Source organism: Podarcis bocagei, assembly GCF_964188305.1.
Source record: "Podarcis bocagei genome assembly, chromosome: 4".
Classification (NCBI taxonomy): Eukaryota; Metazoa; Chordata; class Lepidosauria; order Squamata; family Lacertidae; genus Podarcis; species Podarcis bocagei.
In genome coordinates, this window is record NC_138128.1 from 104,345,660 (window position 1) to 104,406,607 (window position 60,948).

At 53.8% G+C, this 60,948-nt stretch overlaps 1 protein-coding gene across 1 annotated transcript; it reads left to right on the forward strand.

Annotated features, from left to right (window-relative positions):
• Positions 1–13,284: 13,284 nt before the first annotated feature.
• On the forward strand, positions 13,285–59,713 carry LOC308586156 (melanotransferrin-like; the record flags this gene model as incomplete). The annotated part of the gene is made up of 12 exons (XM_081192432.1): positions 13,285–13,313; positions 15,962–16,029; positions 16,473–16,663; positions 16,919–17,099; positions 34,139–34,290; positions 36,115–36,242; positions 37,031–37,218; positions 37,926–38,082; positions 38,503–38,570; positions 38,647–38,834; positions 57,037–57,232; positions 58,391–59,713. 12 exons carry the CDS (start codon positions 13,285–13,287, stop codon positions 58,459–58,461), a joined length of 1,617 nt encoding a protein of 538 aa, XP_081048558.1. The 3' UTR covers positions 58,462–59,713.
• Between the last annotated feature and the right edge of the window lie 1,235 nt (positions 59,714–60,948).

A 60,948-nucleotide genomic window follows, 5' to 3' on the forward strand; every position in this document is an offset into this window, starting at 1 on the left:
TTTTTACTTTCTTATTGTGATTTTAAAAGAGTGAATATTGGAAATAAAAGTTTATTAAAAAAAGAAAAAAGAAAAGATGGTGTGGTCTCATTGAACACACTTTGCGATTTCTGTGTCAATGTGCATTAACAGCAAAGAACACGACATGAAGTAAGCGCAATCCAAGATTCTTTTTTCTATGTAGTTCGAAACCAAAACAACCTGTCTGGCTTTGTTTAGGTGTATCACACCGCTTTGCTATTTGTGGGTGAATGAACACCGAAAGGGCAATCGAAGCTTATTCGTCCTTTTTCTATTGAGATGTTACCATATGTTTACCTATGCTTGATTTGGGCTGGTAACAAACATGTCTGCGTGTCAGAGCTGCCCGAGGTCCCAGCTCACAAAGGAGCAACGCCAGTTCGTTGTTATATACAAAAGTCTTTATTGAAGTTCAGTTTCGCTTTCACAGCCGCAGTGTGCAGCTCTACGTCTGAAACTCTAGACCGCCGAAGCTCCGTCTGAATCTCCTCCCCCCAGACACCAGTTTAAGACTCTAGCCTTGCTCCACCTCTTCCTTTGCTCTTTCCTCCTCTGGGTCCTCCTGTCAGCTGGGGTCTTGCCCTTCCTAGACTCTTCTGACGCTGAGTCCCCTGAGTCCTCCCCCTGCCTCCAGCGGGCTTTAGGACCTGGTTCCCAATCCGGGTTTTCTGCTGTCCCACGCGCCTGTACATTTGAAATGGGTGCGCGCGCCCAGCCGGCAACCTTCCTCCTGACCGTTACACTGCTCCTGTCACTGCTTCCCCCTTCAGGGAGGCTAGCTGGACCTGACCTCCCCTCCGTTCCCCCACTCTCCGATAGAGGCGTGGTCAGCCCTGAATCATCTTCTCTCCCTGCTGGAGGAGACGCTGGCCCTGACACATGGGACTCTTCCCCCCCACTACGCTCTGGTGGGGGGAAGCTGGTCCTGATCTCCCGCTGCTGCTTTGGGAGTCCCCGCTGTCCCCTTGTTTCTGGTGTGTCCCCCCTGGGACCCCCCCTTGCCCTGACCTTCGGCGCCTCCTTCTGGGAATCTTCTGATTCGCTGGAGAAGCTCATGGAATCTCTCGGGTCACTGTCATACTCCCCTACGCTGCCCTCAGATTCTTCCCCTTCGCTCTCCATTTCCTCTCTCCCCTGTGCCTCTGTTCCTGAGCCCCTGACATCCATCCCCCCTCGAAGCCCCCCTTTCCCCCCTCCCCCTCTTCGGGTGCGGGTTCCGGGTGCTCCAGTGCTGTGGGGGTGAGTGCGGGATACCGTTCTTTCCCCCTGGTGTGCAGCCGGCCAGCTGGATCCGGCCAGCCCGTAATGGGCTCGTCGACGTCGATCTCCTCTGCTTCCATCTCTCTGCATTCGTGCTCGAACCCAGGATCCTCCTCCAACACGTCCATGTCCTTCCCTCCCCCTGTTACCTCGGGTGATGCTGCGTGTAAGGGCCCCCTTAGCAGTTCCCTGCTCCACCCCACCTCCGGTTGATTGTCCCACCAATAAGAGCGGTCTGTGACAAACCCCGAGAGTGATCCCTCTGGGGAGTTTGTTTCTGGCGCCGTTTCCTCAGCTGATGAGAACCCCTGGAACGTGCTGGCTGAAAGTGTGGGTGTGAAAAGCCAGTCATCGAAATAATCTGCCGGCATAGGTCTGTGTGGGAAGAGTGCATGGAACTCGTCTTTGAGGTAGTGCTCCTCCACGGCATAGTACGGTACCCACCTGTTGGCGCTGGCCGGGGTACCTTCCTTGGTGAGGAGATATTCAACTCCCTCTTCCCCCCATCTCGAATCTAAAATCTCCGTGACCTCGTTGAGTGGCGCCGCCCTCGGTGACTCCTCCCCCGTTGGCGATTTCCTGAGTGGGTCTGGTGCGTTCCCTGGCGCCTGAAACCTGTGGGGTTCCTTGTAGGGTGTGAGCACTGACCTATGAAAGACCGGGTGCATTCTGGAGCCCTCCGGGAGTGTCAACCGGAAGGCCACTGGATTGATTTGTGCCTCGACTTGGTAAGGCCCTAGCTGCTTGTGTCTGAGCTTCTTCTTAGCTAACGTTCTGGCCGGCACTGCCTGGGCCGCTAACCAGACCCAGTCCCCCACCTGGATGTCTTCCCCGACTCTCCTGTGCCTGTCTGCCTGCATTTTGTAGGCGTGTTTTGCTAGTTCCAAGTGCCTTCGGAGTTGCTCGTGGACCTCCTGTAACTCTGCTGCCAAGTGCTCTGCTCCCCGTGGCTCCCCCTCCCCCTTCGTCTCTAACCCCAGGAAGGTTCTGGGATGCCGCCTGTCAGAGCTGCCCAAGGTCCCAGCTCACAAAGGACCAACGCCAGTTCATTGTTATATACAAAAGTCTGTATTGAAGTTCAGTTTGTCTTTCACATCAGCAGCGTGCAGCTCTACGTCTGAAACTCTAGACCGCCGAAGCTCCGTCTGAATCTCCTCCCCCCAGACACCAGCTTAAGGCCCTAGCCTTGCTCCACCTCTTCCTTTGCTCTTTCCTCCTCTGGGTCCGCCTGTCAGCTGGGGTTTCGCCCTTCCTCGACTCTTCTGACGCTGATTCCCCTGAGTCTTCCCCCTGCTTCCGGCGGGCTTTAGGACCTGGTTCCCGATTCGGGCTTTCTGCTGTCCCGCGCGCCTGTACATTTGAACTTGGCGCGCGCGCCCAGCCGGTAACCTTCCTCCTGACCGTTACACTGCTCCTGTCACTGCTTCCCCCTTCAGGGAGGCTAGCTGGACTTGACCTCCCCTCCGTTCCCCCACTCTCCGATAGAGGCGTGGTCAGTCTCGACTCATCTTCTCTCCCTGCTGAAGGAGCCGCTGGTCCTGACACTTGGGACTCTTCCCCCCACTACGCTCTGGTGGGGAAGCTGGCCCTGATCTCCAGCTGCTGCTTTGGGAGTCCCCGCTGGCCCCCCTTGCCCTGACCATCGGCGCCCCCTTCTGGGAATCTTCTGATTCGCTGGAGAAGCTCATGGAATCTCTCGGGTCACTGTCATACTCCCCTATGCTGCCCTCAGATCCTTCCCCTTCGCTCTCCATCTCCTCTCTCCCCTGTGCCTCTGTCCCTGAGCCCCTGACATCCATCCCCCCCTCGAAGCCCCCTCTTCCCCCCTCCCTCTTCTCGGGTGCGGGTTCCGGGTGCTCCAGTGCTGTGGGGGTGAGTGCTGGATACTGTTTGTTCCCCCTGTCGTGCAGCCGGCCAGCTGGATCCGGCCAGTCCGTAATGGGCTCGTCGACGTCGATCTCCTCTGCTTTCATCTGTTTGCATTCGTGCTCGAACCCAGGATCCTCCCCCAACACGTCCATGTCCATCTCTCCCCCCGTTATCTCGGGTGATGCTGCGTGCCAGGGCCCCCTTAGCAGTTCCCTGCTCCACCCCACCTCTGGTTGAGTGTCCCGCCAATAAGAGCGGTCTGTGGCAGACCCCGAGAGTGATCCCTCCGGGGAACTTGTGTCTGGCGCCGTCTCCTCAGCTGATGAGAACCCCTGGAAAGTGCTGGTTGAAAGTGTGGGTGTGAACAGCCAGTCGTCGAAATAATCTGCCGGCATAGGTCTGTGCGGGAAGAGTGCATGGAACTCGTCTTTGCCGTAGTGCTCCTCCAAGGCATAGTCCAGCACCCACCTGTTGGCGCTAGCCGGGGTACATTCCCTGGCGAGGAGATATTCAACTCCCTCTTCCCCCCATCTCGAGTCTAAAATCTCCGTGACCTCGTTGAGTGGCGCCGCCCTCTGGGTCTCCTCCCCCGTTGGCGACTTTCTGAGTGGGTGAGGTGCGGTCCCTGGTGCCTGAAACCTGTGGGGTTCCTTGTAGGGTGTGAGGACTGACCTATGAAATACCGGGTGCATTCTGGAGCCCTCCGGGAGTGTCAACCGGAAGGCCACTGGGTTGATTTGTGCTTCGACTTGGTAAGGCCGTAGCTGTTTGTGTTTGAGCTTCTTCTTAGCTAACGATCTGGCTGGCACTGCCTGGGCCGCCAACCAGACCCAGTCCCCCACCTGGATGTCTTCCCCGACTCTCCTGTGCCTGTCTGCCTGCACTTTGTAGGCGTGTTTTGCTAGCTCCAAGGTCCTTCGGAGTTGCTCGTGGATCTCCTGTAACTCTGCTGCCAAGTGCTCTGCTCCCTGTGGCTCCCCCTCCCCCATCGTCTCTAACCCCAGGAAGGTTCTGGGATGCCGCCCATTGTTGGCGAAGAATGGTGTCACCCCTGTAGACCCGTGCTTCGTGTTGTTGTAGGCAAACTCGGCCAAGGGTAGGTAGTCCACCCAGGTCGAGGGCTGTTGATTCGCGTAGCATCGCAGGTACTGCTGCATGATGAAGTTGACCCTCTCCGCTTGTCCGTTGGTTTGCGGGTGTCGTGCCGACGCTAAGTTGATCTTGACGTTCAGGATGCCCAGCAGCTTCTGCCAGAAGCTCGAGACGAATTGGCGACCCCGGTCGGACAGGATGGACCGTGGTAAGCTGTGAACTTTGAACACGTGGTCTATGAACAGCTTGGCGGTCTGTTCCGCTGTGGCCACCTTTGCGCAAGGAATGAAGTGCGCCATCTTGGTGAACAGGTCTACGACCACGAGTACCGCCGTTTTGCCTCGCGAGCTGGGCAGATCTGTGACAAAGTCCAGGGCCACCCTCTCCCACGGTTCGAGCGGCGTCTGTAGCGGTTCCAGCAGTCCCGCCGGCTTCCTGTGCACTGGCTTGGCCCTTTGGCATGTGTCACACCTAGAGACGTAATCCGCGACTTCTTCCCTCATCTGGGGCCACCAAAAGTCTCTGGCCACCAATTCCGCCATCTTGTCCTTGCCGAAGTGCCCAGCACTGGGCGCGTCGTGCAACTGCTGCAGGACTTTCGCTCGGATGTCGTCTCCAGGCACGTAGAGCGCCCCTTTGCGGGTGAGCAGTCCGTCGCGTATCTGGAACTCGTCATCCTTCGCTGTGCCTCTTCGCACCTCCTCCATCTTGGATTGTGCGAAGGCATCCGTCTGCAGCGCGCGACGCACTGTGTCCAGGTCCACGGTGGCTGAAGCGCATGCCCATGCTGTCGGTGCGAAAATGTGTTTGGCTGCCACCGGTGCCGCTTTCTCGAGATACTGCGGTTTCCTGGATAGTGCATCTGCCATGACGTTGTTGTCTCCCGGGATGTATTCTATCCGGAAGTCAAAATCCGCGAAGAACTCCGCCCAGCGGATGTGTCTCTGGTTCAGGAACCGCGCCGTGTGCCAGTACTCCAGGTTCTTATGGTCCGTGCGGACCTGCACCGTGTGTCTGGCTCCGATGAGGAAGTGCCGCCACGCCTTGAAGGCTGCATGAATGGCCAGCAACTCCCTGTCCCAGATGGTGTAGTTCTGTTCCGACTTGCTGAGTTTCCTGGAGTAGAATGCGCAGGGCCTCCAGTTCCCTTGCGGATCTTGCTGCAACAGGACCGCCCCCACCGCTCTGTCTGATGCATCAGTCTCAACCCTCATTGGTTTGCCAGGGTTTACGTGAAGCAGCTGCTCTTCGGACGCGAATAGACGCTTGAGTCTCCGAAAAGACTGTTCCGCCTGGTCCGTCCAGGTGAACTTCTTCTTCTTGGAGCTGAGGGTGTCCGTGATAGCCGCCGTCTCCTTCGCAAACCCCTTGATGAACTTGCGATAAAAGTTGGCGAAGCCGACGAACTTCTGGACCTCCTTCCGATTGCGCGGACTCTTCCAGTCCAACACCGAGCGGACCTTGGCGCTGTCCATGGCGAGTCCCTTGTCAGACAGCTTGTAGCCCAGGAAATCCACCTCCGTCATGTCGAACTGGCACTTCTCCAGTTTGGCGTAAAGTCTGTGCTCCCGTAGTCTCTGCAGGACTTCCTTGACGTTTCCCTCGTGAGCCTCCTGCGATTCCGAGAAGATCAGGATGTCGTCTAGGAAGCATACGCACTTCTTGTAGAGGAGGCCCGCTAACACGTGGTGCATGAAGGCTTGGAAACAATGGGAGCCATTTTGCAGACCAAACGGCATAACTTTATATTCATAGGTGCCTAATGGCGTAAACATGGCCGTCTTCCACTCATCGCCCTCCCGCATGCGTATAAGGTTGTACGCCCCTCGTAGATCCAACTTGGTGAAGATCCGTCCCTTCCTCACCGTCGCGAGCAGGTCGTCAATCTTGGGCATGGGGAATGCTGTGGGCTTTGTCCTGGAATTTATGATCCTGTAATCAACTACGAGTCTCCGTTGGGGCGTGTCTTTCTTCTTCAGGAAAAACACAGGACTGCCCCCCACTGCTTTGGATTCTTGGATGAATCCCCGCTTCAAGTTGTGATCTATGAACTCCCTGAGTTCTTGCATTTCGTCCTCAGACATGGAATACAGTTTTCCAGTTGGCAGCGTCGCCCCCCATAGGAGGTCAATCTTGCAGTCGTAGGGCAGGTGGGGAGGCAGCTTGTCCGCTTGCTTCTCGCAGAAGACCTCCAAAAACGCCTTGTACTTGTTGGGCACCGCCTGCACCATGCCTAGGTGTAGCTGCTTCCTGTCCCTCCTCTTCCTGGCCGGTCTGGATGCAGTGTTCTGCGCAGTAAGAGGAGCAGAAGGTCAATTGCCGCTGGTACCACGCTAATGCCAGGCTGTGCCTATCCAGCCAACTCATGCCCAACACTATGGGCGTGTCCGACAGGTGGGTGACATTAAAGCTGATGACTTCGCGGTGATTTCCAATTTGCATCACCATAGGTGGTGTTTGCTGTAACACCTGTCCACCCAGCAGCTTCCTGCCATCGACTGTGACGACGTTTAGGGGCATCGTGGCCGGTAGGAGCGCTATGCGATGTCGCCTGATGAAGTCCACCCCCACAAAGTCTGCATTACTACCAGAGTCAATGGTAATAGGGACTTCCAGGGTCCATTTGGCAGCTGGAGTGATGCGGTGAGTTGCACCACTGGTTTGGGTGGGAGGGGGTCCATGGGCTGCAAAATCTCTGGGGACTGCTTCACTGACTCGCCTGGCTGGGCCCCAGTGCCTCTGCCTCCAACCAGGCTTCGGCGTTTCCCTGTGGCTGTTCCTCCTGCTTAACTGCTCCCCTTACTGTTGCTGAGGCTGCAGTGTGCTTCTGGATCCTCTGGGGACACCCTTTGGCCATGTGCTGCGCACTGTCGCAGATATAGCACTTCCTGCTCCCTCTAGGAGCCTTCGCCTTGACTGCTCCTGGTGTTTGGGCTCTGGTCGCTGTCTGAGCCCTGGCACCACCAATCTCCATCGGCTCTTCTCCCCCCCCCCAGTGGAGGCGTGGAGTGCGCACGCCCTGTTTCCCTGGGTATGAAGGGAGGTGCTCTGGCTGGTGTGTGTGCCAGACGACCCTCCTCCCTGCTCCAAGGGCGTTCTTCCAGGCGTACCCCTATCGTGAGCGCTCTCTGGACGACTTCTGCGGTAGTGTTAGGTCTCTCCCCCCTTGCCAGCTCATCTTTCACGGATCCATTTAGCCCCTCCCAGAACAGATCCCTCACGGCAGCAGAGTCCTTCTCCCAGCCCAGCACATTTACTAACGCAAAAAAGCGGGAGTGATATTGTCTCACCGTGGCTTTGCCCTGCTTCAGCCCGTGCATTTCCCTCCTGGCCACATCCACATCTACCGTTGATTTAAAACAAGCGTCCATAGCCGCGATAAATGCTTTTGAATCTTGGAGGGCGGGATCATCTTCGCGCCATAAATTGCGCAGCCACGATTTAGCTTCCCCATGCAGATGAGTGATTATGAAGCCTACTTTCTCCTCCTCATTTCTAAAGTCTTTCCGAAGAAAATTGAGCGCGAAAAGAATGTCTGCTCTGAAGTTGGGATACTGCTTCAGGTCCCCGTCGAAGTGGGCTACTATGCTGCCCCCCCTCTTCCCGAGGCCAACTCCCTCCGGCTTGGGTCCTGGCAGCCCCTCTTTGCCCAAACGTTCCCACCTGGCTTGCAGATCTTGGCAGCGCGCTTCTGCTTCCTCTTCCTTCTTTCTGGAGGTTGCTACTTCTGCGTAAAGCCTTGTGACTGCTTCTTGCAGTGCTGCCACCTGCTCCTCAGTAGTCATCTTTGCCTATCTTCGTGAGCTCTCAAAAGAAATATTTTTTTTTGAGACGGAGCTTACTGTCAGAGCTGCCCAAGGTCCCAGCTCACAAAGGACCAACGCCAGTTCGTTGTTATATACAAAAGTCTTTATTGAAGTTCAGTTTGTCTTTCACATCAGAAGCGTGCAGCTCTATGTCTGAAACTCTAGACCGCCGAAGCTCCGTCTGAATCTCCTCCCCCCAGACACCAGCTTAAGGCCCTAGCCTTGCTCCACCTCTTCCTTTGCTTTTTCCTCCTCTGGGTCCGCCTGTCAGCTGGGCTTTCGCCCTTCCTTGACTCTTCTGACGCTGATTCCCCTGAGTCTTCCCCCTGCTTCCGGCGGGCTTTAGGGCCTGGTTCCCGATCCGGGCTTTCTGCTGTCCCGCGTGCCTGTACATTTGAACTTGGCGCGCGCGCCCAGCCGGCAACCTTCCTCCTGACCGTTACACTGCTCCTGTCACTGCTTCCCCCTTCAGGGAGGCTAGCTGGACTTGACCTCCCCTCCGTTCCCCCACTCTCCGATAGAGGCGTGGTCAGTCTCGACGCATCTTCTCTCCCTGCTGGAGGAGCCGCTGGTCCTGACACTTGGGACTCTTCCCCCCCACTACGCTCTGGTGGGGAAGTTGGCCCTGATCTCCAGCTGCTGCTTTGGGAGTCCCCGCTGGCCCCCCTTGCCCTGACCATCGGCGCCCCCTTCTGGGAATCTTCTGATTCGCTGGAGAAGCTCATGGAATCATAGAATCATAGAATCATAGAATCATAGAATCATAGAGTTGGAAGAGACCACAAGGGCCATCGAGTCCAACCCCCTGCCAAGCAGGAAACACCATCAGAGCACTCCTGACATATGGTTGTCAAGCCTCTGCTTAAAGACCTCCAAAGTAGGAGACTCCACCACACTCCTTGGCAGCAAATTCCACTGTCGAACAGCTCTTACTGTCAGGAAGTTCTTCCTAATGTTTAGGTGGAATCTTCTTTCTTGTAGTTTGGATCCATTGCTCCGTGTCCGCTTCTCTGGAGCAGCAGAAAACAACCTTTCTCCCTCCTCTATGTGACATCCTTTTATATATTTGAACATGGCTATCATATCACCCCTTAACCTCCTCTTCTCCAGGCTAAACATGCCCAGCTCCCTTAGCCGTTCCTCATAAGGCATCGTTTCCAGGCCTTTGACCATTTTGGTTGCCCTCCTCTGGACACGTTCCAGTTTGTCAGTGTCCTTCTTGAATTGTGGTGCCCAGAACTGGACACAGTACTCCAGGTGTGGTCTGACCAGAGCAGAATACAGTGGCACTATTACTTCCCTTGATCTAGATGCTATACTCCTATTGATGCAGCCCAGGATTGCATTGGCTTTTTTAGCTGCCGCGTCACACTGTTGGCTCATGTCAAGTTTGTGGTCAACCAAGACTCCTAGATCCTTTTCACATGTACTGCTCTCAAGCCAGGTGTCCCCCATCTTGTATTTGTGCCTCTCATTTTTTTTGCCCAAGTGCAATACTTTACATTTCTCCCTGTTAAAATTCATTTTGTTTGTTTTTGCCCAGTTCTCTAATCTGTCAAGGTCGTTTTGAAGTGTGATCCTGTCCTCGGGTCAATGTCATACTCCCCTATGCTGCCCTCAGATCCTTCCCCTTCGCTCTCCATCTCCTCTCTCCCCTGTGCCTCTGTCCCTGAGCCCCTGACACTGCCCATTGTTGGCGAAGAACGGTGTCACCCCTGTAGACCCGTGCTTCGTGTTGTTGTAGGCAAACTCGGCCAGCGGTAGGTAGTCCACCCAGGTCGAGGGCTGTTGATTCGCATAGCATCGCAGGTACTGCTGCATGATGGCGTTGACCCTCTCCGCTTGTCCGTTGGTCTGCGGGTGTCGTGCCGATGCTAAGTTGATCTTGACGTTCAGGATGCCCAGCAGCTTCTGCCAGAAGCTCGAGACGAATTGGCGACCCTGGTCAGACAGGATGGACCGTGGTAAGCCGTGAACTTTGAACACGTGGTCTATGAACAGCTTGGCGGTCTGTTCCGCTGTGGCCAAGTTCGCGCAAGGAATGAAGTGTGCCATCTTGGTGAACAGGTCTACGACCACGAGTACCGCTGTTTTGCCTCGCGAGCTGGGCAGATCTGTGACAAAGTCCAGGGCCACCCTCTCCCACGGTTCGAGCGGCGTCTGTAGCGGTTCCAGCAGTCCCGCTGGCTACCTGTGCACTGGTGTCAGGGGCTCAGGAACAGAGGCACAGGGGAGAGAGGAAATGGAGAGCGAAGGGGAAGAATCTGAGGGCAGCGTAGGGGAGTATGACAGTGACCCGAGAGATTCCATGAGCTTCTCCAGCGAATCAGAAGATTCCCAGAAGGAGGCCCCGATGATCAGGGCAAGGGGGGTCCCAGGGGGAACACACCAGAAACAAGGAGCCAGCGGGGACTCCCAAAGCAGCAGCTGGAGATCAGGACCAGCTTCCCCACCAGAGCGTATTGGGGGGGAAGAGTCCCATGTGTCAGGGCCAGCGTCTCCTCCAGCAGGAAGAGAAGATGAGTCAGGGCTGACCACGCCTCTATCGGAGAGTGGGGGAACAGAGGGGAGGTCAGGTCCAGCTAGCCTCCCCGAAGGGGGAAGCAGTGACAGGAGCAGTGTAATGGTCAGGAGGAAGGTTGCCGGCCGGGCGCGCCCGCCAAGTTCGAATGTACAGGCGCGTGGGACAGCAGAAAACCCGGTTCGGGAGCCAGGTCCTAAAGCCCGAACCTCCTGGTGTTTGGGCTCTGGTCGCTGTCTGAGCCCTGGCACCACCTATCTCCCTCGGCTCTTCTCCCCCCCCAGTGGAGGCGTGGATTGCGCGCGCCCTGTCTCTCTGGGTAGGAAGGGAGTTGTTCTGGCTGGTGTGTGTGCCATACGTCCCTCATCCCTGCTCCACGGGCGTTCTTCCAGGCGCACCCCTATCGCCAGCGCTCTCTGGACGACTTCTGTGGTACTGTTAGGTCTCTCCCCCCTCGCCAGCTCATCTTTCACGGCCCCATTTAATCCCTCCCAGAACAGATCCCTTACCGCAGTGGAGTCCTTCTCCCAGCCCAGCACATTTACCAACACAAAAAAGCGGGAGTGATATTGTCTCACCGTGGCTTTGCCCTGCTTCAGCCCGTGCATTTCCCTCCTGGCCACATCCACATCTACCGTTGATTTAAAACAATCATCCATAGCCTTGATAAATGCTTTTGAATCTTGGAGGGCGGGATCATTTTCGCGCCATAAATTGCGCAGCCACGATTTAGCTTCTCCATGCAGATGAGTTATTATGAACCCTACTTTCTCCTCCTCATCTCTAAAGTCTTTCTGAAGCAAAGTGAGCACGAAAAATATGTCTGCTCTGAAGTTAGGATGCTGCTGCAGGTTCCCGTCGAAGTGGGCTACGATGCTGCCCCCCCTCTTCCCGAGGCCAACTCCCTCCGGCTTGGGTCCTGGCAGCCCCTCCTTGCCCAAATGTTCCCACCTGGTTTGCAGATCCCGGCAGAGCGCTACTGCTTCTTCTTCTCTCTTTCTGGATGCTGTTAATTCTGCGTAAAGCCTCGTGACTGCTTCTTGCAGTTCTGTCACCTTCTCCTCCGTAGTCATCTTTGCCTATCTTTGTGAGCTCGCAAAAAAAATAATAATTTGGAGACGGAGCTTACTGTCAGAGCTGCCCGAGGTCCCAGCTCACAAAGGACCAACGCCACTTCGTTGTTATATACAAAAGTCTTTATTGAAGTTCAGTTTCGCTTTCACAGCCGCAGCGTGCAGCTCTACGTCTGAAACTCTAGACCGCCGAAGCTCCGTCTGAATCTCCTCCCCCCAGACACCAGTTTAAGACTCTAGCCTTGCTCCACCTCTTCCTTTGCTCTTTCCTCCTCTGGCTCCGCCTGTCAGCTGGGGTCTCGCCCTTCCTAGACTCTTCTGACGCTGAGTCCCCTTTGTCTTCCCCCTGCCTCCGGCGGGCTTTAGGACCTGGTTCCCAATCCGGGTTTTCTGCTGTCCCACGCGCCTGTACATTCGAACTTGGCGTGCGCGCCCAGCCGGCAACCTTCCTCCTGACCGTTACACTGCTCCTGTCACTGCTTCCCCCTTCGGGGAGGCTAGCTGGACCTGACCTCCCCTCTGTTTCCCCACTCTCCGATAGAGGCGTGGTCAGCCCTGACTCATCTTCTCTCACTGCTGGAGGAGACGCTGGTCCTGACACATGGGACTCTTCCCCCCCAGTACGCTCTGGTGGGGAAGCTGGTCCTGATCTCCCGCTGCTGCTTTGGAAGTCCCCGCTGGCCCCCTGTTTCTGGTGTGTCCCCCCTGGGACCCCCCTTGCCCTGATCCCGCCCTCCAAGATTCAAAAGCATTTATCAAGGCTATGGACGATTGTTTTAAATCAACGGTAGATGTGGATGTGGCCAGGAGGGAAATGCACGGGCTGAAGCAGGGCAAAGCCACGGTGAGACAATATCACGCCCGCTTTTTTGCGTTAGTAAATGCGCTGGGTTGGGAGAAGGACTCCACTGCCGTAAGGGATCTGTTCTGGGAAGGACTAAATGGGGCCGTGAAAGATGAGCTGGCGAGGGGGGAGAGACCTAACGGTACCACAGAAGTCGTCCAGAGAGCGCTGGCGATAGGGGTGCGCCTGGAAGAACGCCCGTGGAGCAGGGATGAGGGACGTATGGCACGCACACCAGCCAGAACAACTCCCTTCCTACCCAGAGAGACAGGGCGCGCGCAATCCACGCCTCCAACGGGGGGGGGGGGGAGAAGAGCCGATGGAGATAGGTGGTGCCAGGGCTCAGACAGCGACCAGAGCCCAAACACCAGGAGCAGTCAAGGCGAAGGCTCCTAGAGGGAGCAGGAAGTGTTATATCTGCGACAGTGCACAGCACATGGCCAAAGAGTGTCCCCAGAGGATCCAGAGGCACACTGCAGCCTCAGCAACAGTAAGGGGAGCAGTTCAGCAGGGGGAACAGCTGCACGGAAACGCCGAAGCCTGGTTGGAGGCAGAGGCACTGGGGCCCAGCCAGGCGAGTCAGTGAAGCAGTCCCCAGAGATTTTGCAGCTCACAGACCCCCTCCCACCCAAACCAGTGGTGCAACTCACCGCATCTCTCCAGCTGCCCAATGGACCCTGGAAGTCCCTATTACCATTGACTCTGGTAGTAATGCAGACTTTGTAGGAGAGGACTTCATCAAGCTACATCGCATAGCGCTCCTACCAGCCACGATGCCCCTAAACGTTGTCACGGTCGATGGCAGAGAGCTACTGGGAGGACAGGTGGTACAGCAAACAACGCCTATGGTAATGCAAATTGGAAATCACTGCGAAGTCATCAGCTTTAATGTCACCCACCTGTCGGACACGCCCATAGTGTTGGGCATGAGTTGGCTGGATAGGCACAGCCTGGCATTAGCATGGTACCAGTGGCAATTGACCTTCTGCTACTCTTACTGCGCAGAACACTGCATCCGGACCAGCCAGGAAGAGGAGGGGCAAGAGGATGAACCGCAGCTACACCTAGGCATGGTGCAAGCGGTACACAACAAGTACAAGGCGGTTTTGGAGGTCTTCTGCGAGAATAATAATAATAATAATAAATTTTATTTATATCCCGCCCTCCCCAGCCAAAGCCGGGCTCAGGGCGGCTAACAACAATAAAATAATCAATCAAATAATCACACAATCTAAAAATTTCATTATAAAAATTAATTAAATCAAATTGATGGCAACCAATTAAGTAGAATTATGTGCAGGTTGCCAGAGGAGGGAGTCAGGCTGCGCCCTGACCAAAGGCCTGGCGGAACAACTCTGTCTTGCAGGCCCTGCGGAAAGATGTCAGGTCCCGCAGGGCCCTAGTCTCTTTTGACAGAGCATTCCACCAGTTTGGAGCTGCAGCCGAGAAGGCCCTGGCTCTAGTTGAGGCCAGCCTAACCTCTCTGAGGCCTGGGACCTTGAGGATGTTATTATTTGCAGACCGTAGGTTTCTCTGTGGGGCATACCAGGAGAGGCGGTCCCGTAGGTACGAGGGTCCTAGGCCGTATAGGGCTTTAAAGGTTAAAACCAGCACCTTAAACCTGATCCTGTACTCCACCGGGAGCCAGTGCAGCTGGTATAATACCGGATGAATGTGCTCTCGCAGCGAAGACCCCATAAGGAGTCTCGCCGCGGCATTCTGCACCCGCTGGAGTTTCTGGGTCAGTCTCAAGGGCAGCCCCACGTAGAGCGAGTTACAATAATCCAGTCTGGAGGTGACCGTCGCATGGATCACAGTGGCTAGGTCAGGACGAGAGAGATAAGGGGCCAACTGCTTAGCTTGGCGGAGATGAAAAAATGCCGCCTTTGTTATAGCTGTAATCTGCGACTCCATAGAGAGGGAGGTATCGAAGATTACACCCAAACTCTTAACGGACGGTGCTGGCACTAATTGCACCCCCGCAAGAGATGGGAGTTGCCCCCTCGATCCCATATCGTCCCGCCCCAGCCAGAGGACCTCTGTCTTCGAAGGATTTAACTTCAACCGGCTCCCACGTAACCATCCAGCCACAGCTTCCAGACATCTGGTCAGTGTGTCTGGGGCCGAGTCAGGATGGCCATCCATCAACAGATAGAGTTGGGTGTCATCAGCATACTGATGGCAACCCAGCCCAAAACTCCGGACAAGCTGGGCGAGGGGGCGCATAAAGATGTTAAAAAGCATCGGGGAGAGAATTGCACCCTGAGGCACTCCACACACCAAGGAGTGGCGTGATGACAATTCCCCCCCAAGCGCCACCCTCTGTCCCCGACCAGAGAGAAACGAGCGCAGCCATTGAAGGACTGTGCCCTGGATCCCCACGTCGGCAAGGCGGTGGTCCAGGAGTTCGTGATCGACCATGTCAAAGGCTGCTGACAGATCTAGAAGAATCAGCAGCCCCGACCCGCCTCGATCCAGCTGTCTGCGGAGATCATCTGTTAGGGCGACCAGAGCCGTCTCGGTCCCATGACCAGCGCGGAAGCCGGACTGGAATGGGTCCAGAGCAGATGTTTCATCCAGAAACCTACCAAGGAAGCGGACAAGCTGCCTCCCCACAGGTCCTACGACTGCATGATTGACCTCCTACCGGGGGCGACGCTGCCGACTGGAAAACTGTATTCCATGTCTGAAGACGAACTGCAAGAACTCAGGGAGTTCATAGATCACAACTTGAAGTGGGGATTCATCCAAGAATCCAAAGCAGTGGGGGGCAGTCCCGTGTTTTTCGAGAAGAAGAAAGACACGCCCCAACGGAGACTCGTAGTTGATTACAGGATCATAAATTCCAGGACAAAGCCCACAGCATTCCCCATGCCCAAGATCGATGACCTGCTATCTTCACCAAGTTGGACCTACGAGGGGCGTACAACCTTATACGCATGCGGGAGGGCGATGAGTGGAAGACGGCCATGTTTACGCCTTTAGGCACCTATGAATATCGAGTTATGCCGTTTACTCTGCAAAATGGCTCCCATTGTTTCCAAGCCTTCATGCACCACGTGTTAGCGGGCCTCCTCTACAAGAAGTGTGTATGCTTCCTAGACGACATCCTGATCTTCTCGGAATCGCAGGAGGCTCACGAGGGAGACGTCAAGGAGGTCCTGCAGAGACTACGGGAGCACAGACTTCAGTTATGCCAACCTTCCAACTCATGTCCTGATGATCTACAGGAATAAACCACAGGAGAAGCTCAGGTTGACCCTCCCCTATGCACTCTGCTCCCCTGCAAATGGGCGTCTCTGACTTCTTGCCCCACTTGTTTAGGGCTGAGGCAGTGGGGCAGGCAGAGGCGGAGGCAGGCTTGGGGCAGGATCCTCACTCAGGGTCCTCCTGGGAGCAGCAGCCAAAAGCTTCTCACCACGCTGTGCTTCTGCAGCCATTGTGGGGCCTTGACTGTGCCTCGGTTTCCCCTCAGGAGCCTGGTGGACGGAGCAGGGGAGGTGGCCTTTGTGAAGCACAGCACAGTCGCCGAAGCCACCGAGGGTGAGTCAGCCTGCGCAGCTTCTGCCAGGGGGAGCCGGTGGCCTCTTGGGTGAAGATTCAGGCATGTGCCAGGTGCTGGGAGAGGGACCGAAGAGGGGGCACTAACTCCCTTTCCAGAAGTGGAATTCTTCTTTCATCAACATTGGATTTATGGGTCAGGAGGGAGTTATTCCCTCTGCTTCTCTAGGTGAGAAGGGAAACCTCACCTGGGGAAGGCACAAGGGCCTTTCTGCTAATGGTTCTCCTCGGGCAGTTTTTAAAATAAATGGAACGCAAAGGCATGAAGCAAGAACAGTGACAAAACTGCTCAGCTTGGCGCAGTTTCCTGTGGTCTCCCTTTCAGTGGTGCCCATGGGAGTCCTGGTTTGCAGGCAGACTGAGCGGGGAGGGGAGCTGTCCCCGGCCTGTGTGGGTCACTGCCTGTGCTCTGCTCTGCCTTCCAGGCCAAGCTGCCCCCTCGTGGATCCCGCTGGGGCTTCAGGCCACGGACTTCCAGCTCCTTTGCCGGGATGGCAGCAGAGCGGCTGTGACGGAGTGGAGGTCCTGCCACTTGGCCCGTGTCCCTGCGCACGCCGTGGTGGCCAGGGAGGACGCGAATGCAAGCCTCATCTTCCAGCTGCTCAGCCAGGGGCAGGTGGGTCCCTCTGGCTCCCCGGCCCCCTCCCCGGCCTCTGCTTCAGCTGCTGGCCTGACTGGAGATGAGGGGTGCCCACCCCCCCCCCAGCCTGCTGCATCTCCCCAACGTCACCTGCTCTGCAGAGATGGAGAGGAAGGCGGGGTGCTGAGCTTCGCTGGGCTCTTCTCCCTCAATTGCAGACTTGGGGGAGATTGTGCTGTTGAGAAGAGCCAAGTTTCCTAACCGGGACTTCCTTTTCTGTCATTGTTGCAGCAAAGGTTTAACACTGAAGGTGCTGATTTCCAGATGTTTGACTCTTCAGCCTATGATGGAAAGAATCTTCTCTTCAAAGACTCCACCATGGAGCTGGTTCCCATTGTGGGGCAGTCCTACCAGGCCTGGCTGGGGGAAGAGTACATGCATGTCGTGCGGGGACTGGACTGTGACCCTACAAGTATGGGGCATCTGGGGGTTGGCTCTCCAAGGAAGAGCGGTGGCCCCTGGCTGGAGGGGAGGCCCTGGGAGTTGGGTGGGAGAGAAAGAGCCACCAGGGCTGGGCAGAGGGTCAGCAATGGGGCGGGGCAGGCAAACTAGCCTGGGTGTCTGTGGTCAAGGAGGCTTCGTAGTGAGAGCTGCCTCCTGCGGGAGGGAGTTCCACAGGGGAATTCTGTGCTGCCTGAAGAAGGGCTTCCTCTTATCTGTCCGGAGCCTTCCAATGTTCAGCTTCAGGCGGGGTCCACCAGTTGTACAGTTAGAAGAGAGGGAGGAAACTTTCTCTCTCTCCACTTGCTCAATGCCAGGCAGAATTTTATAAACTTCTATCATGCTGTGTCAGAGCTGCTTCAAGATCCTAGCTCACAGAGGATCACGCTAGCCAGCGGTCATTAAGTAAAAGTCTTTATTGAGTTACAGTTTCCATTCCCAAGCTGCTGCGTGCAACTCTACGTCTAATGGCTAGATCGGCGAAGCTCCGTCTGAGTCTCCGCCCCTTGTGCACCAACTTAATATCCTAGCCCTGCTCCACCTTTTCCGCCTGACTGCTCTCCTCTGGGTCCCTCTGCCCCCCGGGGTCTCTTCCTTCCGGGATTCTTCTGACGCCGACCCCCCGGAACTCCCTGTCTCCTTGCGCCGGGCTTTAGGACCTGGCTCCCTTTCCTGGCTGCCTACTGCGTCACTTTCCTGTGCATTTGAACTTGGCGCGCGCGCCCAACCTTCCACTTTCCGTCTGACCGTTTCTTCGCTCCCCGATGGAGGTGTGGCCACTCCTGACTCGTGCCCTCCCCCTGTTGCGAGCTGCCAGCGCTTGATCTCTGGCGCTCTTCCTCTTCCCTGCTCTTTGGCTGTGACGCTGGTCCCGATTTCCAACTGCTCTCCTCGGAGTCCCCTCTGGCCCTATCTTCCTGGGGTGTCCCCCTAGGCTCCCCCCTTGCCCTGACCACTGGTGCTGCTTTCTGTGAATCTTCTGATTCACTGGAAAGACTCGGAGATCTCGGGTCGTCGTCATCACTCATCTTTTCTTCTGCCTCCTCCCCCTCGCTCTCTGTTTCCTCCCTTGCCCTTGCCTCTGCTCCTGAACCCCTGACATCCATCCCCCCCCTCGAAGCCCCCCGTTCCCCCCTCCCCTCCTTCCGGTGCGGGAACTGGGTGCTGCTGTGTCAGAGGGACGAACGTCGGATACAGTTCGCTTCCCGTGGCGGGCCTCCATCTGAAGTCTCCCGGTTCTGCCTCCCTGCTCTCGTCGACGACGGTCACCTCCGCTTCCATCTCTGTGCCGCCGTGCTCGAAACCAGGGTCGTCCCCGAAAACGTCCATGTCCGTCTCTCCCTCACTTCCTCCTGGCGGCGTTGCTCGTCCTGGACCTTCCAGCCACTTCTTGCGCCACTGCTCCTCTGGTCTATCGTCCCACCAATACGAGGGTTCTGAGGCAGATCCCGAGGGTGACCCCTCCGGGGAACGGGCGTCTCGTATCGGGTCCTCGTCCGAGTTGAACCCCCGGAACGTGCTGGCAGAAAGCGTTGGCGTGAAAAGCCAGTCGTCGAAAAAGTCTGCTGGCATTGGTCTATGTGGGAAAAGGGCATGAAACTCGTCTTTGAGCAGAGGTTCGTCCAAGGCGTAGCCCGGCACCCAGCTGTTCGCACTGGCCGGGGTGCCCTCCTTGGCGAGAAGGTATTCTACCCCTTCTTCCCCCCATCTGGAGTCCAAAATCTCCGTGACTTCGTTGATGCGTTCCTTCTGTGCCACTCCCGCGTGCCCTGTTCCTTCTCTGAGCGGACTCGGTGCCGTTCCGGGTTCCTGAAACCTGTGCGGTGCCTTGTAGGGCGTGAGCACCGATCTGTGGAACACCGGATGCATTCTGGAACCCTCCGGAAGCGCCAGCCTGAAAGCCACCGGGTTGACCTGCTCTTCGACTTGGTAGGGCCCCAGTTGCTTATGCCCCAGCTTCTTCTTGGCCAACGACCTGGCCGGCACTGCATGGGCTGCTAACCAGACCCAGTCTCCCACATGGATCTCTTCGCCAACCCTTCTGTGTTTGTCCGCTTGCACCTTGTATGCATGTTTGGCCAGCTCCAGGTGTTGCCGCAGCTGATCGTGGACCTCCTGCAACTCCGACGCGAACGCATCTGCTGTCTGCGGCTCCCCCTCCCCCATCCTTTCCAGTCCCGGGAAGGTTCTGGGGTGCCTCCCGTTGTTAGCGAAGAACGGCGTGACCCCTGTGGACACGTGCTTCGTGTTGTTGTAGGCAAACTCGGCGAGCGGCAGGTAATCCACCCACGTCGCAGGCTGTTGATTTGCATAACATCTCAGGTACTGCTGCATGATGGCATTGACCCGCTCCGCCTGCCCGTTGGTCTGCGGGTGTCTCGCCGACGCCAGGTTGATCTTGACGTTCAGGAAGCCCATCAGCTTCTGCCAGAAATTCGAGATGAACTGTCGCCCCCGGTCGGACAGAATAGACCGTGGCAGACCGTGAACCTTGAACACGTGGTCTATGAACAGTTTGGCGGTTTGCTCCGCCGTGGCCACCTTGGCACACGGAATGAAATGTGCCATCTTGGAGAACAAGTCCACCACCACCAGCACGGCCGTCTTGCCCCTCGAGCTGGGCAGATCCGTGACAAAGTCCAGGGCCACTCTCTCCCATGGTTCGACCGGAGTTTGCAGCGGTTCCAACAGTCCGGCCGGCGGTTTGTGCACCGGTTTGGCCCTCTGGCAGGTGTCACACCTCGCCACGTAGTCCGCGACCTCCCCTCTCATTCCGGGCCACCAGAAGTCCCTGGCGACTAATTCCACCGTCTTCTCCTTGCCAAAGTGCCCGGCAGTGGGCGCGTCGTGCAGCTGCTGCAGTACCTTGGCGCGAAGTTCGTCTCCCGGCACGTAGATGGCCCCTTTGCGAATGAGCAATCCATCTCTCAGCTGGAACTCGTCGGTCGCTGCCGTGCCCCTGTGCACCTCTGCCATCTTTGCTTGCGCGAAGGAGTCATCCTGCAACGCTCGCCGCACCGCCTCCAGGTCCACTGTTGCCGCAGCGCACGCCCACACTGTTGGTGCGAAGATGTGCATGGCGGCCGCTGGCTTGGCGTCCTCCAGATATTGTGGCTTACGAGAGAGAGCGTCAGCCATGATGTTGGTGTCCCCCGGGACATACTCTATTCGGAAGTTGAAGTTCGCAAAGAACTCAGCCCAACGTATCTGCCTTTGGTTCAGGAACTGTGCCGTGCGCCAGTGCTCCAGATTCTTGTGGTCCGTGCAGACCTGCACCGTGTGCTTGGCGCCGATCAGGAAGTGTCTCCATGCTTTGAATGCTGCATGAATGGCCAGCAACTCCCTGTCCCAGATGGTGTAGTTCTGTTCGGACTTGCTGAGCTTCCTGGAGTAAAACGCTCCCGGCCGCCAAACCCCCTGCGGGTCTTTCTGCAGCAGGACTGCTCCCACGGCTCTGTCCGAGGCGTCTGTCTCCACCCTCATCGGCCTGCTGGGGTCGACATGCAGCAGCTGCTCTTCCGACGCGAAGAGACGCTTGAGTGCCTGAAAGGACTGCTCCGCCTGCTCTGTCCAGATGAACTTCTTTTTCTTGGAGCTAAGCGTGTCCGTGATGGCCGCTGTCTGCATAGCGAAGCCTTTGATAAACTTGCGATAGAAGTTCGCGAAGCCGACAAACCGTTGGACCTCCTTCCGGTTGCGTGGGCTCTTCCAGTCCAACACCGCTCGAACCTTGGCGCTGTCCATGGCGAGCCCCTTGTCAGACAACTTGTAGCCCAGAAAATCCACCTCCGTCACGTCGAATTGGCACTTCTCCAGCTTGGCGTAGAGCCTATGCTGCTGTAGCCTGCTTAGCACTTCTTTGACGTGTCTGTCATGCTCCTGCTGCGATTCCGAAAAGATCAGGATGTCATCTAAGAAACAGACGCACGTCTTGTAGAGGAGCCCTGCCAACACGTGATGCATGAACGCTTGAAAAACGTGGGAGCCATTTTGCAATCCAAAAGGCATAACTCTATATTCGTAGGTGCCCAGAGGCGTGAACATGGCCGTCTTCCACTCATCCCCTTCCCGCATGCGAATGAGGTTGTACGCCCCTCGCAGGTCTAACTTGGTGAACACACTGCCCTTCCGTACCTTTGCGAGGAGGTCGTCGATTCGGGGCATGGGGAAGTCCGATGGCTTGGTCACACTGTTTAAGATGCGATAGTCCACCACAAGTCTTTTTTGGGGCGTGTCCCGCTTCTTAACAAAGAATACAGGACTGCCCCCCGCTGCCTTGGACTCCCGGATGAAACCACGCTCCAAATTATGATCTATGAACTCTTTGAGTTCCTGCAGTTCGTCCTCAGACATGGAATACAGCTTCCCTTTAGGCAGCGCCGCCCCCGGCAGCAGGTCAATTTTGCAGTCATATGGTCTGTGGGGAGGTAGCCTGTCTGCCTCCTTCTCGCAGAAAACCTCCAAAAATTCTGCGTACTTGTGGGGAATCGCTTGCAGCGTGCCTAGCAGCAGCTGTGACTCCTCTTCCTCTCCTTCCTGCCGGGGAACGATGCAGTGTTCAGCACAAAAGGAAGAGCCGAAGGTCAGCTGCCTCTGGTACCAAGCCAGCGTTGGGCTGTGCTTGTCCAGCCAACTCATGCCCAATACAATGGGCGTGTCCGATAGTTGAGTGACGTTGAAGCTGATGATTTCCTTGTGATTCCCAAGGCGCATCACCATTGGTGGCGTCTGCTTCACCACTTGCCCCCCTAGCAGCTCCCTGCCATCCACCGTGACCACCTGCAGGGGCAGCGTGGCCGGCAGCAACTGTATAGCGTGCCGGTCTACAAAGTCCTGCCCTATAAAGTCCGCATTGCTTCCCGAGTCAATGGTGAGCGGCACGTCCATGGTGATTCCATTGGGCAGCTGGAGCGATGCGGTGAGCCTCACTACTGGTTTGGGCGGGAGGGGGTCCATGGGCTGTGAAATTTCCGGGGACTTCTTCACTGACACGTCTGGCTGGGCCCCATTGCCTCTTCCTCCAGCCAGACATCGTCGTTTCCCTGCTGTGGTCCTCCTTGTTGCGTTGCTGCAGTTACCATTGCTGAGGCCGCAGTGTGCTTGTGGAGCCTCCGGGGACACTCTTTCGCCATATGCCCTGGATCCTCGCAGATGTAACACTTCCTGTTCCCTCTAGGAGGCTTCGCTTTCACTGTTGTCGGTGCTAGGGCTCTGGCTGCTGATTGAGCCCTTGCACTTCCAACCTCCATAGGTTCCACTCCTCCTCCTGGCGGAGGCGTGGATTGCGCACGCGCTGCTTCTCTGGGAAGGAAGGAGGAGCCCCTGGCTGGTTCGCGCCCTCCACGCCCTTCGTCCCTGCTCCACGGACGTTCTTCCAGCCGCACCCCCACGGCTAGCGCCCTCTGAACGATCTCCTGCGTGGTCCGGGGTCTCTCCCCCCTCGCAATTTCATCTTTAACAGAGCCGTGCAATCCCTCCCAAAACAGGTCTCTTACAGGAGCCGAATCCCTGTCCCATTCCAGAGCACTGACCAAAGCGAAAAAGCGGGCATGATACTGCCTTACACTGGCCCTCCCTTGTTTCAGTCCATGTATCTGCTGCCGAGCAAGATCCATGTCAATGCTTGATAAGAAACACCCATCCATCGCTTTAATAAAGGCATCCGCATTTTGGAGCGCCGGATCCTTATCCCTCCACAAATTGCGCAGCCATGCTTTAGCTTCCCCATGCAAATGGGACATGATGAACCCCACCTTCTCTTGCTCATCTCTAAAGTCTTTTTTCAGCAGTTCCAGTGCGCACATTACATCTGCTCTAAAGTTGGGGTACTGCTGCAGGTTCCCATCGAAGTGAGAGACCAGACCGCCTGTTCGTCTCGCCAACCCAATTCCCTCCTGTTTGGGTGTCAGTTGCCCGTGCTTCGTAAGCATGTCCAACCTGACCTGGAGATCCCTGCAGGCGGCAGCTGCCTCCTCCTCTCTCTTCCTGGATGCGAGAGCCTCGGCATTCAGTTGTGACACTGCTTTTCTGAGTTCCTCTATCTGCTGCTCAGCCGTCATGTTGTCTGCCGTTCGTGAGCTAGCTAGTGGGCACCTGCTTCTCTCCTCGAGGCTGTAGATGCCCACAATTAAGAGACGGAGCTTACTGTCAGAGCTGCTTCAAGATCCTAGCTCACAGAGGATCACGCTAGCCAGCGGTCATTAAGTAAAAGTCTTTATTGAGTTACAGTTTCCATTCCCAAGCTGCTGCGTGCAACTCTACGTCTAATGGCTAGATCGGCGAAGCTCCGTCTGAGTCTCCGCCCCTTGTGCACCAACTTAATATCCTAGCCCTGCTCCACCTTTTCCGCCTGACTGCTCTCCTCTGGGTCCCTCTGCCCCCTGGGGTCTCTTCCTTCCGGGATTCTTCTGACGCCGACCCCCCGGAACTCCCTGTCTCCTTGCGCCGGGCTTTAGGACCTGGCTCCCTTTCCTGGCTGCCTACTGCGTCACTTTCCTGTGCATTTGAACTTGGCGCGCGCGCCCAACCTTCCACTTTCCGTCTGACCGTTTCTTCGCTCCCCGATGGAGGTGTGGCCACTCCTGACTCGTGCCCTCCCCCCTGTTGCGAGCTGCCAGCGCTTGATCTCTGGCGCTCTTCCTCTTCCCTGCTCTTTGGCTGTGACGCTGGTCCCGATTTCCAACTGCTCTCCTCGGAGTCCCCTCTGGCCCTATCTTCCTGGGGTGTCCCCCTAGGCTCCCCCCTTGCCCTGACCACTGGTGCTCCTTTCTGTGAATCTTCTGATTCACTGGAAAGACTCGGAGATCTCGGGTCGTCGTCATCACTCATCTTTTCTTCTGCCTCCTCCCCCTCGCTCTCTGTTTCCTCCCTTGCCCTTGCCTCTGCTCCTGAACCCCTGACATGCTGCTTCTTCCTTTTTTTAAAAAATGATATTAAGGTTTCAAAGAAAAGAATTACATGAATTAAAAAAGAAGAAAAAGAAAGACAAAAATAAAAATAAAAGAAAAAATACAAAATACAAAAAGGATAAAAACCACTTTAAAAAATACATCAGTCTTTCCATACCTTACATTCATTTCCTTGTTTCCCTGACCTCCTCATGCCTCCCTTTTTTGTATTCCAATTCAGTTAGTTAATTCAGCAATTTCTTCCCCTCTTTGTTTTTATCTTAGTCCTTTAACATAATATATTATAACTTTGGATTCCCACCTGTTAACAATCCATTTTTACATACACCTTTATAACATTGCTGCTTAAACCACTTAACTTCATTCTGACATCATTCTAACATTCATTAATTTTGCAATATTTCTGTAAATAGTCTTTAAATTTCTTCCAATCTTCTTCCACCGACTCTTCTCCCTGGTCTCGGATTCTGCCAGTCATTTCTGCCAATTCCATGTAGTCCATCACCTTCATCTGCCATTCTTCCAGAGTGGGTAGATCTTGTGTCTTCCAATACTTTGCAATAAGTATTCTTGCTGCTGTTGTGGCATACATAAAAAAAGTTCTGTCCTTCTTTGGCACCAATTGGCCGACCATGCCCAGGAGAAATGCCTCTGGTTTCTTCAGAAAGGTATATTTAAATACCCTTTTCATTTCATTATAAATCATCTCCCAGAAAGCCTTAATCCTTGGGCACGTCCACCAAAGGTGAAAGAATGTACCTTCAGTTTCTTTACATTTCCAACATTTATTATCGGGCAAATGATAGATTTTTGCAAGCTTGACTGGTGTCATGTACCACCTGTATATCATTTTCATAATAGTCTCTCTTAAGGCATTACATGCCTTGAATTTCATACCTGTGGTCCATAACTGTTCCCAGTCAGCCATCATTATGTTATGTCCAACATCTTGTGCCCATTTAATCATAGCAGATTTCACCGTTTCATCCTGAGTATTCCATTTCAACAGCAAGTTATACATCTTTGACAAAATCTTAGTTTTGGGTTCTAGCAGTTCTATTTCTAATTTTGATTTTTCCACCTGGAAGCCAATTTTCTTGTCCAAATTGTATGCCTCCATTATCTGATAATAATGAAGCCAGTCTCACACTTTGTTTTTTAATTTCTCAAAACTCTGCAATATCAGTCTATCTCCCTCTTGTTCCAAAATTTCCCAATATTTCGGCCATGTGAACTCCATATTGAGCTTTTTCTGAGCTTTCGCTTCCATCGGTGACAGCCACCTTGGGGTTTTGTTTTCCAGTAGGTCCTTATATCTTATCCAAACATTAAACAATGCTTTCCTGACAATATGGTTTTTAAATGCTTTATGTGCTTTGACCTTATCATACCACAAGTATGCATGCCATCCAAATACATTATTAAAACCCTCTAAATCCAAAATGTCTGTGCTTTCAAGAAGCAGCCATTCCTTCAACCAGCAAAAAGCTGCTGATTCATAATAAAGTTTAAGGTCTGGCAGGGCAAATCCACCTCTTTCCTTTGCATCTGTTAGTATTTTAAATTTTATTCTGGGCTTCTTGCCCTGCCAGACAAATCTAGAGATATCTCTCTGCCACTTCTTGAAGCAACCCATTTTGTCCAAAATTTGCAATGTTTGAAACAGAAACAACATTCTAGGCAATACATTCATTTTTATCGCAGCAATATGGCCTAACAGTGAAAGCTTCAAATTTGACCAAATTTCTAAATCTTTTTTCACTTCAGCCTAGCATTTTTCGTAATTGTCTTTAAATAAATTCCCATTTTTTGCTGTCATGTTAATCCCGAGGTATTTCACTTTCTTAACCACTGTTAAACCTGTCTCATTCTGAAACCTCTTTCTCTCAATCGGTGTTAAATTTTTCTCTAAGACCTTAGTTTTTAACTTATTCAGTTTAAATCCTGCAACCTGACCAAATTCTTGAATCAGTTCCAAAACCCTTTTAGTACTAGATTCTGGCTCCTGTAACGTCAATACTAAGTCATCTGCAAATGCTCTCAACTTGTACTGTTTAGCTCCGACTTGTATACCTTTAACCAACTGGTCCCTTCTAATCATATTCAGCAGGACCTCCAGGACCGATATAAAAAGCAATGGGGAGATTGGGCAACCTTGTCGTGTCCCTTTTTCTATCTTAAATTCTTCCATCACCACGTTATTTACAATTAATTTAGCCTTTTGTTCTGAATAAATTGCACGTATACCGTTTTCAAAGCCTTGGCCTACCCCCATCCCCTGTAGGTTCTTCTTCATAAAACTCCAAGAAATGTTGTCAAAGGCTTTCTCCGCGTCCACAAATATCAAAACTGCCTTAGTGTTTATGTTCACTTGTAATTTTTCTAAAATGTTAATTATATTTCTCACATTATCACACAAATGTCTACCCGGGAGAAAGCCTGCTTGGTCTTTATGAACCTCTTCCATTAAGACTTTTTAAAGTCTTTTAGCCAAAATGTCTGCAAAGATTTTATAATCCACATTGAGCAATGATATGGGGCGGTAGTTCTTAAGCTGTGTCTTTTCAGTCTCTGTTTTCGGTACAAGTGTAATATATGCTTCTTTCCACGACTCTGGTGCCCTTTTCCTACCCATTATTTTGTTACAGACTTCCTTCAAAGGTTGTACTAACCATTCTTTTAAGGATCTGTAATATTTAGAGGTCAGTCCATCCGGTCCTGGAGATTTGCCTAGTTGCATATTCTGAATGGCACCTTCTATCTCCTGTTCAGTTATTTTATAGTTCAGCATTAATTTTCCTGAGAGATTTTTTGTAATCCATTTGTTTTCAAAAATCGATCTAAATCAATTTCTTTCTGTGGTCCTTGTGTATATAATTGTTAAAAGTACCTCTGGAAACAGTTTCTAATCTCAGGTGGGTTCTGTATGTTCCTTCCTTTAACTTCTAAATTTGTAACCGTATTTAATTTTTGTCTTTTTTTCATTTGCCAAGCCAACAATTTCCCACATTTATTAGCCGACTCAAATGTCTTTTGTCTCATTTGTTTGTATTATGCTGCTTCTTCCTTGCCTCTGGGACTTTTTAGAGAAGTCCCCAGCTGTCAGGGCTGCCACTCAGTCCCAGCTCACATAGGACCACGTTAGCCAGCGTTCAGGTTAAAAGAGTCTTTATTGGATTACAGCTTCCATTTCCAAACTGCAATATGCAGCCCTACTTCTTCTAGGTCAGACCGGCGAAGACCCGTCTGAGTCTCCGCCTCTAGCACACCAGCTTAATACCCTAGCCTTGCTCCACCTCCTGCGCCTTTCCCTCCGTCTCTGGGTCCTTCTGCCCCCCGGGGTCTCCTTTTTCCTACTCTCTTCTGACGCGGACCCCCCTGACCCTTCCGCCTCCTTGCGGCGGGCTTTGGGACCTGGTTCACTCTCTGGGCTGCTTACTGCGCCAGCTTCCGCTACATTTGAACTTGGCGCGCGCGCCCAACTCTCAACCTTCCTCTTGATCGTTTCGTCGCTCCCCGAGGTGGGCGTGACTACTCCTGACTCATGCCCTCCCTCCTTCTGAAAGCCTCCGGAACCCGATATCTGGTCCCCTTTCTCCCCGCTGTTCCCGTCTGGGTACGTGGGTCCCGATCTCCAACTGCTGCTCTCTGATTCCTCTCTGGACCCTTCTTCCTGGGGTGTCCCCCTGCTTTCCCCCCTTGCTCTGACTGCTGGCGCTCCCTTCTGGGAATCCTCGGACTCACTGGATAAGCTCGGCGATCTCGGTTCGTCATCCCCACTCATCTTTCCTTCGTATTCCTCCCCCTCGCTCTCTGTCTCCTCCCTTCTCTGCGTCTCTGCTTCTGAACCCCTGACATCCATCCCCCCCTCGAAGCCCCCCCTTCCCCCCTCCCCACTTTCAAGGGTGGTTGCAGGGTGCTCCATCATCACAGGAGTGAATGCCGGATACAGTTCGCTCCTCGTTGCTGGCCGCCAACTGAAGACCTCCGAGTCTTCCTCCTCGCGTTCGTCAACGGTGAGCTGCTCCGCCTCCATTTCAGTGCCGCCGTGCTCGAAACCGAGATCCTCCCCGCACACGTCCATGTCAGTCTCTGCGTCGGTCGCTTGACCTGGCATCTCCAGCCACCTCCGGCGCCACTGCTCCTCTGGCCGATCGTCCCACCAATACGAGGTGTCGGACGCCGAACCCTCCGGTGACCCCTCTGGGGAATGTGTGCGCTGTGCGGGCTCCCCGTCCGAGTCGAAGCCATGGAACGTGCTGGAGGAAAGTGTGGGCGTGAACAACCAGTCGTCGAAGAAGCCTGCTGGCATGGGTCTGTGTGGGAAAAGGGCATGAAACTCGTCCTTGAGCAGGGGTTCCTCCAAAGCGTAGTCTGGCACCCAGCTATTAGCACTAGCCCGGGTGCCCTCCCTGGCTAGGAGGTATTCCACTCCGTCTTCCCCCCATCTGGAGTCCAAAATCTCCGTGACTTCGTTGATGGGGTCCTGCTGTGGCAATCTTCCCGCCTCCGACCGCTCCTGAGACGGACTCGGTGCTGTTCCTGGTTCCTGGAACCTGTGAGGTGTCCTGTAGGGAGTGAGCACCGACCTGTGGAACACCGGATGCATCCTGGAACCCTCCGGGAGCACCAGCCTGAAAGCTACTGGGTTGATCTGCGCTTCGACTTGGTATGGACCGAGTTGCTTGTGCCCCAACTTCTTTTTGGCTAACGATCTGGTCGGCACTGCGTGGGCTGCCAACCAGACCCAGTCTCCCGCTCGGATCTCTTCGCCAACCCGCCTGTGCTTGTCCGCTTGCACCTTGTATGCGTGCTTCGCTAGCTCCAGCTGCCGTCGGAGTTGATCGTGGACCTCCTGCAACTCAGACGCGAAAGCGTCCGCCGTCTGCGGTTCCCCTTCCCCCACTCTGTCCAGTCCCGGGAAGGTTCTGGGATTCCTCCCATTGTTGGCGAAGAACGGTGTCACCCCTGTGGACACGTGCTTCGTGTTGTTGTAGGCGAACTCGGCGAGCGGCAGGTAATCCACCCACGTCGCAGGCTGTTGATTGGCATAGCATCTCAGGTACTGCTGCATGATGGCATTGACCCTCTCCGCTTGCCCGTTGGTCTGCGGGTGTCTCGCTGATGTCAGGTTGATTTTGACGTTCAGGAAGCCCATCAGCTTCTGCCAGAAATTCGAGATGAACTGGCGACCGCGGTCGGACAGTATAGACCGCGGCAGCCCGTGCACTTTGAACACGTGATCTATGAACAGTTTGGCTGTTTGTTCTGCCGTGGCCACCTTCGCACACGGTATGAAGTGTGCCATCTTGGTGAACAAGTCCACCACCACTAGTACAGCCGTCTTGCCTCTCGAGCTGGGTAGATCCGTGACAAAGTCCAGGGCCACCCTCTCCCACGGTTCAAACGGCGTTTGCAGCGGTTCGAGCAGTCCCGCCGGTGGTTTGTGCACCGGCTTGGCCCTCTGGCAGGTGTCGCACCTCGCGACGTAGTCCGCGACTTCCCCTCTCAGTCTGGGCCACCAAAAGTCCCTTGCGACTAATTCCACCGTTTTTTCCGTGCCAAAGTGCCCGGCCGTGGGTGCGTCGTGCAACTGCTGCAGTACCTTGGCGCGAAGTTCATCTCCAGGCACGTAGATGGCCCCTTTACGTAAGAGCAAGCCGTCCCGTATCTGGAACTCGTCGCCCTTCGCCGTGCCCTTGTGCACCTCGGCCATCTTCGCCTGTGCGAATGAGTCGTCCTGCAACGCCCGCCGCACCGCCTCCAGGTCTACTGTGGCTGAAGCGCACGCCCACGCTGTTGGCGCGAAGATGTGCATGGCTGCCGCTGGCGTCGCCTCTTCGAGGTATTGCGGTTTTCGGGACAGTGCATCCGCCATGATGTTGGTGTCGCCTGGGACGTACTCTATTCGGAAATCGAAGTCAGCAAAGAACTCCGCCCAACGTATCTGCCTCTGGTTCAGGAACTTCGCCGTGCGCCAGTGCTCCAGATTCTTGTGGTCCGTGCAGACCTGCACCGTGTGCTTGGCGCCGATCAGGAAGTGCCTCCATGCTTTGAATGCTGCATGAATGGCAAGCAACTCCCTGTCCCAGATGGTGTAGTTCTGCTCCGACTTGCTGAGCTTTCTGGAGTAGAACGCTCCCGGTCTCCAGACCCCCTGTGGGTCCCTCTGCAGCAGGACAGCTCCCACTGCTCTATCGGACGCGTCTGTCTCTACCCGCATCGGTCTGCTGGGGTCGATATGCAGCAGTTGCTCTTCCGACGCGAAGAGACGCTTGAGTGCCTGAAAGGACTGCTCTGCCTGCTCCGTCCAGATGAATTTCTTTTTCTTGGAGCTTAGCGTGTCCGTAATAGCCGCCGTCTGCATCGCGAACCCTTTGATAAACTTGCGATAGAAGTTGGCGAAGCCGACAAACCGCTGGACCTCCTTCCGGTTGCGCGGGCTCTTCCAATCCAACACCGCTCGCACCTTGGCGCTGTCCATGGCTAGCCCCTTGTCCGACAACTTGTAACCCAAGAAATCCACCTCCGTCGTGTCGAACTGGCACTTCTCCAGTTTGGCGTACAGTCTATGCTGCTGCAACCTCTCCAGCACCTCCCGAACGTCTTGGTCATGCGCTTGCTGCGACTCGGAGAATATCAGGATGTCATCCAGAAAGCAGACGCACTTCTTGTAGAGGAGTCCCGCCAACACATGATGCATGAAAGCTTGAAAACAGTGAGAACCATTTTGCAATCCAAACGGCATCACTCTGTACTCGTAGGTGCCCAGAGGCGTGAACATGGCTGTCTTCCACTCATCGCCCTCCCTCATGCGGATGAGATTGTACGCCCCTCGCAGGTCCAACTTGGTAAACACGCGTCCCTTGCGCACCGTCGCCAGTAGGTCGTCAATCCTGGGCATGGGGAAATCAGAGGGCTTGGTCATCTTGTTCAAGAGGCGAAAATCCACCACCAGCCTCTTTTGGGGCGTGTCCTTCTTCTTCACAAAGAAAACAGGACTGCCCCCTACTGCCCTGGACTCCCGGATGAAACTGCGCTCCAAATTGTGATCTATGAACTGTTTGAGTTCCTGTAGTTCATCCTCAGACATGGAATACAGCTTCCCCTTCGGTAGCGTCGCCCCTGGTAGGAGGTCAATCTTGCAGTCATATTGCCTGTGCGGTGGTAACTTGTCTGCCTCCTTCTCGCAGAAGACCTCCAGAAAGTCTGCGTATTTGTGGGGGACTGCTTGCAACGTTCCCAACTGCAGTTGTGATTCCTCCTCCTCTCCCTCCTGTCCGGGCAGGATGCAGTGTTCTGCGCAGTAAGAGGAGCCGAAGATCAGCTGTCGCTGGTACCAAGCCAGTGTCGGACTGTGCCTGTCCAGCCAACTCATGCCCAACACAATGGGTGTGTCCGACAGTCGTGTGACGTTAAAACTGATGACTTCCCTGTGGTTGCCAAGGCGCATCACCATTGGCGGCGTTTGCTTCACCACCTGCCCCCCCAGCAACTCTCTGCCATCCACTGTGACGACTTGCAGGGGCAGAGTGGCCGGTAATAGCTGTATAGCGTGCTGCTCCACAAAATCCTGTGCTATAAAGTCTGCGTTGCTTCCAGAATCCACAGAAAGCGGGACTTCGATAGTGACGCCATCGGGCAGCTGGAGAGATGCTGTGAGTTGCACTACTGGTTTGGGTGGGAGGGGGTCTGTGGGTTGCAAGATCGCTGGGGACTGCTTCAGTGATGCGTCTGGCTGGGCCCCAGTGCCTCTGTCTCCAGCCAGACATCGTCGTTTCCCTGCTGGTGTTCGCTGTGTTGCGTGGCCGCTTTCACCGTTGCGGAGGCTGCAGTGTGCTTGGAGCTCCTCTGGGGACACTCTTTCGCCAAGTGTTGAGAGCTGTCGCATATATAACACTTCCTGGTCCCTCTAGGAGGTTTAGTCTTGACTGCCGCCGGTGCAGGGGCTCTGGTAGCTGACTGAGCCCTGGCTCCTCCCACCTCCATAGGTTCCACTCCCCCTCCTGGCGGAGGTGTAGATTGCGCACGCGTAGCGTCCCTGGGAACGAAAGAGAAACTTCTCGCTGCTTCGCGCCCTCCACGTCCTTCGTCTCTGCACCACGGACATTCTTCCAGCCTCACCCCCACAGTCAGCGCCCTTTGGACCACCTCCTGCGTGCTCCGGGGCCTCTCCCCCCTCGCAATTTCGTCTTTAACAGCACTGCTTAATCCCTCCCAGAAGAGGTCTCTGACTGGGGGCGAATCCCGGTCCCATTCCAAGGCACTGACCAGCGCAAAAAAGCGGGCGTGATACTGGTGTACGCTCGCCCTCCCTTGTTTCAGTCCATGAATCTCCCGTCGGGCAAGATCCACGTCAATGGTAGATAAAAAGCACGCATCCATCGCTTTGATAAAGGCATCTGCATTCTGAAGCGCCGGATCTTTATCCCTCCACAAATTGCGTAGCCACGCTTTAGCATCCCCATGCAAATGGGATAGTATAAACCCCACTTTCTCTTCCTCATCCCTAAAGTCTTTCGCCAGCAGTTGCAGTGCGCACATTACGTCTGCTCGAAAATTGGGGTACTGTTGTAAATTCCCATCGAAGTGAGCCACAAGCCCTCCTGCTCTCCGTGCCAACCCAACCCCCTCCGGTCTGGGTCCTGGCTGCCCATGCTTAACCAATGCTTCAAACCTGGCGTGGAGATCTCTGTAGGCGGCTGCCGCATCCTCCTCCCTTTTCTTGGATGCCTGTACCTCCGCGTTCAATTGGGTCACTGCCTGTTGCAGCGCTGAAATTTTCTCTGCTTCCGTCATCTCTGCCAACCGTTGTGAGCTCGCTCCCAAACACCAATTTCCTCCTCTCGCTGCTTCTGCCTCCGCTGCGAGGTATCAGGTGTCCGAAGCTTAAATGAGACGGGTCTTACTGTCAGGGCTGCCACTCAGTCCCAGCTCACATAGGACCACGTTAGCCAGCGTTCAGGTTAAAAGAGTCTTTATTGGATTACAGCTTCCATTTCCAAACTGCAATATGCAGCCCTACTTCTTCTAGGTCAGACCAGCGAAGACCCGTCTGAGTCTCCGCCTCTAGCACACCAGCTTAATACCCTAGCCTTGCTCCACCTCCTGCGCCTTTCCCTCCGTCTCTGGGTCCTTCTGCCCCCCGGGGTCTCCTTTTTCCTACTCTCTTCTGACGCGGACCCCCCTGACCCTTCCGCCTCCTTGCGGCGGGCTTTGGGACCTGGTTCACTCTCTGGGCTGCTTACTGCGCCAGCTTCCGCTACATTTGAACTTGGCGCGCGCGCCCAACTCTCAACCTTCCTCTTGATCGTTTCGTCGCTCCCCGAGGTGGGCGTGACTACTCCTGACTCATGCCCTCCCTCCTTCTGAAAGCCTCCGGAACCCGATATCTGGTCCCCTTTCTCCCCGCTGTTCCCGTCTGGGTACGTGGGTCCCGATCTCCAACTGCTGCTCTCTGATTCCTCTCTGGACCCTTCTTCCTGGGGTGTCCCCCTGCTTTCCCCCCTTGCTCTGACTGCTGGCGCTCCCTTCTGGGAATCCTCGGACTCACTGGATAAGCTCGGCGATCTCGGTTCGTCATCCCCACTCATCTTTCCTTCGTATTCCTCCCCCTCGCTCTCTGTCTCCTCCCTTCTCTGCGTCTCTGCTTCTGAACCCCTGACACCAGCACTGCAATCTTCCCTCGTAAGGGAGCGGCGGCACCCCTCTGACCGTTTTGGTGGTGCTTTCCTGAACCTTTCCCGCCCAAGGTCCATGTGCTCCAGGGCCTTGATCTGTTTCCAGATGCTCTGACCCCCCACATTCTGCTCTCCTTAACCTGTGGCCCTCCAGGTGTTTCTGATGAGTGTTAGACATGTTAGACAACATCTCACCTGCCTGATGGCAGCCTTTCTGAGAAGAGTGCACTTGCAGCTTGGAGCTCTTTTCCCCCTCGTGGCAGGCACCGAGTTTCTTCTCAGTGTCTTTGCACAAGGACCCCCAGGATCTCAGTCATGCCACCCTCAGCGTGGGATTTGCTGACCCATCGCTTGCTTGCCTGGGAGCTGGGCCTGCCGTGGGCCTGCCATGTTCTCAGCCGCTCTTTTTTCTGGGGCTACAGGGCTGCCTCCCTTCCTGCGCTGGTGCGTCTTGTCTACAGAGGAGATCTGGAAATGCAGCCAGATGGCCACAGCCTTCAAGGACAAGCAGCTGAAGCCGGAGCTGCAGTGTGTTTCGGCAGAGAGTCCTGAGCAGTGCATGGAGCGCATCCAGGTGTGGTGCCCAGCGTGATGGGTTAGCCTGGGGGCTGCTGCTGCCCTATGCTGGCAGGGCCCAGGGGCACCTGGGCAGACCTCAGGTGGCCATCAGGGAGATGGGGAGGGGTCTCATCCCAGGGTCCTTGCCAGGCAGGCAGCAGGCTGTTGGACTAGGCTGCATGAGGTGGTAGTGTTCTATTGTATCTCTTTTTTCTGTTTTCATTCTGCTTTCCAGGCAAATATTGTCTCCCAAGCAGCTCAGGGCAACTGAAAGGGGGTGGGGGTGGAGAGACAGACAGATGGAATAAAAGAGAGAGGCACTGCCCCAAGGAGAGAAAAGGCAGGAGGGAGAAGTGGGCGTGCCGGGGGCTGGGAAATGGTCAGAAGGGGACGGGCAGCAGCTCAGGGCTCTGCATGCAGCTTCCATCCCGGAGGGCAACTCCAGGTGGGGCTGTGGGAGGGCCTCGCCCCAAATCCCGGGAGAGCCATGTCTGGCATTCAGGGCAGACAGTGCTGGGAAGGGGAGGCAGCTGCCCAGGGTCCTCTGCCAGGATCCTTCTGCTCTTCTCTCCCTGTGGCCCTGGCTGGGCAGGGGAGCTGCAACAGCTCCCTCTTCCTGCCCTTGGTGATGGATGGGGCTTAATCCCCCCCCAGGACCAGGGCAACTGGCCATGGGAGCCAAGAGTTTGTTCTGGCCGTGGGGGGCAGGCAGGGGGAGCCAGCTCCTGGCAGCTGCTCCTTCCTGTTCTCCACATCCATTCTGGACACAGCAGAATCGGTGCCTTGGCTGAGAGAGTTTGCAGCGGCCCTGAAGCAGTTGGGTCAGTCAGGGCCTTTCTTTTCCTCCCCGCTCCTCTTCCACTGGGGGTTGGGGCCATTTGGACGCACAGCCTCTCAAGCACATCCCTCCAGGGGCAAATGCCTCTCACCTCACCAGGAGCACCAGAGCTACTAAAGGAAGCCATGCTGGCCCTTTGCCTTATTCATTCAAAATAATGACAAGCAGCCAAATAACAACATTAAAAAAAAATCACAAAACCTGCACCTGTCAGAACCGATAAAAGACGTTGGGTCAAAACAGCAGGTGAAGCCGAGAGCATCCCCATCAATGAATCCCAGGGTGGAGGTCTGGGGTGGGGTGTCATTGGCGTCCAGAGAAGAGCCTTTGGCTAGTCTTGCCTTCACAGCCTGGCATGGGCACCGAGGTGGTCCTTTGGGCACTGAGAAGCCTAGAATTGTAGGGACCCCTGAGGGCCCTCTAGTCCACCCCCTTCAGTGCAGGAATCTCAGGTCAAAGCATCCACAACTGATGGCCATCCAACCTCTGCTCAAAACACTACCTTCTGAGGAAGTCCACCGCCCACCGCTGAATGGCCCTTTACCCTCTTGAAGCTCTTCCCAGCATGTGCCATGTGATTTCAGACTGGGACTCTGGAATTCATGGCTTGCGCTCAGGGAGCCCTCCTTAACCCAAGGGCAGTGGAGATGGAGTGAAGCCGAGGGATGTGAGCATCTGGGCATGGACTAAGCCAAAGCAAAGCTATCAGGCAGCCATGCCCAGATGGGTTAGAGGGCAGGATGGGTGTCACGTATCTGGTGGGGAACAGACCACCAGGCCACAGGAGGGCTTGCTGCACTGGCTTCTCCTTGCCACCTCCTGCTGGCCCCCCCTTTGGGTCTCAGCCTGCCCCTCTGCATCCATTTCCTTCTGTGACCTGTGAGCAAGACAGTGCAGATGGGGGCCATTTGGGGACAGGCGTTGGGGCAGGCAGGCACCTCCGCTCCCCCCCCCCCCCGTGACTCAGCCGGGTCTTAAAAGGATGTTTTGATTTCCTTTCAGAACAGAGACATTGACGTTGTGTCTCTGGCCGGAGAGGATATTTACACGGCCGGGGAGACATACGGCCTGGTGCCAGCTGCTGGCGAGCATTACGCAGGTGAGGAGGCTGCCAGGACTGAAGGCCTCTTGTGTGCAAGCTGCTTTGTGGCCGACTGGCTGGCGATTCAGTGCCCACAAACGTGGCCACCGCCCAGCTGGGCACCACAGAGCTGAACCAAGGGATTCTCTAAGGACCTTTCCAGGCCTCCAGGAGGAGCCCCCAAGCGCAAAGGTCCGTGGGGCAATTGGTGATTGGCAGTGAAGACATAAAGAGCCTGGAGGCCTCGGATTTCTGGCTCAGACTGTGCTCAAGTGCTGATCTTCAAGGAGACAGGAGACCCACCGCACTCCTTTCCCCCTTGCTCTCTTGCCCCGTGGGGCTCACAAGCCGAGGGCTTCCTTCTGCCTTTGTGCTGGGGCTGGGCTCCCCTGAGGACAGTTGTGGGCAACCTGTCAGGTTCCTGGGTCACGCAGGCCCCAGAAGGTTTGGCCAGGGAGGACAAGAAAGGAGTCCTTCAAGAGCTGGGGGGGGCACACGTTGCCCACCTGTAACCCTGACTGGGGCAGGGGCTTGCCTTGCCAGTCTCGTACTGTGCCTTGGAGGGGCACTTTGGCTGCCAGTCTTTGCCCAGCTCTTCCTCTTTCCTCTAAGACAACAGTCATTGAACAAGGAGGACCCAAGGAGGGAAGCATGTGTGTCTCGGGGGGGGGGGGCGACCCTCCGCTGTGTAAACAGAAATGATCCCTGTGCCTCTATGGTGCCCCTTGTCTTTCTTGTCCAAAATGCTGCTCTTTTTTAGAGATCCCCTTTTAAACAGCGAAAGGAGGGGGCAGAGGGGGCTCAGGGTGTATTTTGTGTTTCCCGCCCCCCCCCCAGGGCCACCAGCACCTACTACGCAGTGGCCCTTGTGAGGCGGGTGGCTGATGACGCCTTCACCATCTACGAGCTGCAAGGAAGGAAGTCCTGCCACGCAGGTTATGGGACAATGGCTGGGTGGAAGATGCCCATTGGCCTCTTGCTGAAGAAGGGGTTCATTCGTCCTCAGGACTGCAACATCCCCAAAGGTAGGGGGGCAGGAGGGGGCTGCTGTTTGGGACTCTGGGTTGACCCTTTGGGGCCAAAGGAGACATGGAGGGCATACACTGACCTCTGCTGGAGAGAGAGAGAGAAGGGGGGCAAAGGGTGGAGGGGCCCTTGACCCCCCTTCTCCCCCTGCCTTTCTCCCAGCTCCTGCATGTGGCTGCCCCCCCCCCGAGGGGGTCATGGGATCACTACCACCAGGCCAGGTAAGGCAGGTGCTGAGGCACCCTGGCCCAGCAGAGGACGCCACCTGATACTGAAGCAGGCCAGTGATCTCCACCCCCTCAGTCTTGCCTGTGCTGAACAGAACTCGCCCTCTGGAGTCTCACAGCATCGTAGAATTGTAGAGTTGGAAGGGACCCCTGGGGTCATCTAGTCCACTCCTGGTCTCAGGCAGGGAGTCTTCTCTGGCGCTGCCTGGGGTTGTGCCGGGGACCTTCTGCATGCCTAGCAGGGACTCTGCCTTGGAGCTGTGGCCCACCAGCCTCTCAGGTGAGTCAGAGTTTGGCCCAAAGCTCTGCCCTCATCCTGGTTCATCCAGGACCTGATGAAGCCTCATGCATCCAGGCAGGGCCCCTTCCAAGTCCCTCATTCCGAGTGCCCAGCTGTTCTTGGGGCCCCTCCTGGCCTTGCTGAACCGCACCCTCATGGGCTCATGCCCGGCTTCGCCCTCCTCCTCCTCTCGTTCCAGCGGTGAGCACCTTCTTCTCTGGCAGCTGCGTTCCTGGGGCCCCGGGAGACGGCTACCTGCACAGCCTGTGTGAGCTCTGCATTGGGGACCTCAGTGGCAAATACAAGTGCAATGCCAGCAGCCAAGAACGTTACTATGGCCACGTTGGAGCCTTCAGGTAACGGGGACTGGCAGGGGGGTGCCAGCTGGCCTGAGCCTCAAGTGCCTGGCAGGAGACTGGAGGGGGTCTTTCCTCTTGCTTGCCACCCGGAAGGCTCTGGGGAGAGACTCTTGGGGTGTGAATATGGGGCATTCCCTGAGACAGAGCGGCACATGTGTTGTCCAAGTCAGATGGCACTGATTGCAGCAGGGAAGGGTGTTTTCAGTACAGAAAAAGGGGGATGTATGTGGTTCCTCTCAGCCCACAACCACAAAACCAACCACGGAAGCTGTTCACATCAGCCAAAGCTCCTGGCTGCCACTGGCCATTCCACCTGCGGGGTGGGGGGGTGGGGGTGGTCTCCATGCCTTGCTTTGCTGCTGCTGGAGCTCCTTCTGCCACCTGCTTCACAGGTCAATCTCTTGGTGTTCTTTGCAGGTGTTTAGCTGAGGGTAAAGGCGATGTGGCCTTTGTCAAGCACTCCACAGTCTTTGAAAACACAGATGGTAGGTTGCCCACTCCTGTCTTTTATGATCCCTCCCTCTCCTTGAAACCACTCTCTGAGCACTTTTGTCCTTCCAGGGAACAACATGGACTCCTGGGCCTCCCAGCTGCGCTCGGGGGATTTCCAGCTCTTGTGCCCAAATGGTGCCCGTGCGGAAGTTAGCCAGTTTGCCCACTGTCATTGGGGACAGGTGCCCGCCCACGCCATCATGGTCCACCCAGACACAAATGCTTTGGCTGTTTTTGGACTTCTGAACATTGCACAGGTACCGGTTTATGGCTTAGAAGAGAGACAACACAAGAGGGCACCATCGTCGTCTTCATCCTCCTGAGGGTGCTCTTTTCTCTCACTGCTATGCTTCCTGTTGGGCACCAGGGTGCCAGTGGGAGGTGGGCCCCCTTGGCCTGATCCAGCACTGCCAGGCACTCCTTCTGTCTGCTTTCCCTCTGGTGATTCTGCCCTCAGAGGCCAGGCTGGCAGCACGGAGCCTGGTGCTCTCAGGAGGGGCCCCGACACCCCTTGGCACTCTGACCCCTGGTGGCGATGCAAGATCAGACGGCGGAGGTCCCTGCTAGTTCTTGGATCCCTGTTTGGTTTTCACATGGTTTAGGTAGTTTATTCTGCTGGTGGTTTATTTGAACTTGGGGCTTATCCACACTTCCCTTTCCTCCGCTCTTTGCAGGCATGGCCCACAATTTAATGCTCTGTGTCCAAACACACCCACCCTTTTTGATCTACAGCCCCCCCCCAACCCCACTCTTTACAGCTCAATTGGAGCAAACGGCAATCCAAAGAAAACCCCAACTGACATTTGCTCTGACTGAGCACTAAAGAGTGGGTTTTCGCGGGGAAAGTTCTGAGGCAAAATAAATGCTCCAACACAGAGTGTTAAAGCCCTAACTATTGTCACTGTGTTGAGCTCCTCTGTTTCTGCTCACTCCCCTTGTGGGTCAGGATCAAACAAAAAGGCAGGGTGTAAATGAAGCCCCCTTCTACCATCACCCTTCCTGCTCCTGAGATTTGTGGGCTTGGTTTTGATGCACTTTCTCAACCCTGTTTCCAACAATGGACCCTCATAGGAAACTCTCCACCCCTCCCACCCCAGTTGGCACCACAGGATTGGAAGGGACCTCAAGGGTTATCTAGTCCAACCACCTGGCAGTGCAGGAAATCCAAGACTACATCATCCCTGCTAGGTAGGCCATCCCAGTCTGTGCTTAACTTCTCGGTAGTGGCGCCCACCCTGTGGAACGCCCTTCCAGCAGATGTCAAAGCGATAAACAACTACCTGACATTCAGAAGACATCTTAAGGCAGCCCTGTTCAGGGAAGTTTTTAACGTGTGATTTTACTGTAATTTTGGTTTTATGGAAGCCGCCCAGAGTGGCTGGGGAGGCCCAGCCAGATGGGCGGGGTATAAATAATAAATTATTATTATTATTATTATTATTCTGGATGCAAGTGAACAAGAAATGAGAATAAGATCAACATGGTCACAGCAGGATTGTGGAACAGCCAAGCAGCAGTATTTCTCAGTAGCCAGGCTTGGCTTTTGCTACGATTTTTTTTATAAGCTTCAAGCGTGAAAATAGTAAATGGGCATCTAGGTGCCGTCAGCATGAAATGAAAATAAAATAAAATCAGGAAAAGGTTTCAGTAATGGAGGAGAAGGGGCAGATGAATGATTGGGGGGGGGGGAATGAACAATGCAAAGGTTGTTGCTGAAAGATTCAGAGCGGAGTTGCTGGTTATGTTTAAACTTTCATGGAAAAATCCAAGGAATCAGAGCACTGCAGCGTCACCCATCCCTGGCAGCCCAGCAGACTCAGCCTCCTCCTTGAGTAAATATTTATAGCAGCACTGCAGGCTGTGAGTGCGAAGGATTCTTGGTCTGGAGGTGGCCCAGGAGCCTCCAGGCGAGTGAGGACTAACCTGTGATTCAGGAGTACAGATTAGGTTCATCTGTGATGCTACAAAGCAAAACGCTAGTAAAACTATCCATTTATATTTCCAGCACTTATGGAATGTTTGAAAAGTATAAATTGTCTCATTCAAAAATATGATCCCAAGAATATGATCTGAACCTCTCTGGGGTTTTTTTTACATGAAATTTCAAGAGAGTTTAAAATGCAGACAACAAAAAGGAATGAACACAACACTTGATAAGATCACAAAAAGGAATCCCACTAAAAGTCGAAACAAAATAAAAATTCCTTCCAGTAGAATCATAGAATCATAGAATCCTAGAGTTGGAAGAGACCACAAGGGCCATCGAGTCCAACCCCCTGCCAAGCAGGAAACACCATCAGAGCACTCCTGACGTATGGTTGTCAAGCCTCTGCTTAAAGACCTCCAAAGTAGGAGACTCCACCACACTCCTTGGCAGCAAATTCCACTGTCGAACAGCTCTTACTGTCAGGAAGTTCTTCCTAATGTTTAGGTGGAATCTTCTTTCTTGTAGTTTGGCTCCATTGCTCCGTGTCCGCTTCTCTGGAGCAGCAGAAAACAACCTTTCTCCCTCCTCTATGTGACATCCTTTTATATATTTGAACATGGCTATCATATCACCCCTTAACCTCCTCTTCTCCAGGCTAAACATGCCCAGCTCCCTTAGCCATTCCTCATAAGGCATCGTTTCCAGGCCTTTGACCATTTTGGTTGCCCTCCTCTGGACACGTTCCAGTTTGTCAGTGTCCTTCTTGAACTGTGGTGCCCAGAACTGGACACAGTACTCCAGGTGAGGTCTGACCAGAGCAGAATACAGTGGCACTATTACTTCCCTTGATCTAGATGCTATACTCCTATTGATGCAGCCCAGAATTGCATTGGCTTTTTTAGCTGCTGCGTCACACTGTTGGCTCATGTCAAGTTTGTGGTCAACCAAGACTCCTAGATCCTTTTCACATGTACTGCTCTCAAGCCAGGCGTCCCCCATCTTGTATTTGTGCCTCTCATTTTTTTTGCCCAAGTGCAATACTTTACATTTCTCCCTGTTAAAATTCATCTTGTTTGTTTTTGCCCAGTTCTCTAATCTGTCAAGGTCGTTTTGAAGTGTGATCCTGTCCTCTGGGGTGTTAGCCACCCCTCCCAGTTTGGTGTCATCTGCAAATTTGATCAGGATGCCCTTGAGTCCATCATCCAAGTCGTTGATAAAGATGTTAAATAAGACCGGGCCCAAGACAGAACCCTGTGGCACCCCACTAGTCACTCTTCTCCAGGATGAAGAGGAACCATTGATGAGCACTCTTTGGGTTCGGTCAGTCATCCAGTTACAAATCCACTGAGTGGTAGCATAGTCAAGACCACATTTTACCAGTTTCTTTACAAGAATATCATGGGGCACCTTGTCAAATGCCTTGCTGAAATCAAGGTAGGCTACATCCACTGCGTTCCCTTCATCTACCAGGCTTGTAATTCTGTCAAAAAACGAGATCAGGTTAGTCTGACATGACTTATTTTTCAGAAATCCATGCTGACTATTGGTGATCACAGCATTCCTTTCTAGGTGCGCACAGACTGTTTGCTTAATGATCTGCTCCAGAATCTTCCCTGGTATCGATGTCAGACTGACTGGGTAGTAATTATTTGGGTCCTCTCTTTTCCCCTTTTTGAAAATAGGGACAACATTTGCCCTCCTCCAGTCTGCCGGGACTTCGCCTGTTCTCCAGGAATTCTCAAAGATGACTGCCAGTGGTTCTGAGATCACATCTGCCAGTTCTTTTAATACTCTTGGATGCAGTTCATCTGGCCCTGGAGACTTGAATACATCTAAACTGGCCAAGTATTCTTGTACTATCTCCTTAGTTATTCTGGACTGTGTTTCCTTTGCTGAATCATTTGCTCCAAATTCTTCAGGTCGGGCATTGTTTTCTTTATTGGAGAAGACTGAGGCAAAGAAGGCATTGAGGAGTTCAGCCCTTTCTGTGTCCCCTGTTTGCATTTCACCATCTTCTCCTCTGAGTGTCCCCACTGTTTCTTTGCTCTTCCTTTTGCTACGAACATACCCATAGAAGCCTTTTTTGTTGCTTTTAACCTCTCTAGCAAGCCTGAGTTCATTCTGTGCTTTAGCTTTTCTGACTTTGTGTCTACACGTGCTGACTATTTGTTTGAATCATAGAATCATAGAATCATAGAATCATAGAGTTGGAAGAGACCACAAGGGCCATCGAGTCCAACCCCCTGCCAAGCAGGAAACACCATCAGAGCACTCCTGACATATGGTTGTCAAGCCTCTGCTTAAAGACCTCCAAAGTAGGAGACTCCACCACACTCCTTGGCAGCAAATTCCACTGTCGAACAGCTCTTACTGTCAGGAAGTTCTTCCTAATGTTTAGGTGGAATCTTCTTTCTTGTAGTTTGGATCCATTGCTCCGTGTTCGCTTCTCTGGAGCAGCAGAAAACAACCTTTCTCCCTCCTCTATGTGACATCCTTTTATATATTTGAACATGGCTATCATATCACCCCTTAACCTCCTCTTCTCCAGGCTAAACATGCCCAGCTCCCTTAGCCGTTCCTCATAAGGCATCGTTTCCAGGCCTTTGACCATTTTGGTTGCCCTCCTCTGGACACGTTCCAGTTTGTCAGTGTCCTTCTTGAATTGTGGTGCCCAGAACTGGACACAGTACTCCAGGTGTGGTCTGACCAGAGCAGAATACAGTGGCACTATTACTTCCCTTGATCTAGATGCTATACTCCTATTGATGCAGCCCAGAATTGCATTGGCTTTTTTAGCTGCCGCGTCACACTGTTGGCTCATGTCAAGTTTGTGGTCAACCAAGACTCCTAGATCCTTTTCACATGTACTGCTCTCAAGCCAGGTGTCACCCATCTTGTATTTGTGCCTCTCATTTTTTTTGCCCAAGTGCAATACTTTACATTTCTCCCTGTTAAAATTCATTTTGTTTGTTTTTGCCCAGTTCTCTAATCTGTCAAGGTCGTTTTGAAGTGTGATCCTGTCCTCTGGGGTGTTAGCCACCCCTCCCAGTTTGGTGTCATCTGCAAATTTGATCAGGATGCCCTTGAGTCCATCATCCAAGTCGTTGATAAAGATGTTAAATAAGACCGGGCCCAAGACAGAACCCTGTGGCACCCCACTAGTCACTCTTCTCCAGGATGAAGAGGAACCATTGATGAGCACCCTTTGGGTTCGGTCAGTCAGCCAGTTACAAATCCACTGAGTGGTAGCAGAGTCAAGACCGCATTTTACCAGCTTCTTTACAAGAATATCATGGGGCACCTTGTCAAATGCCTTACTGAAATCAAGGTAGGCTATATCCACTGAGTTCCCTTCATCTACCAGGCTTGTAATTCTGTCAAAAAATGAGATCAGGTTAGTCTGACATGACTTATTTTTCAGAAATCCGTGCTGACTATTGGTGATCACAGCATTCCTTTCTAGGTGCTCACAGACTGTTTGCTTAATGATCTGCTCCAGAATCTTCCCTGCTATTGATGTCAGACTGACTGGGCGGTAATTATTTGGGTCCTCTCTTTTCCCCTTTTTGAAAATAGGGACAACATTTGCCCTCCTCCAGTCTGCCGGGACTTCGCCTGTTCTCCAGGATTTCTCGAAGATGACTGCCAGTGGTTCTGAGATCACATCTGCCAGTTCTTTTAATACTCTTGGATGCAGTTCATCTGGCCCTGGAGACTTGAATACATCTAAACTAGCCAAATATTCTTGTACTGTCTCCTTAGTTATTCTGGGCTGTGTTTCCTTTGCTGAATCATTTGCTCCAAATTCTTCAGGTCGGGCATTGTTTTCTTTATCGGAGAAGACTGAGGCAAAGAAGGCATTGAGGAGTTCAGCCCTTTCTGTGTCCCCTGTTTGCATTTCACCATCTTCTCCTCTGAGTGACCCCACTGTTTCTTTGTTCTTCCTTTTGCTACGAACATACCCATAAAAGCCTTTTTTGTTGCTTTTAACCTCTCTAGCAAGCCTGAGTTCATTCTGTGCTTTAGCTTTTCTGACTTTGTGTCTACAGGTGCTGGCTATTTGTTTGAATTCCTCTTTGGTGGTTTCCCCCCTTTTCCATTTTTTGTACACATCCTTTTTTAATCTTAATTCAGTTAAAAGTTCTTTAGATAGCCACCCTGGCTTCTTTAGGCACCTTCCATGTTTCCGTCTCATTGGTATTGCCTGACGTTGTGCTTTTACTATCTCCCTCTTAACAAACTCCCAGCCATCATGAACTCCCTTTCCTTTTAGTATTGCTGTCCATGGGATCTCACCCAGCACTTTCCTAAGTTTTATGAAGTCGGCTTTCTTAAAGTCAAGAAATTGAGTCCTAGTATGCTTGGCTGCTCCTTTCCGCTGTATAGTAAACTTCAGAAGAGCATGATCACTCGCGCCTAATGATCCTTCCACTTCTACCCCACTAACCAGGTCATCAACATTGGTTAGGACCAGATCTAAAATGGCTGTTCCTCTTGTTGCTTCTCCCACTTTCTGGACAATGAAGTTGTCTGCAAGGCCAGTGAGGAATCTGTTTGACCTTATGCTCTTGGCTGAGTTTGACGTCCAACAAATATCCGGGTAATTGAAGTCCCCCATTACTACTATCTCCCTTCCTTTTGCATGCTTGGCCATCTGTTCCAGGAAGGCATCATCTATGTCCTCCGTTTGGCTTGGGGATCTATAGTAAACTCCCACAATGAGGTCTCTGTTATTCTTCTCTCCCTTAATTTTGACCCAAATGCTCTCACATTGGCTTTGAGGTTCTAAATCTTGGATCTCTTCACAGGTATACACATCCCTGACATATAACGCCACTCCTCCTCCTTTCTTGTCTGGTCTGTTTCTCTGAAATAGATTGTATCCCCCCATTATTACATTCCAATCGTGGGACTTATCCCACCAGGTTTCAGTGATGCCTATTATGTCATATTTAGTTTGCTGTACCAAGAGCTCAAGCTCATCTTGTTTATTTCCCATGCTTTGCGCATTAGTGTACAGACATTGAAGTCCATTAATCATTCCCCCGTGTCTCTTATTTAAGGATTTTTTCCTCCCACCACTAGGTCCGCGTGCTGTTTGCTCCATTTGGTCTATGACATTTGGATGATCATCTTCATTAATTGATAGACTCCTACCTTCAGGAGCACTGTCTCCCTCCCCCACATTAGTCAGTTTAAAGCCCTCCTGATGAGGTTTCTGAGATTTTTGGCAAAAACATTCCTCCCAACCGTTGTGAGGTGCAGCCCATCACTTGCCAGAAGTCCATCTTCAAGAAACTGCAGTCCGTGATCTAAGAATCCAAACCGTTCCTGTTTACACCATTTGCGAAGCCAGCTGTTCACTTCCACTATTTTCCCCTCTCTCCCTGGGCCACGTTGTTCAACTGGGAGGACAGACGAGATGACAATTTGTGCATTTAGTTGCTTCAATTTCCTGCCGAGAGCCTCGTAGTCTCTTTTGATCTTCTGGAGGCTATTGCTTGCAGTGTCATTGGTTCCCACATGAACCAAGAGGAAGGGGTATTTGTCAGTGGGTTTTATGATTCCTTGCAGTCGTTCAGTTACATCTTGGATCTTAGCCCCGGGGAGACAGCACACTTCCCGAGACATCTTGTCAGGCCCACAGATCACTGCTTCTGTTCCCCTCAGTAGGGAATCCCCTATCACCACTACACGCCTCCTCTTGGGTTTGGTCGGGGTTCTTCCGTGAGCTGTCCGTTCCAAGGTCGCCTGCACATTCCCTGAGGACTGACTTTGCTGCTCGTCTTCATATACCTGATCGACTGTAATGAGGGAGAGATCCTCAAATGGAGTCTGCTCTTCGTCTTCCATGCTAGGGGAGAGGACCTCAAAGCGATTGTGTATTTCTAAACAATCAGAGTGAACCCTGGGCCTCCTACTTCTTTGAGTCACGTTTCTCCATATATCTGGCTCCTGTGTTGATGAACTAGCCTCCTTCTCAGGGGAGTCCCCTGTCTCCTCCTTGGTGGGGACGGTGTGCTCTGTTGCTTCCAAGAAGAGCTCCAGCTCTCTAATTCTTTGGAGCGTAGCTACACGTTCCTCCAGTTGCTGGACTTTGTCTTTTAAAAGGGCAATCAACATGCAATTGCTGCAGGTGAAGCTGCCTGCAACCTTTGGCAAGATGGCAAACATTGCGCAGGAATCGCAGGCGACTGCAGCTGTTCCCTCCCCTTCCATCTTGAGATCGTGTTGTTGGGGGTGGCTACAGAGGTCCTCCATCATAAAAAGCTTGAAGACAGGACAAATAACTTCGCCCACAAAAAAAAAACCTAGGTCTCCCCCAACAAACGTTTGAGACTAGCTCCCCTAAATCTAAAAGATGGATATAACTGTGCGCGCCGCTAGGCGCGCGCCGCTGCCCTACAAACTCTGAGAAGCTCCTCCCACAGCTAATCCCCTGCCTCAACAGAAACCCTGCCCCCTCTGACCTTTACACAGGGAAAAGAGCTAATCAGCCACAAGAAACACACACACACAAGAAAACCCTTTTTGCTCCTTCTTCAACTGCTGCCCTACAAACTCTGAGAAGCTCCTCCCACAGCTAATCCCCTGCCTCAACAGAAACCCTGCCCCCTCTGACCTTTACACAGGGAAAAGAGCTAATCAGCCACAAGAAACACACACACACACAAGAAAACCCTTTTTGCTCCTTCTTCAACTGCTGCCCTACAAACTCTGAGAAGCTCCTCCCACAGCTAATCCCCTGCCTCAACAGAAACCCTGCCCCCTCTGACCTTTACACAGGGAAAAGAGCTAATCAGCCACAAGAAACACACACACACAAGAAAACCCTTTTTGCTCCTTCTTCAACTGCTGCCCTACAAACTCTGAGAAGCTCCTCCCACAGCTAATCCCCTGCCTCAACAGAAACCCTGCCCCCTCTGACCTTTACACAGGGAAAAGAGCTAATCAGCCACAAGAAACACACACACACACAAGAAAACCCTTTTTGCTCCTTCTTCAACTGCTGCCCTACAAACTCTGATAAGCTCCTCCCACAGCTAATCCCCTGCCTCAACAGAAACCCTGCCCCCTCTGACCTTTACACAGGGAAAAGAGCTAATCAGCCACAAGAAACACACACACACAAGAAAACCCTTTTTGCTCCTTCTTCAACTGCTGCCCTACAAACTCTGAGAAGCTCCTCCCACAGCTAATCCCCTGCCTCAACAGAAACCCTGCCCCCTCTGACCTTTACACAGGGAAAAGAGCTAATCAGCCACAAGAAACACACACACACAAGAAAACCCTTTTTGCTCCTTCTTCAACTGCTGCCCTCTTGAATTCCTCTTTGGTGGTTTCCCCCCTTTTCCATTTTTTGTACAGATCCTTTTTTAATCTTAACTCAGTTAAAAGTTCTTTAGATAGCCACCCTGGCTTCTTTAGGCACCTTCCATGTTTCCCTCTCATTGGTATTGCCTGACGTTGTGCTTTTACTATCTCCCTCTTAACAAACTCCCAGCCATCATGAACTCCCTTTCCTTTTAGTATTACTGTCCATGGGATCTCACCCAGCACTTCCCTAAGTTTTATGAAGTCGGCTTTCTTAAAGTCAAGAAATTGAGTCCTAGTATGCTTGGCTGCTCCTTTCCGCTGTATAGTAAACTTCAGAAGAGCATGATCACTCGCGCCTAATGATCCTTCCACTTCTACCCCACTAACCAGGTCATCAACATTGGTTAGGACCAGATCTAAAATGGCTGTTCCTCTTGTTGCTTCTCCCACTTTCTGGACAATGAAGTTGTCTGCAAGGCCAGTGAGGAATCTGTTTGACCTTATGCTCTTGGCTGAGTTTGACATCCAACAAATATCCGGGTAATTGAAGTCCCCCATTACTACTATCTCCCTTCCTTTTGCATGCTTGGCCATCTGCTCCAGGAAGGCATCATCTATGTCCTCCGTTTGGCTTGGGGATCTATAGTAAACTCCCACAATGAGGTCCCTGTTATTCTTCTCTCCCTTAATTTTGACCCAAATGCTCTCACTTTGGCTTTGATGTTCTAAATCTTGGATCTCTTCACAGGTATACACATCTGTCAGGGCTGCCACTCAGTCCCAGCTCACATAGGACCACGTTAGCCAGCGTTCAGGTTAAAAGAGTCTTTATTGGATTACAGCTTCCATTTCCAAACTGCAATATGCAGCCCTACTTCTTCTAGGTCAGACCGGCGAAGACCCGTCTGAGTCTCCGCCTCTAGCACACCAGCTTAATACCCTAGCCTTGCTCCACCTCCTGCGCCTTTCCCTCCGTCTCTGGGTCCTTCTGCCCCCCGGGGTCTCCTTTTTCCTACTCTCTTCTGACGCGGACCCCCCTGACCCTTCCGCCTCCTTGCGGCGGGCTTTGGGACCTGGTTCACTCTCTGGGCTGCTTACTGCGCCAGCTTCCGCTACATTTGAACTTGGCGCGCGCGCCCAACTCTCAACCTTCCTCTTGATCGTTTCGTCGCTCCCCGAGGTGGGCGTGACTACTCCTGACTCATGCCCTCCCTCCTTCTGAAAGCCTCCGGAACCCGATATCTGGTCCCCTTTCTCCCCGCTGTTCCCGTCTGGGTACGTGGGTCCCGATCTCCAACTGCTGCTCTCTGATTCCTCTCTGGACCCTTCTTCCTGGGGTGTCCCCCTGCTTTCCCCCCTTGCTCTGACTGCTGGCGCTCCCTTCTGGGAATCCTCGGACTCACTGGATAAGCTCGGCGATCTCGGTTCGTCATCCCCACTCATCTTTCCTTCGTATTCCTCCCCCTCGCTCTCTGTCTCCTCCCTTCTCTGCGTCTCTGCTTCTGAACCCCTGACATCCATCCCCCCCTCGAAGCCCCCCCTTCCCCCCTCCCCACTTTCAAGGGTGGTTGCAGGGTGCTCCATCATCACAGGAGTGAATGCCGGATACAGTTCGCTCCTCGTTGCTGGCCGCCAACTGAAGACCTCCGAGTCTTCCTCCTCGCGTTCGTCAACGGTGAGCTGCTCCGCCTCCATTTCAGTGCCGCCGTGCTCGAAACCGAGATCCTCCTCGCACACGTCCATGTCAGTCTCTGCGTCGGTCGCTTGACCTGGCATCTCCAGCCGCCTCCGGCGCCACTGCTCCTCTGGCCGATCGTCCCACCAATACGAGGTGTCGGACGCCGAACCCTCCGGTGACCCCTCTGGGGAATGTGTGCGCTGTGCGGGCTCCCCGTCCGAGTCGAAGCCATGGAACGTGCTGGAGGAAAGTGTGGGCGTGAACAACCAGTCGTCGAAGAAGCCTGCTGGCATGGGTCTGTGTGGGAAAAGGGCATGAAACTCGTCCTTGAGCAGGGGTTCCTCCAAAGCGTAGTCTGGCACCCAGCTATTAGCACTAGCCCGGGTGCCCTCTCTGGCTAGGAGGTATTCCACTCCGTCTTCCCCCCATCTGGAGTCCAAAATCTCCGTGACTTCGTTGATGGGGTCCTGCTGTGGCAATCTTCCCGCCTCCGACCGCTCCTGAGACGGACTCGGTGCTGTTCCTGGTTCCTGGAACCTGTGAGGTGTCCTGTAGGGAGTGAGCACCGACCTGTGGAACACCGGGTGCATCCTGGAACCCTCCGGGAGCACCAGCCTGAAAGCTACTGGGTTGATCTGCGCTTCGACTTGGTATGGACCGAGTTGCTTGTGCCCCAACTTCTTTTTGGCTAACGATCTGGTCGGCACTGCGTGGGCTGCCAACCAGACCCAGTCTCCCACTCGGATCTCTTCGCCAACCCGCCTGTGCTTGTCCGCTTGCACCTTGTATGCGTGCTTCGCTAGCTCCAGCTGCCGTCGGAGTTGATCGTGGACCTCCTGCAACTCAGACGCGAAAGCGTCCGCCGTCTGCGGTTCCCCTTCCCCCACTCTGTCCAGTCCCAGGAAGGTTCTGGGATTCCTCCCATTGTTGGCGAAGAACGGTGTCACCCCTGTGGACACGTGCTTCGTGTTGTTGTAGGCGAACTCGGCGAGCGGCAGGTAATCCACCCACGTCGCAGGCTGTTGATTGGCATAGCATCTCAGGTACTGCTGCATGATGGCATTGACCCTCTCCGCTTGCCCGTTGGTCTGCGGGTGTCTCGCTGATGTCAGGTTGATTTTGACGTTCAGGAAGCCCATCAGCTTCTGCCAGAAATTCGAGATGAACTGGCGACCGCGGTCGGACAGTATAGACCGCGGCAGCCCGTGCACTTTGAACACGTGATCTATGAACAGTTTGGCTGTTTGTTCTGCCGTGGCCACCTTCGCACACGGTATGAAGTGTGCCATCTTGGTGAACAAGTCCACCACCACTAGTACAGCCGTCTTGCCTCTCGAGCTGGGTAGATCCGTGACAAAGTCCAGGGCCACCCTCTCCCACGGTTCAAACGGCGTTTGCAGCGGTTCGAGCAGTCCCGCCGGTGGTTTGTGCACCGGCTTGGCCCTCTGGCAGGTGTCGCACCTCGCGACGTAGTCCGCGACTTCCCCTCTCAGTCTGGGCCACCAAAAGTCCCTTGCGACTAATTCCACCGTTTTTTCCGTGCCAAAGTGCCCGGCCGTGGGTGCGTCGTGCAACTGCTGCAGTACCTTGGCGCGAAGTTCATCTCCAGGCACGTAGATGGCCCCTTTACGTAAGAGCAAGCCGTCCCGTATCTGGAACTCGTCGCCCTTCGCCGTGCCCTTGTGCACCTCGGCCATCTTCGCCTGTGCGAATGAGTCGTCCTGCAACGCCCGCCGCACCGCCTCCAGGTCTACTGTGGCTGAAGCGCACGCCCACGCTGTTGGCGCGAAGATGTGCATGGCTGCCGCTGGCGTCGCCTCTTCGAGGTATTGCGGTTTTCGGGACAGTGCATCCGCCATGATGTTGGTGTCGCCTGGGACGTACTCTATTCGGAAATCGAAGTCAGCAAAGAACTCCGCCCAACGTATCTGCCTCTGGTTCAGGAACTTCGCCGTGCGCCAGTGCTCCAGATTCTTGTGGTCCGTGCAGACCTGCACCGTGTGCTTGGCGCCGATCAGGAAGTGCCTCCATGCTTTGAATGCTGCATGAATGGCAAGCAACTCCCTGTCCCAGATGGTGTAGTTCTGCTCCGACTTGCTGAGCTTTCTGGAGTAGAACGCTCCCGGTCTCCAGACCCCCTGTGGGTCCCTCTGCAGCAGGACAGCTCCCACTGCTCTATCGGACGCGTCTGTCTCTACCCGCATCGGTCTGCTGGGGTCGATATGCAGCAGTTGCTCTTCCGATGCGAAGAGACGCTTGAGTGCCTGAAAGGACTGCTCTGCCTGCTCCGTCCAGATGAATTTCTTTTTCTTGGAGCTTAGCGTGTCCGTAATAGCCGCCGTCTGCATCGCGAACCCTTTGATAAACTTGCGATAGAAGTTGGCGAAGCCGACAAACCGCTGGACCTCCTTCCGGTTGCGCGGGCTCTTCCAATCCAACACCGCTCGCACCTTGGCGCTGTCCATGGCTAGCCCCTTGTCCGACTACTTGTAACCCAAGAAATCCACCTCCGTCGTGTCGAACTGGCACTTCTCCAGTTTGGCGTACAGTCTATGCTGTTGCAACCTCTCCAGCACCTCCCGAACGTCTTGGTCATGCGCTTGCTGCGACTCGGAGAATATCAGGATGTCATCCAGAAAGCAGACGCACTTCTTGTAGAGGAGTCCCGCCAACACATGATGCATGAAAGCTTGAAAACAGTGAGAACCGTTTTGCAATCCAAACGGCATCACTCTGTACTCGTAGGTGCCCAGAGGCGTGAACATGGCTGTCTTCCACTCATCGCCCTCCCTCATGCGGATGAGATTGTACGCCCCTCGCAGGTCCAACTTGGTAAACACGCGTCCCTTGCGCACCGTCGCCAGTAGGTCGTCAATCCTGGGCATGGGGAAATCAGAGGGCTTGGTCATCTTGTTCAAGAGGCGAAAATCCACCACCAGCCTCTTTTGGGGCGTGTCCTTCTTCTTCACAAAGAAAACAGGACTGCCCCCTACTGCCCTGGACTCCTGGATGAAACTGCGCTCCAAATTGTGATCTATGAACTGTTTGAGTTCCTGTAGTTCATCCTCAGACATGGAATACAGCTTCCCCTTCGGTAGCGTCGCCCCTGGTAGGAGGTCAATCTTGCAGTCATATTGCCTGTGCGGTGGTAACTTGTCTGCCTCCTTCTCGCAGAAGACCTCCAGAAAGTCTGCGTATTTGTGGGGGACTGCTTGCAACGTTCCCAACTGCAGTTGTGATTCCTCCTCCTCTCCCTCCTGTCCGGGCAGGATGCAGTGTTCTGCGCAGTAAGAGGAGCCGAAGATCAGCTGTCGCTGGTACCAAGCCAGTGTCGGACTGTGCCTGTCCAGCCAACTCATGCCCAACACAATGGGTGTGTCCGACAGTCGTGTGACGTTAAAACTGATGACTTCCCTGTGGTTGCCAAGGCGCATCACCATTGGCGGCGTTTGCTTCACCACCTGCCCCCCCAGCAACTCTCTGCCATCCACTGTGACGACTTGCAGGGGCAGAGTGGCCGGTAATAGCTGTATAGCGTGCTGCTCCACAAAATCCTGTGCTATAAAGTCTGCGTTGCTTCCAGAATCCACAGAAAGCGGGACTTCGATAGTGACGCCATCGGGCAGCTGGAGAGATGCTGTGAGTTGCACTACTGGTTTGGGTGGGAGGGGGTCTGTGGGTTGCAAGATCGCTGGGGACTGCTTCAGTGATGCGTCTGGCTGGGCCCCAGTGCCTCTGTCTCCAGCCAGACATCGTCGTTTCCCTGCTGGTGTTCGCTGTGTTGCGTGGCCGCTTTCACCGTTGCGGAGGCTGCAGTGTGCTTGGAGCTCCTCTGGGGACACTCTTTCGCCAAGTGTTGAGAGCTGTCACATATATAACACTTCCTGGTCCCTCTAGGAGGTTTAGTCTTGACTGCCGCCGGTGCAGGGGCTCTGGTAGCTGACTGAGCCCTGGCTCCTCCCACCTCCATAGGTTCCACTCCCCCTCCTGGCGGAGGTGTAGATTGCGCACGCGTAGCGTCCCTGGGAACGAAAGAGAAACTTCTCGCTGCTTCGCGCCCTCCACGTCCTTCGTCTCTGCACCACGGACGTTCTTCCAGCCTCACCCCCACAGCCAGCGCCCTTTGGACCACCTCCTGCGTGCTCCGGGGCCTCTCCCCCTCGCAATTTCGTCTTTAACAGCACTGCTTAAACCCTCCCAGAATAGGTCTCTGACTGGGGGCGAATCCCGGTCCCATTCCAAGGCACTGACCAGCGCAAAAAAGCGGGCGTGATACTGGCGTACGCTCGCCCTCCCTTGTTTCAGTCCATGAATCTCCCGTCGGGCAAGATCCACGTCAATGGTAGATAAAAAGCACACATCCATCGCTTTGATAAAGGCATCTGCATTCTGAAGCGCCGGATCTTTATCCCTCCACAAATTGCGTAGCCACGCTTTAGCATCCCCATGCAAATGGGATAGTATAAACCCCACTTTCTCTTCCTCATCCCTAAAGTCTTTCGCCAGCAGTTGCAGTGCGCACATTACGTCTGCTCGAAAATTGGGGTACTGTTGTAAATTCCCATCGAAGTGAGCCACAAGCCCTCCTGCTCTCCGTGCCAACCCAACCCCCTCCGGTCTGGGTCCTGGCTGCCCATGCTTAACCAATGCTTCAAACCTGGCGTGGAGATCTCTGTAGGCGGCTGCCGCATCCTCCTCCCTTTTCTTGGATGCCTGTACCTCCGCGTTCAATTGGGTCACTGCCTGTTGCAGCGCTGAAATTTTCTCTGCTTCCGTCATCTCTGCCAACCGTTGTGAGCTCGCTCCCAAACACCAATTTCCTCCTCTCGCTGCTTCTGCCTCCGCTGCGAGGTATCAGGTGTCCGAAGCTTAAAAGAGACGGGTCTTACTGTCAGGGCTGCCACTCAGTCCCAGCTCACATAGGACCACGTTAGCCAGCGTTCAGGTTAAAAGAGTCTTTATTGGATTACAGCTTCCATTTCCAAACTGCAATATGCAGCCCTACTTCTTCTAGGTCAGACCGGCGAAGACCCGTCTGAGTCTCCGCCTCTAGCACACCAGCTTAATACCCTAGCCTTGCTCCACCTCCTGCGCCTTTCCCTCCGTCTCTGGGTCCTTCTGCCCCCCGGGGTCTCCTTTTTCCTACTCTCTTCTGACGCGGACCCCCCTGACCCTTCCGCCTCCTTGCGGCGGGCTTTGGGACCTGGTTCACTCTCTGGGCTGCTTACTGCGCCAGCTTCCGCTACATTTGAACTTGGCGCGCGCGCCCAACTCTCAACCTTCCTCTTGATCGTTTCGTCGCTCCCCGAGGTGGGCGTGACTACTCCTGACTCATGCCCTCCCTCCTTCTGAAAGCCTCCGGAACCCGATATCTGGTCCCCTTTCTCCCCGCTGTTCCCATCTGGGTACGTGGGTCCCGATCTCCAACTGCTGCTCTCTGATTCCTCTCTGGACCCTTCTTCCTGGGGTGTCCCCCTGCTTTCCCCCCTTGCTCTGACTGCTGGCGCTCCCTTCTGGGAATCCTCGGACTCACTGGATAAGCTCGGCGATCTCGGTTCGTCATCCCCACTCATCTTTCCTTCGTATTCCTCCCCCTCGCTCTCTGTCTCCTCCCTTCTCTGCGTCTCTGCTTCTGAACCCCTGACAACATCCCTGACATATAACGCCACTCCTCCTCCTTTCTTGTCTGGTCTGTTTCTCTGAAATAGATTGTATCCCCCCATTATTACATTCCAATCGTGGGACTTATCCCACCAGGTTTCAGTGATGCCTATTATGTCATATTTAGTTTGCTGTACCAAGAGCTCAAGCTCATCTTGTTTATTTCCCATGCTTTGCGCATTAGTGTACAGACATTGAAGTCCATTAATCATTCCCCCGTGTCTCTTATTTAAGGATTTTTTCCTCCCACCACTAGGTCTGCGTGCTGTTTGCTCCATTTGGTCTATGACATTTGGATGATCATCTTCATCAATTGATAGGCTCCTACCTTCAGGAGCACTGTCTCCCTCCCCCACATTAGTCAGTTTAAAGCCCTCCTGATGAGGTTTCTGAGATTTTTGGCAAAAACATTTCTCCCAACTGTTGTGAGGTGCAGCCCATCGCTTGCCAGAAGTCCATCTTCAAGAAACTGCAGTCCGTGATCTAAGAATCCAAACCGTTCCTGTTTACACCATCTGCTAAGCCAGCTGTTCACTTCCACTATTTTCCCCTCTCTCCCTGGGCCACGTCGTTCAACTGGGAGGAGAGATGAGATGACAATTTGTGCATTTAGTTGCTTCAATTTCCTGCCGAGAGCCTCGTAGTCTCTTTTGATCTTCTGGAGGCTATTGCTTGCAGTGTCATTGGTTCCCACATGAACCAAGAGGAAGGGGTATTTGTCAGTGGGTTTTATGATTCCTTGCAGTCGTTCAGTTACATCTTGGATCTTAGCCCCGGGGAGACAGCACACTTCCCGAGACATCTTGTCAGGCCCACAAATCACTGCTTCTGTTCCCCTCAGTAGGGAATCCCCTATCACCACTACACGCCTCCTCTTAGGTTTGGTCGGGGTTCTTCCATGAGCTGTCCGTTCCAAGGTCGCCTGCACATTCCCTGAGGACTGACTTTGCTGCTCGTCTTCATATACCTGATCGACAGAAATGAGGGAGAGATCCTCAAATGGAGTCTGCTCTTCGTCTTCCATGCTAGGGGAAGCACCTTAGAGACCAACTAGTTTGTTATTGGTATGGCTTTTGTACGCATGCACAGGAAAGCCATACCAATAACACTTAGTTGGTCTCTAAGGTGCTACTGGAAGGAATTTATTCTATTTTGTTTTGACTATTGCAGACCAACACGGCTACCTACCTGTAACCCACTAAAAGTGTTAGTTGCTTACCTGAGCAGTTCCTGGTTGGCGCAAAAATTTTCACGGGGGGGGAGGGGGGGAGGAGAATTTATTTATGCCCCACCCACCCAGCTGGGTTTCCCCAGCCACTCTGGGTGGCTCCAAACAGATTAAAAACAGAAAAAAAATCAAACATTAAAAAGTTCCCTAAACGGCCAGTGATAAAAACCACACACATGATAATAGAAAGTGATTTATTGGTGTACAAAGCTTCACTGAAAGCATGCTATCTTCTCAGAAGATAATGGTATTTTGAAGTTAGAGAAAAACAAAACAAAGCAATGCAGCATAGTATTTTTTAGAACAGTATCATTTTAAAATGGTGTAAGCCTAGCACTACAATGGCAGTGACAGAGCAACCAGCCAGTGTTTGCTTAAGGTCAGAGCTCCCCCAATTTCTTCTAGTCCATCTAGTTGTGAAGCATAATTTCTAAGCATATTCACCTTTTGGAATTAAGTTAATAGTGAGCCAAACAAGGCAACCCAGTGTAGCGAACTTCTTGCTTCTCCCCGCTCTGGTGCTGGGAACCCCCCTGCCTGCTCTCTGCAAACTCTGGCAGGCAGCAGCTCCTCAGCCTCCCCCCCCCACCCCGCTCCAAAAGGAGAGGTGCTCCTGGGTGTAACCAGGGACCTCTGCTTGGCTTTCAGGATTTCTTTGGTGACCACAATGAAAATGGATTCCAAATGTTCAACTCTGCAGCCTTCAAAGGGAAAGATTTGATCTTCAGGGACTCCACCGTTGCCATTGTGCCAGTTGGGGCGAGGAGGACGGCCATCTCCTGGCTGGGGGAGCCATTTGTGGAGGCCCTGCAGGGCCTGAGGGCTTCCCAGTGCTCTGGTGCAGGTGAGTCTGAGAAGCCTCATGGACTCCCCCCCCCGCCCTCTCCTGTCCCTGCAGCAGGGAGAAGTGACCCATGGACTATATCCAGCATGCCCAGTGTCTTTGTGTGGGTCACATCAGCATACTAGTTTATTATATGACAGCTCCATTTCTGTCATTCCAATAATTGACAAAACAGCCTGTCTCTCAACACTGTATGTCACAGCCTCCCTGCTCTCCATTGAATCAGTTCAGTTGATTTGTCCATTTTTGCCATTTCTAAGTATAGTATCATTACTTTCATTCAACGTATATCCCACCCTTTCTCCCAAAGGAGCCTGGGGTGCACCATTGAAACAATGTCCTTTTAAAAGCCTATGTGAATTTTTGTTAATGAATGTGTCTGGCTACTCCTGAGGGTCCCTGGAGGGGAGGGATCCCTGATCCTGGGCTGTGAGGGGAGAGGGAGCAATCCATATCCCAGTCCTAGCACTGAGCTGAGAGGAAAGAGACCGCTCCCCCCTCACCAATCTGGGGAAGGAGTGAGGGGAGGATAGGCATCCTTGTCCCTGCATATATCTGGGCCTCAAAGGTTCTGTGGAACAGTGATCCTCACGCCTTCCGTGTAGCGTAGAAGTTGGTTTGCTTTTAAAATATTTTTAATTAATTTTTCACAAAGAAAAAAAACTTTACAAATTTTACCATAAACCATAACTTACTTTATCAATTGACTTGGAAGTTTATAAACTTATGCATGGCATGGGAAAGGTAGATAGAGGAAAGCTTTTTCCCCTTTCCCCCAACACTGAAACTTGTGGACATCCAATGAAACTGAGTGTTGGAAGATTCAGGACAAAGAAAAGAAAATCCTTCTTCACACAGCTTAGGAACTCCCTCCCACTGGAGGCAGTGATGGCCACCAACCTGGATGGCTTTAAAAGAGGATTCGACAAATTCCTGGAGGCTCAGGGGCTCCTTGCCCTGATGGCTCTGCTCTACCTCCACTGTGGGAAGCAGCTTGCCTCTGAATCTCAGCTGTCGGGAATCCCCAATGCAACGAGTGCTGCTCCATGCAGGTCCTGCTTCTGGGCTTCCTGCCAGCTTCCAGTTGGCCAAGGGGAGAGCAGGTTGTTGCTCCTGCAGGCCCTTCTCATATCCTTATGTCCCTATGTTACCTTCCAGCTGTGTCAGTGAATGTCTTCCTCCTGCTGCTGATGACAAGTCTTGGTCTTGCTGGATTCTGCTCTCCGTGATCCATTGGCTGAATGCCAACATGCCAGGAGGCAAAAGGCCGCTGCAACATGGACCACCACCACAAAGTCAACAAACCAATCAAATCAGCTGGCCTGATCCATCTGGAAGAAGTGGAGTGTGCTGGGCCTTCCTTTTTCCTCAGCTAAAGCATTTCCATTGTGGTGGGAAGAAGCCTGGCCTCTCCGGGGCTCCTGCACTAGCCTTCCTTTCTCCTTCTCTGGCACAGTCCTGAGGGGGGGGGGGGGCTCAGAAGCTTTTGTTTACCATTTTGGTTATCATGTCGTTCAGAACTGACAAACTGGTTATTCATAACCGAGATTTGTTTGAAACAAGTTAACTCCAAGCGATGGCTTACGAAACAGACTTGTTTCAACAAAGGAAATTTTAAAATAGCCACATCCTTAACTGTGCTTGAGTAAAAGGAGCAAAAGCTTCCAGTTTGCTCCTCACAACCTTGGAGTAGATGAGTTGGGGGGGGCAGGACTTGTCTCCTCCCCTCCAAGACTAGCCAGGCTTCCTTGTGATGTCTGACTGCAGCCCCTTTTGGGAGCCTTGGCTCTGCATCCAGAGATCGAGAAATGGCTCCCCTCCCCTTGTCTGCCTGCAGTTATGGCCCTGGGCTCAGGTGTGCTGGGAGGAGGCAAGGAGCTGCATGTCTGCCTGCTGATTGCTTGAAGAGCGTCACTGTGTCCATCTTTTTATACTAACACAATTACTGTATTTATTAACTCCCTTGAGAGTCCCACTATGAATAAAAAAGCAGGCTATAAACAGAATAAACAGGAGACAGAGGTGATGGCAAGGAAGGCATTTTCCAGCCCTGCCTATCTTGGCTATATGTTGCAGCACCTAGAAATCCAACGCCAAAGAGCCTCCCATAAGCAACAAAAGGGCAAAACCTCTTAGTAAATGCCTGCAGTAGCTATCGTGAAAGGAGACAAAGTTAAGTAACTGCAGTTTCCAGGATTTTGCCACAACAATAACAGCAAACCTTAGTAACATGAGATGTCAGCCATACCTGCCATGGTTTCTGGGGCTGGAAAAACTCACCTGGGCGCAGATGAACAGTCTGAGAAAGAATATACCAGCCAACTCTAAGCATGCAGAGAACCCTCCCCAATGCTTTGGATGAAGCCATCTCAGCTTCACCAGACCTGCCTTGATTGGGCAGTTGTCCACTGGAAACGACGACAATCCCTAGTTGTGAAAAGCCAGCTCTGAAAAGGTCGAAATAAAGCATAATCTCCAGTCTGGGGCAGGTGCAGATAATCTGGATCAGAGGGTTGTCCTTCTGCCACAGACTCTAACTGCACAACCCAACATCTCCGTGTGATGGGAATAGGCCCCTGTACCACAATTTCTTCTCTCTACTGATCAGCACAGGCCTCCATTGCACCTGTGCTCCAGCATGCTTTGAGGGGTGGAAATGGAAGGCTTGGCCTCCCCACTGGACACATCATTCGGTGCAAAGGAAATTGATGGATGTCACATCAAGTGCGTGTGCGAGTGTCGGGCTAGGGGTTACTGAGAGAGGAGACCCGTGCAGGTCAGTATCTCAGCACCTTACAGTTGAGGAATGGCTGACTCTCCCCCAGCATTCATGCAATTCCCTGAACTTTCCCATCTTGGCAGAGGGTGGTCTTCGTTGCTCTGCAAATTGTGTAACTTGCCCAACGCAGTGTAAGCCTCGAAGCACCACCGGAGCAGGGGGCTTCTGCCGCGGCCTTTTTCTCGGAGCCTCAGGCAAGGAAAGTGAATTCTGGGCCGAGAGCGACGCCTCTTCTGCTGCGGGGGCCAGAAGAGGAATCCCCGCTGGCCCAGAGCTTCTTCGGAGGAGGCCTCGCACTCTGCCCTGGCGCTGGCAGAACCGCCCTCTTCCTGGGACCGGCAAGGCCGCCTGGCCCAAGCACCGGGGAAGTCCGGCTCCGCGCCCGGGCTCCGGCCCCCACCTGCCGCCCGAGGCCGCGCCGCCTTTCCCGACCCCCCGGAAGTGGCCCGGCCAGAGCACCGAGCGGTCCCCTCTAGGCCTTCCGGAGCTCTGCCGCCGCTCTAGCGCGCTCTTCTCGGCTGCCCTGGGGGGCGTCCCGGAGAGCGGGCTATTTGCATGGCGCCCGCCCATTGGCGCCCAGGTAAGCCTCCTCCCCGCCCCCTGCCCGGCCCCGCCCCGAGGAGGGAGAGAGAGAGAGAGAGAGGGGGGGGGGGCGGCCGGCCCGGGGCTCCCCGCCCTCCAGCCCGCCTGCCTGCCCGCCCGCCTGCCTGCCCGCCCGCCTGCCTTTCGCCCGCCCGCCTTTCGCCCGGCTCGGGGCTGGTCTGGTCTGGCGGGAGATGCGCGTCCCCCTCCCGGCCGGGTGAAGGGGGCCGTGGCCGGGAGAGAAGGCGCGGCCTGGGAAGGGGGAGAGCCGCGCTGCCGGGGGGCTTCCCCTGGGCGAGCAGGAGGCCCGGCCCGAAGGACCCTCCGGGATCTGCCGCCGCCGCCGGGCCCCGAG